At 43.2% G+C, this 72,089-nt stretch overlaps 1 protein-coding gene, 1 long non-coding RNA gene and 1 pseudogene across 2 annotated transcripts; 2 read left to right on the forward strand and 1 right to left on the reverse strand.

The window, feature by feature from the left end:
* Positions 1-12,886: 12,886 nt before the first annotated feature.
* On the forward strand, positions 12,887-16,755 carry LOC142588738 (uncharacterized; annotated as a pseudogene).
* Positions 16,756-26,255: 9,500 nt separating this feature from the next.
* On the reverse strand, positions 26,256-42,318 carry LOC142587638 (uncharacterized). Its single transcript, XM_075698802.1, has 4 exons — positions 42,165-42,318; positions 34,509-34,568; positions 29,005-29,211; positions 26,256-26,365 (listed from the first exon to the last, which is right to left on the reverse strand). Exons 1-3 carry the CDS (start codon positions 42,202-42,204, stop codon positions 29,006-29,008), a joined length of 306 nt encoding a protein of 101 aa, XP_075554917.1. The 5' UTR covers positions 42,205-42,318; the 3' UTR covers positions 26,256-26,365; position 29,005.
* A 4,894-nt stretch (positions 42,319-47,212) lies between these two features.
* LOC142586942 (uncharacterized) lies at positions 47,213-56,625 on the forward strand. Its single transcript, XR_012829307.1, has 3 exons — positions 47,213-47,348; positions 51,239-51,298; positions 56,562-56,625. It is a non-coding gene; the product is annotated as an uncharacterized LOC142586942 (long non-coding RNA).
* The last annotated feature ends 15,464 nt before the right edge of the window (positions 56,626-72,089 follow it).

A 72,089-nucleotide genomic window follows, 5' to 3' on the forward strand; every position in this document is an offset into this window, starting at 1 on the left:
TATTTTACTAAAATACTCGACCATCATCACAGACACTATCTTGCTGTTGTGACCATCTTGCTGTTGTTGTGAGCATCCAGGGCAGTCATTTCTTGCTTAAGCGTACTATTGGGAACTTAGTTACATGTATCATCTGGGGAATTAAACTTTGTTATTCGAGACTGCCCTATACCATTTACCCGTGCATAGTCATTATGTAATGTGCCAACGTTTACATACACGCACATCTCCCTTCATACTACGGTCACCAATGTAGCTCACTCCTATTTTGGGCGAATGTGTCTTGCCCGTGAGTGAAGCGGCCGTGCTTCAACAATTCATGTGATGCGCTATGTCGCACTTAAAAACGTGACAATCGTAGGTGTATTATGAAAATCGTAATAAAAAATTTAGCAGCCATTACGCTCTGTAAGTTCATTGACCAGCGAAGCTGTAGCACAACAAACAGAATAAGAGACGGGTACATGTATTAATTTTCATCCTTTGTTAATCACTATGTGGATAGCTTTGTGGTTACTGCAATATACACTTAGTTTCTCGGTTATAACTTTAGATACATTCTTGGTGAAAGTTAAATCTGTACACGCCCATGGTTGATTACTTGATTGACAGGGATCGATGTGGCACTTCTAACCAAACTCTTACCAAAAACTGACAGGATCTTTTTTGTGTGCTTTTGAAATGTTCACGTTGAAGCCTCCAACGATGATCACCGGGGTAGTGTCATCAGGGCTAACCAATGGTCATGAATGTCTCGATGTGACATTTGGGTGTGCCTGGAGATATATAGACTGTATATACCACAAGTACGCCTGTCGATTGTACGGCGCAGACAACCCCACACTCCGTGACATTGTCCTCTTGTGAGTAAAGGGCACGTGGTTGTCCGTACATTTTGTCATTTTCGTATATGGCATCGTCTCCTGCTCATGAGTTCCTGTGGTGCTAAAAACCATTCAAGTCTACCAGATCGACTTGAAGCAACGTATGTTCAGTTATGTACTTCAGTTATTATTTTTATTATTAATTTCTGTTAAAAGTGGATTGCTTCAAGCCTGTTTCACTTTCGCGGGGGTAAGCTCCACACCACAATTCTTGTTCATTTTGTTTCTGTATATCCTTAGTGTTGTTCAACACAATGCATACTCCATATATCAGAACCATCATATTTATCAACGATGTCAGATTTACAAGAATTGTATGCAAAATGAGCACTACACAGGGAGTCCCAAAGTTAAAAACTGTCAGGGGGACTCCCGTACATGAAAAAATAATTAAAGAAAGACAATACAGATAGAGCATTGGTTACGGTGGCCATTACAGACTAAATAAGAAATAGCGCGAAAAAAGGAGAATTCAGAACTGTTTAGTAAGACAAAAAATTGCGAAGATGACTTCTGCAGTGAACAAGCAATGCAAATGTACAATACAATAAAAATATGAGTAATATACCATGTAGTATAATAGCGGAGTCAATTATGATTACATTCACAAAAGTCAGTGGTTAGGATAAAGAGAGTTGCTGCATTAAGTATTTCTTAACCTGATTCTTGAATATATGCTCTGTAGGGGATGATTTAATGCTATGTGGAATAGAATTTCATAGTTTTATTCCCGCAAATGTGGTGGTGAACTTACCATAGTTTGTGCGCACATTAGGCAAAAGACGATTATCGAGTTCAGAGAACCTAGTAGTGTTAGTATTTACAAAACTATGTGTGTGCAATATTACGAAATCACTTATAGATCACGATTGTTAATTTTAACTGAAAGAGCTGATGAAGAGGATGAATGTTTAAACTGCAATAAAGTGGCGTTGCATTCGATAGGAAATGACTGAAAGTCATGAGGCGAATCACCTGATTCTGCATGCGTTGAAGTTGGCTGAGGTGAGCGAGGTATGTGTTTCCCCAGGCTGATATGCAGTATGATAAATGGCTGTGAATGTCTGTATGAGAAAGGGAATGGATAATGTGTGGCTCAAAATACGAGCGGGTTTTGATTATGGCGCGTATTCCAAACGATATCTTACAGACAAGTGACTGCGCATGAAGATTGAATTTCAGATGCCTGTCTAAAAATACGCCAAGAAACTTAGTGCTAACAGACATTGGTATGAAGTTGTTTTCAAGACGCACCGATATAGAGTTAGATATTAGTGTCGAGAAGGAATGAAAAACCATAAAAACCGTTTTTAGCGGATTCATGCACAACATGTTCTTTTGAGACCAGGAAGGTATGTTATGCAGATCGACGTTAACATTTTGCTGTAGCTCGTCGACATTGTTAGCACATGTAAAAATAGTCGTGTCGTCTGCATATAATATACAGTCCGTAGTGGTTAGAACATTAGGCAGGTCGTTGATAAATAGCAGAAACAGCAGCGGGCGAAGGATCGAGCCCTGAGGAACGCCTCGATATATGTCCTTAGCAGATGAGAGTTTGCCGTCAATCTGAACAACTTGAGTACGATTTGTTAGGTAGCTAAAAATAAGCTGAAGTGCTGGGCCAGTTATGCCGTAAGATTCAAGTTTATGTATTAGAGTTTTGCGATTAATGGTATCAAATGCTTTTGTTAAATCTATGAATACACTTCCAACCAGCAAGCCTTGGTCGATTGCCTTCTTGACTTTGTCGGCGAAGGTTAGAAGCGCCAGCTCAGTTGAGCAACCCTACCGAAAGCCGTACTGTTTAGGTGATAGTAGAATAAATTTTCCTAGGTAGGATGATAAACGTGTATGAACTAGTCCTTCAATGATTTTGCTGAAAAATGAAAGAATACAAATAGGCCTGTAGTTACTCAGAAGTTCACGATTGCCTTTTTGGTAAACAGGTGTTATTTTACCAACTTTCAGAGAACTGGGAAATATGCCTTCTTTAAACCTTTGGTTAACAATATCGGCTATGATAGGAGACAGTTCATTAGAAACTAACTTGATACGTGATGGGTGAACAGAGTCTAGGCCAGGGCCAGTAGATCTAAGCGAAGACATAACATGAAGAACTTCCTTTGCATTCGTAGGTCGCAAGTAGAAAGAATGAAGATGACGAGGCAATGTCGGTAATGGGGGATCTGTTCGAGAACCGCAAGTACTGCTAAAATACTCGCTGAAGGCATTCGCGATATCAGCTGGGTGGCAGTATGTATGCGTCTCAGTTTTTATTTTTGTTAAATGCTCACGGCATTTATTATTTAAGAATTCGTTTATGACCTGCCAATTGCGCCTCGTATTATTGCCATTATTCAAAATCTTGTTCTGAAAGTAATCTCGTTTAGCACATTTAAGTGCTGCTGCAAGCGTGTTAGAATATTTTTTGAAACGAGATTTAAGGTCACAGTTATATGGTTCACAAATTACCCTTTTGTGGAGCCGATTTTTCTTCAATATACATCGAAGTAGCGCATTTGTGAGCCAAGGTTTACGAGGGGAACTGAAGAAACGAGTTGTGATAGATGGAGGAGTGCATTCATGAATGCAGCGCGTAACTTCAGCCAAGAACAACTGATAAGCCTCTTCCGCGGAAGATTCACAGAGTACTGCGGTCCTGTCATTTGACTGTATCATAGAGATAAAATTTTGAGAGTAAAAATGTACTTTCTCTTTCTTCTCAGTCGCTTTAGAATTTTCTCTACCTAAAGTTAAAAATACAGGGTAGTGGTCGGTTATGCTGTGCTCGATGACTCCTGCCATATGATCTGTAGTACAGTTGATGAATGTGTGATCAATTAACGTATTAGATCCTGTCATGTCACATCTAGTTGGAGAAGTAATTAAAGAAGCAAGGCCATAGCTAAGAAAACACGCAAGATAATGAGAACATGATGGACTATCAGGGTCGATAAAATTTATGTTGATGTCTCTGCAGATAATGACATTTTTGTTTTCGTTCGCAACAGTTTGCAACAACTTTTCAAACTGGAGACAAAACTCAGAGTATGACGATGATGGTGAACGATAAATGCACGCTAACACTGTGTTCCGGCCATCAATTGAAAAAACACTCTGATCAAATTCTAACCATATAGATTCGCAGATCAAATTAGAAAAGGCAAGATCATTGCGGCGTTTGTATGGCAATGATGATTTAATAAATATGGCAGATCCACTGCCACGTGGCGTAGCACGATAGCAGTACTCTGCATTGTACTCTGGTAGCGCATATAAATTTCTATCGTCCGGTGACCACCATGTCTCAGGTAGACAGTAATAAGAGAAGTTGTGATTAATTATGGAACGAAATGCTATGAGGCTGTCATAGTTTTTTCGTAGACTACGAATATTGAAATGTATTAGCGACAACTTGGGAGTTTCATCACTGAAATGTTTTTTTTAAGATCCTGACAAGAAACCATCCTTGCGCAGGTTTAAGATATGCAGCCGCAAACACTAGTAAGCTAGGTGAAAACAGTAAGATCACCCGCACTAGAGATCCGGTACACACGGCTGTCATCTGTCTTTCGCGCCCTGATTACGCAGTGGTCAGTCCAGAGGTGTTTCCAGCCTCTTGCTTTTTTTCAGCTCAAGAGCTTGTGCAAACAGCCGCTTTCTTTCTTGCGTAAGATGTTCATTTACGTATAAGGGCTTCTGATCCTTTTGTGGAAACCCAAGGTTCACAGTGGTCAAGCGAGCCTTGCGTGCCTTTTTCAGTAGCTGAGTTTTTTTTTTCTCGGGAGCAAAAGCGTGCAATAATGTTTGTTTCTTTTTTAGCTGGTAGACGATGTGCAGTATCCACATCCTCAGGAGCGATTTTACATCCTATAGCATCACCCATAGACTGAACAACCGCAAGACAGCTTTCACCTTTGGTTGCAGGGACACCTTTTATTTCTACGTTATTTAGTCGGGAGTACTGTTCTAGTTCAGAAACCCTGCGTACCAAGTCGACATTTTCATCTTTCAGAGCCCTGTTTTGAACAGCAAGATCTATATTCTGCTTCTTAACCGTCTCGAAAAGTTCAATAAACATGTTCAGGCTGTCACGCATCACAGCACCGTCAGCCCGTAAAGCGTCCATTTCTTTTGCCAACTCAGCATTGGTCGGCATTGTGTAAACGGCACGCAATTTGGCAGCAGCGGCAGCGGTATACACAGAGAAAAATATGGTTGGAAAGCAAAGGAAAAAAAGACCAACCTGTGGCAAAAGTAGAAGTAAATTAGCGACTTGCTCGCGACCGCAACCGCCGGTGCCAAAAGTGAGTGACAGCGTCAGCGATGCCTGCTTACATGTGGGGGCTTGGTCGGTAGAGGGCAGACGCAGCAGACCAGTCACTGTCGTGACGAGGTGGTCAGCTGGGCTGGGCACCGCACCTGTAGAGGTGATAGCCTTTCCTTGCTTCGGCTCGTGGACTGTTCCGCATATGCTGTCCTGTGGCAAAAGTAGACGTAGATTAGCGACTTGCTCGCGACCGACCAATCCAATATCGGATGATATTGGATTGTTTGAAGCTATCCTTCAATCGACCACCACCATAAGGCACCCTTTACGTTTATCCGCCTCAAATTGACCGAATTTTTCTTCTGGACAGAAAGCCCTAGGAGCCACGTCATCTTGTCTTGTAATAAGCAATGTGACAAGGTAGCAAAAATAATGCATAAGGCTTCTCTATTCTTTCTAAACAATACAGCCAACATTCCTAAACCTTCCTTACCTTAGTAAGGAAACATTCAGTGCAGCTTTGCGGCCTCACTTCTATTCTGAAATTTTATTTTTTGAAGCGCCCTTATAGAGGCTACCTTGGCGCCCCCTTACCCCAAGATTGCCGCCAATCTACCTACATGTTTCCTTTCCTCTATTTTTTTCAATAGGTGGGCTTCTCGGCCTTGACTTGCTCATTTCGCTGAACGCGGACTTCCTTACAGTGCTTGCCCACTCATGCTTGTCAGCAAACGCTTAATATTACATTCTAGTGGGCGGCTGGCCGGCGACAGGGAAACGGTGCTTTAAGTTTGAGCACGCTCTATGCGAAATACAAAGTACTAGCAGACTTTATATTCCGTGGCCTGGAAGACCGGTGCGTGTTTTGCTTGTCGCACTAGGCGCCGAATTTCTAGGGAACGAACAATTGACAACCGATCTGAGGAAAATCGCCCAACTGTGACCGATGCATTGCTATAGAAGCATCGTGACAGAAATCTAAAGCAAACGCAACTGTCGGTTGAGAACCAAAGGGCGAAACAGCACAGGACCACAACTTTGTAATTAGTCACGTGATAATGATGGTCGCGGACATAGTAGCTAAGCGGTAAATAGCGAAACTTATTTTAAAATAATTATTGCTCATTCCATATGACTTTCCTGATTTTATGTTTACAGGAAATTGTGCGCTAATCAATGCTAATTCCTTAGATATTCGCATATTTATCTTCCATAATAATTTTGAATAATCCACGCATTTCATGGCCAATCCCCCATCGTGGGTAAGAGGCACACACGTGATAGCTAGCAACAACAACAGCAACAACTCTTCATTAGGCGAACCAGTGCTAAGAAAAACAGGCTACAGTGAAATCACGACAGTTGCGAACATAGTCGGCGGTTGTCGAAAATCTGATCTGTTCGTCAAACCAGTCGGCTTTTATGCATGAAAAGAAAATTTAAATACGGGGTTTAATGTGCTAAAACCATTTTCTGATTATGAGGCACGCCGTAGTGAAGGAGTCCGGAAACTTTGACCACCTGGGGTTCTTTAACGTGCACCGAAATCTAAGTACATGGGTTTTGCGCATTTTGCCTCGGTGGAAATGCGGCCTCCGTAGGCGAGATTTGATCCCGCAACCTCGTACTCAGCATGCCAACACATAGCTACTGAACAACCATGACGGGTTTTTTTATACATGAGCAATCAATGGTTCCAGAATAATAGAGGGTGTCCACGTGTTTTCCAGAAAGTTCTACCCAATTCACGTCGCACATGCACTCGATTACATAAGCTTCGGTCACAACAGTACCTTCTATAACATTCGAGAAAATCCCTGTACATGCAGACACATCCCCCGCTGAGCTTTAACATTTGTTAGGCAGTGAAAATCACTCACCCATAAAAGATAAACAAGACAACGCGTCTATGGCCCCCTCTGAAAAACCATGGTCACGATGCTACAAACATAACGAGAGAGCGACACAAAAAAGGACACTTATAAGACAAAATCATCCGAAAAGAAACAAATCTCATAGTGAAACAGTTAAAAAAGTTCATCTATGTGCAGTCCGAAATTCTTTTAATGCTGGAAGAACGGCCTAAGTCGCACATGTACTGTTTAGGTCGTGAGCGTCGCCGCTGTGATAGCGAAATGCTGTCTGTCATGACATGATAGTCGAGTGTACCAATGCTTGGATGATCTTGTAGGGTAGCTTCTTGTGTTTTTGTAGCTTCTCACTCGGTCCTCTTTGGCGAATCCCAGTCTACACACAATCGCGGTCACCGGGCTGGTACTCTACATAACGTCTCTGAAGGTTGTAGTGTGGGCTGTCGGTTGTCTGCTGGTTTTCGACCAGCAGGTGGGCGAGCTTTCGGGCTTCTCGGCGCACTGGAGATAGGTGGCGACGTCAAGATTCTTTTCGCTGGTGACGTGCAGCAGCATGGCGTCAAGAGTCGTCGTCGGGTTCCTGCCGTTAAGCAGCTTGAACGGCGGGATCTGCATAGTTTCTTGCACCGCCGTGTTGTAAGCGAAGATTATGTACGCAAGGATTCCAGGTCTGGTGTTTCCCATCGACGCACATTGCTAGGATGGCAGGGGCGCTCTTATTCGGGCGCTGCGTTAACCCTGCGTGTGCTAGGCAGTTGTCCTCCTGTGGCTTGGCTGAGTGTATTTAATGACGGTTGGGCGAACTCAGCTGTAAAGGCCGTGCCTCTGACGGTGATGACCTCTGGGGCGCCATGTTGCAGCAGAATTCTCTCTGTAAAGAATTTCGTCACTTCTGCTGCACTACCTATCGGCAGAGCTTTCGTTTCAGCGAAGCGACTTAGGTAGCCTATCTGCACGTTGATTTTCCTATTTGCGGATGTTGACGTCAGAAAAGTTCCCAACAAACGCATCTCGATCTGCTGAGATGTTCGAGAAGGAGGCTCGATTGCATGTAGAAGTCCAGTATTGCGGCTGCCCTTGCCGGCGGTGTCTTCCGTCGCTGACAGTCTCGGAATGTCTTGGCGCAACGGGCGAAGTTGGTGGTCAATTGTCGCCAGTAATTCATTTCTATTTCCGCGACCGCATCCGGGGGAATCCTTGGTGCCAAGAGGTTGGATGGTCATGTACGGCGTGCAGTACCTCTGAACGCAGCGTTGTGGCGACAACAAGAAGGCGCTCGGTGCAAACAGTTGAGAAGTTCCTCTTTATGATTTAGTAGTGCGTTTTAAAGCGCGAACAAAGACAATCCTCGCCCAAATACCCCTAGGGACAATGTTGGCAGTCTCTCCCAAATACTCAACGAGGCCTTTTAGCTCCAGGTCTTGGCGTTGATGTTGAGGCAAGTCTTCGGCGCCTATTATTCTAAAGAAGGCGTCGTCACCCTCGTCATCATGCGGCAGCGGGTCACTGGGCGCGTGGGATAGGCAATCAGCATCAGAGTGCTTTCGTCCGGACTTCTAGAATAAAAATTGCCATGGACTTAGCTCGGCTATGCCACGATATATGTAGCGAAAGCTAAGACATGGCATGGTTAGCCTTGGTTAATCTTCATTCCAAGTCCAGGTTAGTCTGGTTGTCTAGCCAGTCGTACGGCGCACTGTTCGTCTGCTTCCTGGGTGGCTTGTTTCGTCTTCATCTAGTTCCTATGTCAATTGCAGGCCTCCTCCTGCTTAGCAGAATTGTCGTTGTCCATACTGCCGCCTGAAGTGTTGTCGCGGCGCACGCGAGTTCTCCTTGCCAATCCACCGACATGTTATCAGGCATGCGATGCCGCTGGAGAAGCGAGTGGAGGCGAGCGCAACGTTGAGGAAAGCGGTGTGACGTCATACCAACGGCGGCAACGGAAAGGCGCGGCGCTGCGCAGCGTCGGCACACCTGCGGCTCGGTCCTACCAAGGGCGCATGCGCAGTAGTGACTAGGAAGCGAGAGAGAGAGAAGTATCCGCGTTGAGGCGCGCATTGTGATGGCATGTGCCTCCTTGGAGCACCACCACGGCGAAATCGCAAGTTCGACCAATGAAGATTTCGCTTTAAAACACATGCCATATTCTGGCAGGCTGAGGCTCGACTATGCGAGGCGTCCTGAACGGCGCTTTAAGTTCGCTAGCCGACACTACGTGTATGGTCGCTGACGAGTTAAACTCCTGCCATATAGGTAAGGGTGGAATTTAGATCTAGCCAAAACTATCGCAAGGCATTGCTTTTCGGTAGTAGAATAATTGCATTCCGCTTTTGACAGCGACCGGCTAGTATGAGCTATCACCCGTTCAGGTCCGTCTTTCTACTAGGGTAAAGTGGCGTCGAGGCCTAGGCTACGGGCGTCAGTGTGGATTTCTGCACCGAGGTCATCGTCGAAGCGCGCAAGCATCGGTGGCGACTGCATGCGTCGTTTGAGTTGTTGAAATGCGTCGACCTGTGCCGTTTCGCGCTTAAACTCGACGTCACATTTAGTTAGATGTGTTAGTGCAGAAGTTAGACGTTAGCGCAGGGGTATGGCAAATGATTAGGCAAGACACGATTTGTAAAGTCAGGTACAGCTACATGTCTGGAAAGGACATATACCTGTATATCACGTCTGCCTGTGTACGGGGGTTTGTTGATCTTGCTGATCGCTTGGCTGTCGGACGGCGCGTATCGCTAAGATGCGCTGTATTCGGAATTTAGGGCCGCTGTTGAGCTCAATTGGGCTCCTCAAACAGAGCAATTTTTACATCGCGAAGGACAACATCTGGTGTGGCAGAGTAGTTGTACTTATTCACGATGTCGTTGCTGATTCGGACATGGACGCAATACACTCGGTGCGAAATACCGCTATTTAGTCGATGTGACAAGAGGTCTAACTACAATGTCATTTGAAGCAACGTCAAAAGCATGTGCAAGCACATGAACGGAAATGGTCTAACATGGCAGTGCCTTGACCTCATTGAACTAGTTGAGCGTCTCTTTACCTTCATTATACGAGGATGGTTCAAAAAGTTGGTATACAAGTTCGTGGTTTACAAATACATCTCTAGCACAACAGTCTATGGAAACAAAGCACAAGAAAACGTTTACATAAATTTACTTCGTACAGCCAACTTGAAATTGTTAGAAACTCCAGTAAAAATAATTTTTTCAGTCATAGAAATATTGGTAACACAAAGCCACGGGTAATGAACGGTCGTCATCATACATGATGGAACAAAATTACTTCGGCTGAATGGAACATAGGTTTGTGTCTGAGATGGTTATCGTAACCGAGGCATATAATCGAGTAATTTACAGCGGAATAATCAAAACTCATGGTTATCTGCCACCAATGAACATTTTCACTTTGTTTTCCCCATAAGAACTGGCAAATGTAATTCCACCACCTTAGCTCCGTCTCACCTCCATTTGTAACGGATGGAAGCTTGCCTGTCTCAGTAAGACAGTGGCTCCGCCGCGGCGCAAGTGAGTGCGAACGGGTAGTTCGTTGTCCCATACTAATGTCGAACGTTATCGCATCACTTTGTTAATTATTTTTGCAAGAAAAGGTCCCCTGGAAACAAATAAATTGTCCAGATATAATCGCAGGTCCTTTGTTCAGACGGCGAGTGCTTTCGCGGGTCTAATAGTTGCTGACGCCGCTGACGATGAAACCCACGTATATATGCCCCGACACCGCATTTGTCAGAAAAAGTCATTAGCACTCCGAAGGCTCTAACGGAAATACATCACACAGGGCATGCTTCTCCAAAGCAGTGTTTACTCGGTGGGGGGGGGGGGGGACGGTTCAGGAAGTTATTTCTCATTTCTCTAATACGTAGCTAGTGTTTGATGATGTGTGAGCATTAGATGGGGTGTCAACTATATGGTAAGGGCATGGGACGTGTAATGTTATGCGAAAATCCTCGGTCTCCGACATATCTAACGAAAGGACAGGCAGAAAAACACGGCATATCCGACTCTACACTGTTCGGCAGGTCAGAGTGAAGACTGCAAAAGGGGTACCAGTGGCTGAGCTTTATTCTCTTGTTTTCCCATGATAAAGCTGCAAATATCCTCAGCAATTTCTCTTCGTGTACGTCCGGACTATTTCTCACTCGGAAATTTCATTGGTCACTATCTTGAATAATTTCAAGATAGTGGCACAAGATGGGATGCTCCAACTTAAGCAACAGATATTCTATTATAAAAGCAACAAATAATCGATTATTACATTCATTCAACAGGGACTATCTTACGCCCTGACCTTGAAAAGGCTTTCGATAATGCCAACCACGCAACCATATTGGAAAACATCGAACCAATATGACTAGGGCACGGACGTATTACCACATCAAGAGCTTCTTATCAGATAGGAAAGCAGTGATCTCCGTCGAAACGCTCACGTCGCCTGAGATCAACATAGGGGGGGGGGGGGGGCGGCACGCCGCATGGCGCTGTCGTCTCGCCGATGCTGTATAATATCATCTTGATGGGACACCCCGAAACTTTTATTCACATAGAGTCCCTGAATCACACAATCTACGAGGACGATATTAGTATCTGGACCTGCGATGGCAGCGACGGATAAATCGAACACTCCCTCCAGACTACACTTCACAGAGTAGAGGAACACCTCCTAGAAAGAGGCCTCACATGCTCTGCAGAAAAATCTGAACGTTGGTTGTACAACCCCACAATTAGGGGCAGGCCTCCCAAAGGATACGACAGAAACAAGGCTCATGAGGAAATCAAGCTACACACAATGAACAGGCGGAATATGCCAATAGTCAACCAGCTCAAGGTGCTCCGACTAGTAATCGAGAACAAAGGCACAAATGGGGAAACCGTAAAGAAGTTAGACACAAAGGTAACAAACACCATGACATTAATCAAACAAATTACTAACAAGCACCAGGGTATGATGGAAGAAAGCATCATACGGTTAATACAATCATTCGTAATCAGTCAGATCACGTACATAGCAGCATTCCACAATCTATTTGCAGCTTAAAAGAGTTAAATTAACAACCTGATAAAAAAAAATTCGCTGAGGCTTAGCTTGGTTAAGCCTAGACAGATGCGAAGCATATTGGTGGCTAAAGTTGGTAAGGCATGGCTGTTCTCGGTTATACTTGGTCTTTGTCGGCTAATCTCGGTAAGGCATGGCTGTTCTCGGTTATACTTGGTCTTTCTCGGCTAATCTCGGTAAGGCATGGCTGTTCTCGGTTATACTTGGTCTTTCTCGGCTAATCTCGGTAAGGCATGGTTATGCTCGGTTATACTTGGTGTTCTCGACTAATCTCGGTAAGGCATGGGTAGAACGTTGTCGCCGAGCCGCATACTGAGCACGTTGCTTGGCCAGACGTTCTTCCCGCTCTTCATCAGTCTCTGTAGCCCGCCGCAACCTTCGCTTCTCATTCCAACGAGCAGCTCTGTCTCCAGAAGGCATCTCACCTAGTGAGTGTCTAGCAGAGGCAAGCGCAGCTGCTTATATACCGCCGCGACACCGCGAGCGACGGCGCGAGTTGGAGCCCCGTTTCTCCTCTGTCGTGACGTCACGGTGTCACGTGGTCAGCCTTGAAGGCGACGCCGCGAGCGACGGCGCGAGTTGGAGCCCCGTTTCTCCTCTGTCGTGACGTCACGGTGTCACGTGGTCAGCCTTGAAGGCGACGCCGCGAGCGACGGCGCGAGTTGGAGCCCCGTTTCTCCTCTGTCGTGACGTCACGGTGTCACGTGGTATGGCATGGGGTCACTAAAGGTCATTGAAGGCGACACCGCCGCGCCTGAGGAGCTGGGTTGAGCTCTAGTAATATGCTTCGCATAAAAGGCAGAGAAACTAGCCCTAAGGATTCCCATCAGTACGAGCACGGATCTGTTGCCAAAGTTAGGACTCAACAAGAAACTGGACGAACTCGTGAAGCACAACAAAAATCTCAGGCCGAATGACTAATCAAAACCACAACGGGATGACATATACTAAGCAAGCTAGGAATGAATTACCACAATCTATACGGAGAAAAGGGGACGATAACGACAGAAATTCATGACAAACTCCTAGTACCAAATTTATCCAAGAACATGCATCCAGCTTACAACGGCGGCAGACGCAAGAGTAGAGCCGAGAAAGTGATCCGAAACTTTGGGTCAGACAACAGAGCAACATTCGTAGACGTAGCTGAATACTCGCACAGAAATAGCTACGTTGCAGTAATCGTAGATCACACACAAAAATCGCTTGCAATCGTATCAGTTAATACCAAACATTCCGAAACAGCAGAGTAGGTAGCCAATGCACTCGCATTGGTCTCCACGAATGCTCAGTACATCATTAGCGATTCGCCAGCTGCCATTAGAAATTATGCAAAAGGTAGGATCTCTCCTGAGGAATGGCTCATCATCAGAGTCAATTAGGCAAAATTCTCCAACGCAGAGAAGAACGGCAAGTAATTGCTCTGGTTCCCACCGCATACGTCTCCAGGCATTCTAGCAAACAACCTCAACGAGGTAGCACACCTCGAAGCTCGAGGTCTTACTCGCCAAGCTGAGCAAAGAGTGATTTACATTGGTCAGGAAAACGCGGAAGAGGAGATCTGGAGAGAAAAATTGAGATTGACAAGATTTAGCGATATTTCCAAATTCAATCAAAATCGGAGGCAAGTATTACCACCGCCTCACACTCAACTGAACAGATCTGATTCCGTTACTTGGAGAAGATTACAAACAGAAACTTATACGAGTCTGGTGCAACTAAAACATTATACCCCGATATATACGAGAGCACTATGTGCAAGCTATGCTAGTCTGTTAAAGCCACACTTCAACAAATGTGGGGATGTGAAATATACCAAGGTAAAATGGCAGTCTCCCCGGAAAGTCTACGGGCACGTTGGTCGGTCGTGCTGCTCAGCTCAGGACTCCAACACCAACTTTGGGCCATCCAGCGAGCCTTGGAGGCCACACGGGAGCAGCAGCTCCCAATGGCCATGTAGACGGCCCCAAGCCCGGGCCTGCCACTCGCCGGATTCCAAATAAAATTATCACAAACACACACACACACACACACACACACACACACACACACACACACACACACACACACACACACACACACACACACACACACACACACACACACACACACACACACACACACACACACACACACACACACACACACACACACACACACACACACTCACACACACGTGAGCGCGCACACGCACACACGCACACACACACACACAATAATTCATTCATTTCAATTTTCAAGCAGGCGCAAAGGCTATACAAGAAAAAGCATCCTGACAGATCTTCAAAATCGAACAGTTCGACGCTGGATGCTGTTAGACTGGTGTGCGATGAAAAGGCAAGCATGAGAGAGAAAGCAGAATAAATATTATCGCTTGGCCGAGAAGTTAAGAAGTACAAAGAATGTGGTGACAGAGACGGCATCTTGTTCATGTCCTATTTGTTCTGGGGAATGGTCTTCACAGAAGAAAATATAGCAATCCTAAAAGAGTACTTTTGAAAGCAAGCAAGTTGCATTATCGGCTTACGAGAAAGGAGGTTTGTTCAGTGGCGTACCAATTTGCAACAACCTCAAACCGCAAGTGCCTAGCTTTACGTCAAGTGAAGCGGTTAACTGGAAGAGACTTATTTATGGGTATTATGGACCGCCATCCTGAGCTATCGCTTCGACCGCCGTAAGCGACCAATCTCGGTAAGGCAACAAGCTTCAACAAGCAGAACCGGATACTTGCCTTTCAAACATAAACGGCATAAACGACTAGTACAAGCTAACTCTGGACCGCATCTACAATTGTGAGGAGCAACAACTTGTAAGTATGGCTCCACTTTCCTCGAAGGTAAGACAGCGCAAAGTATCACTTTCCTCTTCATGAAAATATAGGGACTGTACCAGTCAAGGATATAGTGATGAAGCTACCAGTTCCAAAATCTGTCTGGGGAACAAAAGGTCCGCAATCGTGCTTCAAGTTTTATGCTGATAAATTGGCTTATAATTTTTGCTTAAGACGCTTGGAGCCATGCGTTACAGATGACCCATTTCTCTGAAGTAATGTCCCACTCCGCCCAAAGGTTGGCGCACAATGGGACGGAATTTAGTTGTTGCAAGCTATTTCTTTTAAAGCTGCGCTATGCGTGGTAAAAACCAGTGCACCTCATAGTGTGTGCAGTGTGTTCCCCCTTTTACTACAACCCATCAAACATAAATTTGCGTACAAAATAAACAAAACTATAAATACATCTGTGAAAAGTGTCGCCTTTTCCCGTATCTCCCCTACTGCTTGCAGTTGCTGTTTGTGTACTGCGCGTATCGGCCTCTCTCCAGACTTGCTGAATGCTTCTTTTTTAAAAAAACTGGTTGATAGTGTAAATGTTTTCTCTTGATTCTCGAATTACTAGAACGCCGAAGCTGCGAGAAAGAACACGGCGCTTTCACGTTGAGAGATGTTACTCGAGTGATTGTATTTGATCAACCGTTGGTAAGTTTTCGAAGATTTCGTAACTACTCCACCCAGCGGTAATGCGAAAGGACGCGACAGTGTGGTATGTTAGAGATATTAGTGGATAATAATGGAAGAGGCGGTTGTCCTGCCAAACAATTAGGCATCTGAACACCTTTTGTTTTGACTTAAGTCCAGCAAAGTGATGAATTTGATAAAGAATACTTTGTTCTCCTCCCATCCTAGAGTGTTGAGTATAAGGTCCCCATATCTCAAGGAATAACTGCTATCTATTATTGACTCAACTTGAACAAAAATCGCAAATACTGATCAGACAGATTGGCAGCATGAATATTATATCATCATCTCGTTTTTTCTATTCACCTTGAAGTTTTCTATTAGAAAAATGCAGAAATGTAGCCCAAAACTTGCGAACAAAACACACACCCAGAGCACAATCGAATGATACGAGAAGGTACATGCAAAGATCTGTACAAGAGCTACGCTCATTATACTCCGACAGTTTACGTAGACGCGCCCGAATATTCTAACAAGCCAGCTTTCGCATTAGCCGTTGTAGACGGATTCCGAAACCCATTGCCACTGTGTCTATTACAAATTTTAAAGCATCTCTGGAAGCGGAACAGACAGCAATTGAACTAGCAATTACACACTCCTCCTCTAAGTAAGACTTTTTTAGCCTTGTAGCGTAGCTCAGGAAGCGGAAAACGGAAGGTGGAATGGATAATTAAAGGGAACGGAGAACAGAGCGAGCGCTAACTTCCAACTGATGGTTTATTTCGTGACTCAGAAGGCTACTTACACACTCGGTGAACAATGTGACATCAAGAGATTACAAAAAACCAAGCAACAAAATTTATAATTTTAGGCTACAAGTGAAAGAAAGTTATCACATACCAGCTCGAACAAATTGCCACGCTTTTCACCTCCACTAAGTATGTTTTCTCAGATTATAAAACTGCAATTAGTAAGTATGCCAACCATCAAATCCTCTACCAGGCTGCTAGAATCCTCGAACCGCTATCCTGATGTAATCGTCTCGTCACCCTCCCTTGGGTCCCTGCACATAGCGAATACCCAGTCGACACGGGTGCTCACACCCAGGCTCGAGCACTCCTCAACCGGGTTGAAAGCCCCCTGCCTTCGTCTCGCAGTGCCAGGGATCAACTCCTCAGCTGCCGTGATCTTGTTTGACCGAAATGACGCAGTGATGTATCCTCTACCGCATACATTTTTTTTCTGTAGTGACCTACGTTTGTGGGGCCGACTACAGATGGCCACAGTCACGATACCTTTCTTCTCTCTAATGTAACCCTCGGTCAAACATTGCCTAACTGCTACTTGTGTCCCCAAGACTACAGTCGACTATAACCACATCTTTCTAAACCACCCGAACAAGCCCAAGGCTCCATGGCAAAGGTGACAACACGTTCTGCGATCGGTGGCTGCGCTGCGTAGCTCGCAGCCGGAGCTACGGATTCGACTGGGCCCGAGGGTTCGCCGAAGCACAAAACTGCCCCGTGATCCAGACCGGCCTGAGGGACAATCGTCTCGCTGCTTCGTTTTCTTCCTGGCCCCTGCTCCCATTATATTGTTCTCTTGTGACTCAGCAAAGCTGTAATTGGATTTGCGGGAGAAAAGTACTGCTGAAGGAGAAAACAGAAATAAAGACAATTCGCTTTGGCAAGGTAGAAACGGCAACTTTTTTTCGCAAAATGAGACGCTTGGAGGAAAATACGTGCTTGTTGCAGCCTCGATATACAGTAAGTCCTCATTGTTTCTTGCATCTTAAGTTCTTTTGATTTTGAGTTACTATAATGACTTAGCTCGCGAATTTTTTTCAAGCATTCGTCTTTTTAGTGATGACTGCGTTATATTTAGAGACAGTTCTGACAACGCTAATACCAACATTCTGGACAAAAAATCTTAACGCTGTCTGAAGGTGGTGTCACATATTTTAACACAGCTTATACCATCTAAGTATAAGAGGGCTTAGTCCTGGTTAACCTCCCTGCCTTTCGAGTATCTCGTTATCTTTCTATGCGTGTAACACGTACGAAAATTCAATTTCCAACGTATTGCCAAAAAATTATGCTTTACACGTACAAACCTCTTAAAGGTAATTGAGCGTCTATAGAACCTCAACACTTCGGTGATCTGAGGTGATATAACGTAAAGTTATTCCAACCTTTTCTATTCCAATTCTGCAATCAGCCCTCCGCAATTGGTCAAAAACTTTTTTGGACCACCCCGACTTCAACTGTCCGTCAGGTGACGTCACGGAAACCGCGATAGCTCGCCATCTGATATGATGTGTACTCAATTAATATGCGTGATTTCACCGAACAAAACAAAAATAGTTATTTCCGATTCGACGCCTTTTCACCAGTAGCTTTCGCGCTGCACCCTCTTCACCTGCCTGTCACGCGACGTCACAAAAGTTGCATTATAATGCCGAACAAAACTGAATTTTCTTCTGTATAGCCGCAGGCTGTCCCGTTCCGAAAGGAATAAAATATGGCTGCTGCCGACGGCTCAGGCACTGGCTACTCGCACCTGCCGGATAGCATGGGTTTATTTGCGTATAATAAAGCTTTATGTGTGGCCATGTAATGTTTTCAAACACTTTCAGCAGGTTTAAGACCTCGTTCAGCCCAATCTTCATTGCTGAGGGACCGTTTTAGCGTCATTCTTAAGCGTCCCTTGTATGCCGCCGCGATTTTTGACCAGCCACCGCAAGGCAAGTAAGAGAAAGTGGACCAATCGCAAACGCCGGCACCACCCTTTTTGTCCGGTAATCAGTTTTCAGCGGACTGGGTCCGCCCCATTGAATCCCACTCCACTTGAGCGTGATCCACGCCTCTTCTCAGCCAATTAGATAAGACAAACCACTCAGTGTAGGCAACGTTATTCGCTTTACCGGCAAACAAAAGAGACCTCCTATAAACGACGAGAGCGTGTGATTGGTCTGTTCAGACAACCCTGTGGGTCACCGCCCGATGCTTGCGTCTGCGGTTACGCGAATTTGACGCCAGCAGATTGGAATAAAAACATATTGGAATAGTTTTGCGTTATTGGGACTCTGTACACGTCGATAACGCAGTCAAATTATAGTGACCACTTGCAAAATATTATTTGGAGACACTTATGTTCTGCTTTTTCGTCAATATAGGCGATTTTAGACAAGACATTAGCCTGAAGTAAACTGTTATATGCTTCAGTCATCTTAATCCGCGTTCTGAATCCTTGATGCAATCAATTCAACCGCTGAGTCAAAAAAATTCTCAAACCACGTCAGATGCACAAACGTTAGCTACATTTAAAAAAAAAAATGTACGCTTTTTTACGCTCCGAGGCTTTGTGGCCTCCTTGGATGACAGCTAAATTTGAAATGATAAGGTGTTTCATCTTTCTGTTGTACTGTTCATTCCAACATATATTTAGGTGCGTTAAGAATATGCCGTTGTTCTACACATTTACAAGTATTGTTTGTACATGTATGTGCACTTTAGAATTTATGTACAATCATAAATGCATTTGTGACATTTTAGTGTTTTAGACGTTCGAAAATCAAAGAATGGTTTACCACTCATCAAGAAACGATGAAGGATGAATATGAGAAGCGAGAAATTTCGTTTGTCATTTCGTAATCATTTATTTATTTCAAAAAACGTTTCTTTCCTAATGCTAGCATGTGGCCCCTTGCAAAAGTATGGCCTTACTCGTTTCTGTCTGAGGCATGAAATAATTATGCACTAAATTGTTAAATTTTCATTTGAAATCCAAGAAGGACAGCCATGTTTGTTGAGACGGTTACAGTGACGATTTTACAGCTCAGACAGTAGTTCTCGACTTCTACTACAATTTCTTTCTTTTATAGGAGTGACGTCATCGCCCGGCATAGCTCAACATGCAACATCAGTACTACCCCTGCATATTGTAACCGTAACGAAGAACGCCGCAAGTGAAAGAAGAAGAATAGCAGGTAGAGCAGAAGGATACATAATAGTGGGTAAGTGGGTAAGCGCCAAACTCATCAAGGACATCAGCATCATCAAGAGGAATAGCTGGTATTTGGAACGGCTGATATTTGGGTGTGTCGTGCAGCGGTTAAAGCATGCTAAAGGCGATGGGCTCCCTTTACATTTCGATGACAGCGGTCATGTTAACCCGCAGCAAGACGTCTCCCATTATAATTCATTCGCTCACATCAGTACCCCAATCTATGCCGTTAACTTCATCGGCCACTCAACTGGACCACGCCCTTTCCTCGAGCGACCCCACCCCTACACAAATGCCACCCCCCCCCATCATGGGCTTCACTTTCTGATACGATTCCTACAAGCATGCACCCTGCGCATTCGAATTGCACTCACCGTCAGCCTGCGCCTGGCGTAGTGGCTCTCCTGGACTCTGTCCAAACACGATTTGACCAATGACCGCTCTCTGTTGGAAACTGCTTATTCGGACGAATGTCTTCCGCCGAGAGACGCGTCGCCGACATCTCCACACGTGCTTCAAACATCATGTTGCCCGCGTCCACTGATCCTGCTCGGTCTGTCTCGGCGCCTTAATCTCCGTTTCCAAAGTCCGTCATGCAGAAATGTCAGCGACTCACCCCAAGTCCACCTACCTTGGACGGTACCACGCCATGGTCTCCTTTCTCATGCAGTTTGAATCTGTTACTGCTCTCCACTCCTGGTTACCTCCCTACAAATCTCAAATCCTTGTGATTCAGCTTCGTTATGCTGCCGCTGAATTTCTGGAGTTCCTGCGGGCATCCGACCCGTCTAACTACGCAAGTTTAGGCTGTACACTTGAGTCCCGCTTCGGTGATACCCATCTTTAGCACTTATATCTTACAGAATTACAGCATGTGCAACAGGGCTACTACAACCTGCAAGAAGTGACTGCTTCTTTCCTTTCCTGGGAGGCCGTGGCTGGTTGCCCCACTCCACCGCCGATTTCATTGCAAACAAAGCCTTCATCGAGGCCATCACTGACCGAAGGTACAACGCTTCGTCCGCCTAGCCCGCCCATCTATAGTTAATGCTGCCTTATCTCTTGCCTTGGAGGCCCACATAGTGGGACGCTCTACTGCAGTGCCCCACACTCGCAAGCCAGGCGCACCGACGCATACCCTCGGCGTTTGACAATCATGCGCTTCTATCAATGCAACGAGATCGGCTGTTACAGTCCCTTCTTTAGGTGTCGTATCGCTTCGTCAGAAAACTTCACCGTGAGCAACCAAGGACAGGCACCCGCGTAAGCCGTCAAGTTGCTCTCGGGTCACTGGGCCCGTTTACAAGCACATTCATGATGATAGTCCAGGTAGGTGAGCCACCACAAGACGTTGAAGCCCTAGTGCTGACCCCGGCCGCTTTTCATTTCTTGACAGCAAATTTGCTGCACATTCAGTGCCATCTGAAGGAGGCTACGTTCACACCAGCCGGTCTCCTTCTATATGACGGAACTCGTCTACCATTCGTTGAAGAAACCTCGATGCATGTGAATGCTTTCGGAAAAAGTGCGGGTGGCCCATTCATTAGGCTGCAAGAAATCTCCGCACTCTTAATTCTCAGCTGCAACTGATGCTCAACACCTAGCGTACCATGGACTTCAACGAAAATAGCAGTCTTTCTTCACGATTCGCCACTGAAATGGCAGCGAATACAGTCGCACATCAAGTGCTGTCCTCTTATGTGCCTTATTTCTTTAGTTCACCAGACACGTGGCTGCAGGAGCTTGCGCCTTTTAGAGCAATGCCGTTTCGTCGTTGTGCAAGCATTTATCTTGCTTTCACACGAGAGTACGCGCCATCTCAACACTGATATGTAGGCTATCGACCGCGCTTCTGCCGAAGGCGCACAAAGATGAACATGCTCGTCGTCACCCAGCGCTTCCTTTTCCCAGCATCTACGGTAACTATACTCTTGTCTTCTACTGCTTGGGTACCCGTTGGTTGCGATCTCGACGCATGCTTATATACGAATATCTTTGTTGGCTCGATCTGTCGGCTCGCGACAAGGCAATAAATTTCGCGTACTACGCTATCTACGGCGCTCCTCTTTTACATTTCCTGTCCCGGTGTTAAACCTGTCATGCAGCCCACTGCGCCTACACTCGAGGTAAGAAAAATGGTGGCTTATTGCTACATTCTTTGTCAACTTTGGTATTCCTGCTTCCTTCGTAAGGCATTCGCGAGGCGCATCTGGAAAAAAAGCTTCGCTTAAATTCTTGTTCTCATGTAAATCTTGAAATGAACAAACTGATTGATTTGTCAATTAGTAAGTTTATTTATTAATTGATGATTATATATTGCATTAGGTCATTCCTTCGCTGGCTTGACCTAGATTTCCAATGTCATTCTTGGGCAGCGATGTCCATTGTGTTGCATAAGAGGGCTGTGGATTTGTTTTTGCCCCTGGGGGAACATCCTAATGCAGCTGATGACCGGTACACGAGCATTTTTTTATGTAGTTGCCAGCTGATTGAAGCCACCATGTCCAGAATTCAAACAAGTGACCTCGTGCCCAGCGCTAGCCGCTGAGAAAACAATGAGGTGGGCTGTAAATCTAGATGTTAGCCCCTACGCTGCGTTGAGCTTGTATCGGTCGGTTTGACTGAATTAGACGATATATTTCTAGCCACCAAGGTCAATCAAATTTTCTTGTCTGCGCCTACAGATATGCTTTGTTCTGCTTTGGCCACTACGGATATCGTGGGTTCTATCAATTAGGCAGCGGCCAAATTTCGATGGTTTGGAAATGAAATGCAGACCGCGGAGGTTGCACTTCGACACATGCAAAGGAACTATAAGTAGGACGACGTACGCTCCTGCGTTCCAGATTCTTCCGCTACGAGCCATTTATATGACAATTTCACGATAATCCCAACAAATTATTTAGGCATGGTCGCTTTCGTAGTGTTTGCGTAACAGTACTTCCGGGCTCACAAGACTTTGTTGGCGCTATCGCGAATTGAACCAGAGGGATCATTATCGTCTAGATCCGTGTACTCAGGCGTACGGGCTCCTCAACAAAACTCAGTATGTTGCTACTTAGTTGCTGATTGTTTCTAATTGATACCACAAATTTGTTTCCACTTGCTTTCAAACTTCGAATAAATGTCATGCAAACATAAAAAAACAGCACTATATATCTCTGTTGAGTGCGGAATGACCCAGATGTTTCCCGAGTGCAGTGATATACTTGCATTTCTTTGGTGCATTATATCAGTGTGAACTGCGTTGTACAAATAACGCTTGGATCACTGATCAATATCTAGAAAATATAAAGGCAGTACTTCTCAACTACATGGGTTAGTTGGCGGCCCAGCGGTCTACGGAAGTTATTTATTTATTTATTGCAGCCTCAAGCATAAAGACACGATTCCTTGCGGAATGGGGAATCAATCTCATTTAAAGTGCTGGTAACATGCTTAAATTTTTAGAAGTCCGGGTAATGAAACATTCATGGCTTGTGCACCAGTGCGTGCGAAATTCATTCATTATGGCCGTGATCAACGCGAGATGAAACGTATGTTGGGGGCTGAAATAAGGTTATCATTCAGGTAGGAATTCTCAAAAGTATGTTTGTGAAACATAGCAACACGAAAGTACTTACGACATGCACAAAGCGAAGGTGGTTGGAAGAAGTTTCTTATAAAGATTCGGATGGCTGCATGAATCCCAAACATTAAAACGCCTGCCAATACATCAAACTCGCTCAAATGATTGAATAAGGGATTCATAATGCGGATTCCAGATAAATGAAGCGTATTCCAGCTTACTACATGCTAACGTCTTGTCTCAAATTATAGTTGTGGATGAAGAAGCAGGAGAGAAATACCAACAAATAAAACTTTGCAAGTGGTTTGTATTTTTAGGCTGCATTATTGAAGTATACAGATCAGCGAACTGTTGTTATATAGACGCTGAAGTACATTTGAGAGGTTAATACATTTAAAGTGTAACTATTTAGGCAATAGTTCGCCGTAGGAATTGCGGTGCGTGTGACACGCATAGAAAGATAACAACATAATCGAAAGGCAGAGACGTTAATTATGACTGAGTCCGGTTGTACTTAGATGGGGTAAGTTGCGTTAAAATAGGTGACACCAGCTTCACATAGCGTTACGATTTTTGTGCAGAATTTTGGTATCAGCGTTGTCAGAAATGTCGCTAAATATAACGTAGTCATCATCAAAAACCTGAATGTTTGCAATATTTTCGCAAGTCATTATCATAGCTCAAAATGAAATTCGAATGCAAAATACAGCTAGTGCTTACTATATATCCAGAGTACAACAAGCACGTATTTCCCTTTGCGAATATCATTTTTTTAATGCGAAAAAGAAGTTGCCGTTTCTAGCGTGTCAAAGTGAATATATTTTGCTGTTTTTGTCCTTGAAGAGGCATTTTCTCCCGGCAGTGCAAATTACCACTCCGATCAGTAGCCTCCGATCGCACAAGGTGATGTCATCTTTGCCATGGAGCCTTGGCCTTATTCGGGCAGTTAAGAAAGATGTGGTTGTAGTCGACTGAAGTCTTAGGACAGCAGTCGTAGTCAGGCGAGGTTTGACTGTGTGTTACATTAGAGAGAAGAAAGATATCGTGACGGTGGCCATTTGCAGAAGGCGCCACAAACGCAGGTTACTTCTGGAAAGAAACTAATGCGGTGGAGAATACATCAGTCGGTGATTTCTGTCAAAGAGGTTCATGGTAACTGAAGAGTCGCTCCCAGGCACGGCGAGACGAAGGTAGGCTTTCAGCCCTGCTGAGGAGTGCTCGAGCCTGGGTGTGAGCACGACTGTTACCTGGGTATTCGCTATGTGTAGGGACCCATGCAAAGGAGGGCAACGAGGCGATTAGATCGAGGTGGTGATTCGAAGATTTTAGCAGCCGGGCAACGGATTTGACCGGTTGGCGTACTAACTAATTGCACTTTTATAATCCGAGAAAACATATTTACCGGAGGAGTATAATTGCTAGATGAATTGCTGTCTCTTCCGCTTCAAGGGAGTCTGTGAAATTTCGAAAAGAAACACTGAAAATGAGGTTTTCGAATCTGTCTACAATGGCTAATGCGAATGCTGGCTGGTTTGAATATTCGGCGGCATCTGCGTAAACTGCCAGAGTATGAGGAGCGTAGCTCATGAGCAGAACTTTGCCTCTAGATGAGTTTGAGTTTGAGTTTATTCAACCACATGGCAGGTACGTGAAAGCGCACATGGAAGTGGTTAGGTGTGATGGGAAAAAGCTGCATTTAACAGCTTGACTGGCCCCATCACCCGGAAAACAACATTTCATTACAAAATTACAAAATTACAGGCAGCGGAGAGCGACAATACAAAAGGAACACACATGTGGTCAGTCACAGCAAAAGCGAAATAAAACTCTGAAATATATAAAAAAAACATTAAACGTCAACGCAACAGATTATTGCATGACAATAATTACCCATCACAAAATTGGCCTGATATTACATGAATAGGGCATTCAGGACATTCTATGTAGTATATCAGTATTGGACAAATTACGTAAACTTTCAATTGGTAATTTCCATGTGTTCAGTAAACTCGGAAGGCAGAAATGTAATGCTTGCAGTCGATAATTAGTACGAAGACATGGTACATACAAATTCTCTGTATGTCGGGTGAGGCGACTGGCCGGATTTGGTTGCAAATCGACCAACGTATGTAAGGGGGACCTCCTCGGCGTATTTCTGATTCAAAGGTTGCCAAGAGCTTGTATTCGTAATAACTGTTCACTCTAAAAATTCTATACTTTATAAATAACGAAGCCGTGTGTGCGTTATGCGAAACACCTTCAATACACCTTATGGCATTTCTTTGCAGCACGACCAGATTATTGAATGATGCTTTAGAGCCTGTGGACCAAACCAGATGACAATAGTGTAAATGCGAAGAAGAAAGAGTGTTATATAATAATAGCTTTTGTTTTACAGGTAATATATTGTGACACCGACGCAACACGCCTAAAACTCTGCAAAGTTTATGGCTAATGTCTTCCGTATGGTGATTCCATGCCATATGTTCATGGAAGAGAACACCGATAGTTCTAACAGTTTGGGAAAATACAATTTCGTTATTATTAAGGGTTAGCTTGTGAGCCGTTTCGCATAATTGGGATTTCGCACGGAACAATACATCCTTGGCTTTACAGCCTTGGTTTTATGCTATCTGTGTGTACTTTTTTGGGCAGTGGCAGGCTGCAGAGGTTATTGGTAAAAGCAGTGGCAGGAGGGTGCGTGTCCGTGGTATGACTGGAGAGGTTACTACTCCCTAGTCACGGCATGAGCATTTGACCGGAGACAAGTGCTGTCGGTGGTAGCATTGTCGCGCCTGAGTTTGAAACCGCTGTCGATGATTTCTTTCGGTATTGTTTCGCTGTTGCTAAATATAATTTTGCTTTCGGTTTTCTTATTTCGAAATGTCAAATACTTCTTTGGGGAGTATGCATATGAATGTCATGAGCTATCGAAAGTGTGTCGACAATGTTTTCTATTTTTATAACACTTGGCGGCTATAGTTTCTGCGATAATGTATCTTAGTTCAGAACTTCTAGTCCAATTTATTTCAGAACCTTTCTAAAGACCCAATAGATGTAGATAGAATTCGCAAACATGGTGAAGTTCCCAAAGAATGCAAATAGTAAAAAACCTGGACGCTGCTTCCAATGCAACCAATATTTTATTTATGACTGAAAGCCACATGGATGTTTCTGGAGGTCAGAGGTTAGCCCCAATTTCCAGGCTTCAGGCATTCTGTTTGGCTTGTAAGTCTGCAAAAGTCACAAATTATTTGTTGTTGAAGGGGAAAGTAATGCAAAGGAGAAAGAAAATGGAAGGTTGCGCTCAGCACTGTAGTGGTCCCCATATTTACAACAAGTCGTAATTTACTAGCAAAATTTCTATTTTAGTTTTAGTTCTTTTCGTTCTTGGTTGTGGAGTGTACATATATATATATATATATATATATATATATATATATATATATATATATATATATATAAATATATATATATATATATATATATATATATATATATATATAGTTTTTCAGCACAGACTTTTTGCAGTTTTCATGTAGTTAATGGAATTATATTACTCAGAAGATTGATTTCCGTGAAAAGAAAACATTGCTGCATGTCCCTGATCACGTGCTACGCTCATGGTAGAATAGCGTCATGATGTCTACTTTTACAGCAAATGACCCTGATCTCCTCCGAAAACGGTTTACGACAAATTACAATGTTTGAAAGGTGCTCTAAACTGTACCTGGCGTTTTTTTTTCTTCTTTAAAGTTCACAAAATTGAGGCAACATTACAAGTTGTTCAGGTGGCAACCGTGCGTCGCCTACATATGCCGTCGCAACTAGGTATTTGAGGATTGTTCTGAAGCATGTAATACCTGTGGCTGCCTGTTGGAGTGAGTGTGGTTGGACGGTGTGAAAAAAAATTTGGCTGAATGTATGTAGTTAGTATGGTTAAAATCTTAAAATTAGTTTGCAGGAAGCACAACTACTTGAACGCACGCCGAGAATAGTACATATTTACACTCTTCTACTTCAACCTATAGAATATGGGTAAACCCAACGATGTCATTATGAGTGATCAATAATTGTTTAAACGAATCACCCTAACTTTTTACAGCTCATAATAATATTGGTAACTGTTTTAGGAGCTTATTAGATGCATTGTGGTTCTCAGTGCCGTCCTTTCACAGCTGTTAAGTACAGGTCCCATGATTGTCCCGAGAATATCAGCCAGTCACCTTCAATACTCCTTTACAGGTATAATCTTTCTTGGACCCGCCGTGGTTGCTCAGTGCCTATGGTGTTGGGCTGCTGAGCACGAGGTAGCGGGATCGAATCCCGGCCATGGCGGCCGCATTTCGATGGGGCCGAAATGCGAAAACATCCGTGTGCTTAGATTTAGGTGCACGTTAAAAAACCCCAGGTGGTCAAAATTTCCGGAGTCCTCCACTAGGGCGTGCCTCATAATCAGGAAGTGGTTTTGGCACGTAAAAGGCCAAATATGATTAATCTTTGTTCGAACTAATGTTTCACTATAACCACCTTCAGTTCTGAACACACAGCGAATACATGCGCTTCTTCCTTGCTCACCTAACGTACATTACTACTGTTCGTTGCCACAACAACTATGCGTGTTATAAACTACGCGTGTTATAAAAAATTAAGTTGTTCCAGAAACAAGCGCTCCTTACCTTTCATTTAAAGATAGAATGGCAATGAGAGCATGGTCCGCTTTGCAGATCGTTGCAATTTTGTATAAGTTATTAGCGGTAATACAAAATAGGCAGAATGTAACAAAAATGCTCTTGCAAAACGCTGTCTCACGCAATCATAACGTGAAAAGAAGCAGAATATACAAAATTTTGAATGTTTAAAGAACATTGCAACTTTTATAGAAGGTCCACATCGCAATGACGAATTAGGGATTGAAATTCGCATCTTTACATTTGAATTGCGTATATTCGTCACATTTTATGCATAACCGATGACATCTGCAACTTTCAAGTATATGTTTTTACAACTAGATAACCTTAAATGCAAGGAAACATTTTTGCCTAATCTGCAGTGACTTAAGCTCATGATGTTCCTCAGGCCACAGCGTATTCACTTTTCTAACAAAATACTTAGGCTAAAGAAACGCAGGAATTCTTCACGTCCGTAAAAAAAATAAATGCGCTTTTTAAAGTTTATAATTGAAGAAAAAGGCTGAATAGACAATGGGGATAGCCTTCCTTGTTCGCTTAGAATAAAAACAGGAACAGCGCAACACAGGGCGAGCGAGTAAACAGGACAGAGCGCTCTGTCCTCTTTACTCGCTCCTCCTGTGTTTCGCTGTTCCTGTTTTTATTTTAAAGATGAACCAACCAGCCGCATTGAACACACTGCGTATTTGTTTGTATTTGCCTTCAAGCGAGTCATTACTAAGGACAGGAAGTGCGAGCACATATTTCCGTACGCGTAGTTTCTTGTCCGAGAACTGTAGTTTTCGTAAACAACTGAGCGCAAAGACAACCATGTGTTACAATAAATCTGACACCTAATTCTGCGCAAGTATTTTGGTGTAATTTTCACACAGATGCTCAGTATGAAAATACACGCCCCCAGCAAGAAAATGGAAATAAGTTGCAGATGCTCTAGTATATAAGTATTCGCAAACGCGAAATTTTTCAGATCAAGCCAACAGAAATGGAAAGAAAAACTAAGGCTCAGCCCATTTCATTATCACTGTAAATGAAAATTCATTGAATAAGAACGAGTTGCGATATCGCTCATGCAAATTCTTGTAGGATTAAGTAACTCGCATCATCTCCTTTTCTTTCTCCTTCCTTTTTTCAGACATGTATTTTAGGCACTCGCAGCTACACTAATTTCTAATTTGATCTCACCTCAATTGTCTGTGGCTTTCAAGGAAAGACGATCGAAGCCTCCCTTGTTTCCAGTAGTTCTTGAAACTTTTGGTTGTGCAGCATCCGAGGGACGGCGTTGCTCATCATCGCCATATGGGCCGCCGTTCTTCTGCCCTTTGTCATCTTCGTTAGAGTATTCGTCGTAAGTTATATCTGCATCTCCGTTTACAGTTTGTAATCGTTTTTCTGTGAAATATATGCTGTACATTAACTCAATGAGCTTGTTGGCATTAGAAAAGGTAAGGTTCGTTTCTGAAGGCAAATCCAAAATTATATTTACCTCACGCCCATTTTCAAGAATTGGTTAGAAAAAAAATAGAACACACAGATGGATTCCTTTCGACTTATGTGCAAGAAGGATGTCCGAGGTATTTTTCTTATTTGTTTTCGTGACTGCAGTGAGTGTACTAAATTGAGTATAGGCGGATGAAATAGTAACAGCATCAATGAATGAACCGATCACGCGCAGTTACGAGGATTTTGTGTCTAGAGATACAACACTCACCTAAATATTTTCGCTGTGTTTACTACATAGGTATAGTTGGTCACGAACAGTGTTTATAATATAGTTTGTAAGTTACTGTCAGGGGCAACCTACTAAATATCGCGATATGTGATGCGGATACAAAACAATTCCATTGCCTGAGAAGACATCAAGGTGACAAAAATTATTTACGAATTCATTATTGCCGATCTAACAGCTTGAGTTCGATTGCCTAATTTCACTTACATTTCGAAACACGATATCCAACGGGCTACAGCTACATATATTTTTCTTAACATTTCTGCGGTTAAATGTCCTTGCACGTTAAAAGCCGAAGTCAGCGTGCACGCTCTGGCCTCGCGTCAGCGAAAACAGCACTAAAAGTTATGCAGAAATTGCACATGTGTTCTCTACGTACGCTTGAGCACTGTGCCACTCGCTCATCTCCACGCATATGAGACGACTTATTGTTTACCGCGATTGACGTAGCGGTTGACGGTTCAATATATGCAGGCTTTATTGGCCTTGTATGTTGTGTTGACTCTTGATCCCAAGAGTGTACGGCTATATGAACGCTTATCGGTAGTTATGAACTTTATCAGACTTGATCCATCATTATGAGTCCTTATGAACTTACATAGGTCATTATAAAACTCATCGGATTAATCATTATTGCTCCCTATCAACCTAATCGGAATCATCCCCATACTTATCAGCCCTTATAGGTCGTTACCAACCCTATCGGAATCGATCCGACTTTTATCAACTCCCATGCTTTTACAAGTGAAATCATTTCTCAGATGTCAGTGGAATACTGCGGCATCACAAACTGCATACTCGTATTTATTCAGCTTCGGAGCGAATGAAATTACAAAAAAATTAGTATGGAAGGTAATGATGTCGAATATTTCTAATAATGAAAGTATTCCTCACTTTCGACGATTAGCCTAAAATGTATGTTTCTACTATTTACGTCACGGTAGCCAGGCTCTGCAATAAATGTGACTCCAGTCATGCAGAAGCTGGGATATATACTTAAAAGAAATATCGCATTCAACGATTCAGAGCAATGTATACTAGCATTTATAAACGCATAAAAGCCTGACTTCGGGAAATCTTAAGGAGCAGATTATAGTCCAGCCAGCCACCCTCAGACTCGCTAAATGGACAGAATCGCAATATATTAGAAAGCTCCCAAACAGAACGTATGAAAAATAACATGTAAAGGGCCATTAATTCTCAGTCGCCAATCACGTTCGTGACACGTCTGGCAATAAACGTACTCCGTAACTTTCTGAAAACTTACAGAAAACTCCGCTCCGGCAAAATCAAGTAATGATATCAGTCTCTTGTCACACTATGTTACTTCATTTCTTCCCCCCAGTCAGCCTGCTTAGTGTTATTCAGTATTTCTACAGCGCATACTCCTGGTGCTATTCCGAATATCCGTACAATCATCCAAGCGTAGTGCACTAATTATGCATCATGTATACTTCTCTCGAACAAAACCCACAAAACGTGGTTTCTACTAGAACAAAGAACAGAATTTTCTTTTTGATTTTCTTTCTTTGTTATTTGGCGGCTGTTTTCGGGTTCTAAACCTACTATGTGTGTTATAATAGTAGAAGTTAAACTGCCATCTCGCTGTTTTCGAGTGGCCACTTATATGTCGCTCATCTGCCCTGCCTACAATATGACAATCCCATCAGCAAGCATTCAAAATTTTTCATTGGATTTCCGTCTCCCAATTTTCGCCAACTGTACATGGAAAGCCGTGGCTGTTGCTAGCAACCCGTTCAGGAGGGAGCCTGCCAATTTTTTTTTAAGTATCATCTTGCTTTAAAGAGCAATAGTCTCGTAGCTACTAGGCACGCCACCCAATGCACAATAATTCTGTTGATATTATAAAGTTTTTCTTGGTATATTTCACTAGTATATATCAGAACCATTTTTTCTGGCTGTTGTACGTGCATCTATTGCTCTATTAACTCGTAACGGGAAAAGTGGCCTGAATGACATGGGGCTTCACCATACACACAAGATTTGTCAACAAGCTAAAAAGCAGCTTCCCCTGATTATGCTGTCAGAAAGATGACAGTTGTTGATCGTAGTTATATCATGTGTTCTAGCTACCGCGGGTCATGCTACTTAGAAGATTACTGGAGAAACACTGACAATTCTCCACTAAAGCATAAGCATTCTTTGGCACGACTGTAACTTCACTTTTGTTAACTTGCGTTTCCCAGCCTATGCATGTATGCCCATCGCTTTTCCTGTGCCAACGAATGCTTATGCATCAGCAGACAACTCTCAGACTTTCTGTGGAATTTTCTTGGTGATCATAAGCAATATGCTTACGCATTTCATAGGTCCTAAATACACTTCCATTCCGTACTATCACGGGTTTAAAATCTTGATTCGATGCAGCGTTCTATACGAATTTTCGGGGACGAAAGCGCGGGGACGCCACCATTTCCCCCTTCTTTTAAGGCTACTGACCACTGAGTATTGGACTATGATTAACTCTACCAATCAACTGTTCTATCATTTTTCATAATTGCTAATCTTAAGGTAGGCTTCTTTGTACGCATAACAGTAATACGGGAAACAAAGCTTTCATGCGGTATGAAAAGACAGGTTCTCTGTGTTTTTTCTTCAATTGGCGCTTCTTCGTTATCAATTTCATGCTCCCAACCATCTGGACTCTATAATGAAGGTTAATTGTCATGACTTTGCCTATTTTCCAATGATATTCCAGATAAATGGTGTGATGTCTTTCGCGTCTCGGACTGATTTTGCGAGGGTACTCACCCAGGAATGCTTACGCATTAAAGAAGCACTACTAGATTCGATGATGCGAACAAAGGTGTTGTTTTAGCAGTCAGTTTACGCATGCTGGAGATTCTTTTGTTAATATTGAATACCAAACTTATTTAATAATTGATTGTTGATTATTATTTGAGTGTTAGTTTCCGAATTTATTTGACAAAATGTATAATTACCTCAATACTAGCGCTCGCTCGAATATCAACTTATGCATCGACTTTGACAACATCTTATAGCACATTTGCCGAGTTCCTTCATTTTCTCCAGTTTTTTTTTTCAGGTGTCTAAGTTGTCGCGAAAAAGGCATAAGGCATTAGGAATGAGGGACAATACATTTTGTCAGCGCTACAACAGCCCTTTTAAAGTGGGTTTCCAAAAACCTACGCTTTCAATGGCTGCCTTACTGAACCTCAAAACCGGACTTTGTGAAGAAATTATTGGCTACTACTACCAAGCGATCATGTCACACTGTTTTTGTGTGCATTGCGCACTGGCTTAGCGCGGCGCCCTCGAGAGAGACCGTTCCGTGTGGTGGTTCGAAAACAAGGACATCTTGATCAGTTATGCCGAAGTAACCAAGTGTTACCGCTTAGCTCGACTGACAATGCCGCCTCCCCACCCGGCACTCAGTCGGTAGGAGGCCGTAATCATAATGCAAATACAGACCGCGTCACTCCTCACCCCCGCAATGCTGCACGTGCTTCACCAAGAGCTCTATCTGAGTCGGCTGTGCTGTGTTTGTGCAGCGGGTCCGGCGGAACAATGGCACATCATGTGGGACTGTGCCAGGTTCTCGAAGGCAGCTACCTACAGGACTTACCCGCCCGAACTTCAAGGTGCACTGCAGTCTGCAGACAAGGACTCACTACTATGGGCCATCCAGCGGGCCCTGGATGCGCTCGAAAAGCACTAGCCTCATGACCCACTACAAACGGGCCCAACTGGGGGAGTGCAGAGTAGAGTATCACCCTGGATCGGCGAATGGCAAGCATCACGACGCGTTAAACCCTCGTTTGCCGGTACTTTATTAAAGTTATCCCTATCCTAAACAAATACAACTGAAGCGAAGGCAACAAAAAGTGCAGACGCGGTTGCTTGATTGGAGCAGCTGAATATAGCTGCACCTTCGTCCTGTCAATTTTTTATGACCGAGAAGTCAGCAATTGACTAGTGTTCATTCTCAGAATCTCTTTCTCTGAGCACTGCTCCTGTCATGCTCACGAAATGCGTAGGTGCGCCTTCATTCCGAATTATTTTCCTGTTTTGTACCACAAACACAACAACCAGCAAAATAACCTTCGAACATGCAGTCAATAGGAAACTGTTCGCGATGACATTTCCAAGGCGACGCAAAATTTGACGTTCAGCATTACGCAAATATGAGAGCAAATATAGGTACAGAGTATTTTTGAATATTGAGCATTTCAATAATAATAGAAAAAGATGACCCTTGGCCAGAACGTCATTGCTATCTTAACACTGTTGGTGCCATTGTTAAATCTCGCAGCCTCATTTTTTTTCAAACAGCTTCATCCACGTCAGCTAGGACACATGGTAGAAGGAGGGCTGTGCATACGACTGTCTGTCCAACGGCGGTCATTTTTTGCGGTTCGAAGCTACGGTTCCGCAATAGATTTACTTCACCATTATAATATTCTGATAGAAATTACCTGTGAAATTCTCTATTCAAATCGAGTACAGCTGAATATACAGGGTGTTTCACTTAATTGAACCAAACATTAAAAGTATGCAGAAAGCCTTGGAAAGAACCTTGGAAAGAACCTCGGAAAGAACCTTGGAAAGAACCTTGGAAAGAACCAAGGTAATGTTATTTGTCATCGCTTGGAGATACAGATATTTTTTTTCGTTTTCCACCTAATTACATAATTAGTCCTAAATAATTATTAAAACTCCACGTTATCATATTTCGAATAGAAGTGTTAACGGCAAAATATAGAAGAATATTCAAAGGTTTTCAGCGCTGATTACTGTGTTGTACGTATATTTCCAACATTGTAGGTAAACATCACTTCATATGTAGTGCTCATTGTCAAAATTATCGTATTCGTTAGCCCGATCACTGGCGTCGGAGATATGTGCTGGTTTTTTTTTGTCCATGTGCAAAAACATGCATATATAATTCGTTCACATGTGTTATGTCTGACATACAAACCATTATTAGTCAATTGCTGTTTTGGAAATTCATTAGGCCTGGCTTCGATGATGTCAGCCACTGTAAAAAAGATATACAGTGTTATTTTGTCCTGCATAATTCACTAAAACCTAGACATTGGCTCATTGAAGCAACTTGACAGTCTAGAAGTTTCCGAAGTGTAATCGAAACTAGAACATCAGAACAAGTACACGTACGATACGTGTGAATCTTTCCTCACATAAATGACTTAGTTTATTGACTTCGACTTGGAATTTCTAAGCCCGTAAATCTATGTACTGCAGCTGGTAGTTATTTGCTGCGAGTGGTGAGGAGCTAAAGAATGCAACTAGCCGGCATCCCATCACCATGATATCTTGGTGTTGACGAAGCGAAATCATTTCCAATAACAAGTTTGTAAGACAGGCCATCAATACGCGAGCACACAAAATCTGTAGTGTTGGATCTCGGTAATTACAAGGTAACGCATGGCGACAGCAGCATGTGCGCAAATACTGCACATTAAAAGAATTGGAAGATGCTCACTTTTGACGTTTTCGGATTAAGAAATGTATTTTTCTGCAACATTGATGGCTTTGCTTAAAAGTTCATAATTATTGCATAATAAAGAACATATATCTGGGCATGTAAACGAATCACGAACGCTGAACTCAAGCCCGCTATTTTAGAATTAGAAAAGCTTCGGACGTCTGAATAAATGTTCTTGTAAATAACACATTAGGAGAAGCATATAACCTGTCATAGTTTTCGAAATACATTCCGGAATTCGTTGTTTTTTGGCACATGGAACGTACATAGGAACTGCACGTGCGTGACGACTAAATGCACCATGGTTTTTAGCCACCGCAAGCCAGCCAAATTAAGCTGGCACGTCCACAAGCATGCAAGAGATCTACAAAACTTTTTTTGTGCATGTTAGGAAAATGCCTTTCAAGAAGCAGCTCTAACACTTATGTTAAGGTGTAATGGCATACGTGTTCCTGAAACGTCTTCGCAATATCATTTAATTTTAGTCAAACGAAGTTTTCTAAAAGCGCCTAAAATATATTTCGCTGAGGAGTATTCATATATCAGTATAATATTCCATAATAAAATATCAGTACATTGCATTTCGGCGCTTTTCCAAGAATTACACGCTTGTTACACAACCATCGCACAAAGTGGCTCAGGGTGTGCTTAAATATCGCGGCGCACTCCCTTCCTTTTCTCCGGCCAGTAATTTTGCCGTTTTTAAAGGTGGTAAAAGATGCACATATCGCATCACATACCAAGTGTTTCAGCGGACACCTCTAAATGTGTTTAAACATTTCCTGTGGCAGCTAGCATAATTCTAGTCGATGAGCTGGTTCACTCGTACAGGTGGATATTACTTGCACAAGAAATTGAAATGCATGGTCGCATAATCAAAAATTTTCTAATTATCTTTTTAACTAGCAAGCTTATGGCACATATTTAAATTTAAAACTCTAGCCGGGAAGCTTAGAAGGCGAATCCCATTGGAATGAGTTCTTAGGATGACAGCATTTTCAAAATATTGAATTCCGATCTTTGAGAATACATGCAATGGCATTCGAGTTACTTCTGGGCTTCAATACATAAAACCATGTTTTGTTAAGAAAGAAAGTGGAACGATAGTGCATCGTACCCCAAGTTTAATGGCGCATATCAGGTAAATCGTGTCATCTGCACAGTTTTATTAAGTGTATACGCCATGCAGTCTCACCCGCTAGAATTTGTAATTCGCAATTTGTGCAATACGGTGAATAGTGAAACAGAATTAAAGAGTTTGTTAACTAGTCACAGATTCATATTAATTTTTTCGCAAGTAATGACCACTGCGTCCCCATTCCTCTTTCAAGGACTGACGCTGCGGGCCAAACTCGCATTCTAGCAGGCACACTCTCCATAGCCGGGTGAAATATTGCACATACATGGCGCACAAGACTGCACAAGCTAAACCCTTCACTGCAACTCCGACCTCCGATCCGACTCCACCAATGCGAAACACCTCTACTGTGTCGGTTGGGACTCACGAAAGCTTACTCAGCACTAAGTGAAATGGCTCATAGTCCTGCATGTTATGTTTGCGGGTGCGAGGAAAATATTGATTCCCTATTGTGCCCCTGTCTCCAATTTGAAGCACAAAGACAATCTTTTCCAGCACATTGAGGAAACTAGATTATCATCGTCTGCGTGAACAGAGAGTACTAGAGCACCGTCCCACCGATCATCGGCTCACAAGGCAGTGAAGGCATTTTTGTGCTTTCTCAGAATGTCTGGCTTGCACGAGCGGCTATGACTCAATGTCTGTGCAGGCATCTATACTATCTCTCTTCTCTATCTCCCTCTTCTTACTTCCCCCAGCAAATGGTAGCCAACCAGACTCTTCACTGGCTAACATATCTACCTTCCTTATATCGCTCTCTCTCTCTCTCTCCCTCTCACGAACTAGAATTGAGGTATCTGCCACAGGCAATTTAAAAAAGAAATTGTGTACACATTGTATATTCTTGTCCTGTTTTTAGAGTCGCAGTGTCTATGCGTATTTCAGCAACAAAAAGACAAAGCAAAGGAAAAGATTTGCGCTAATCTCGAGTGACAAAACGTATGTGACCACATTGCTGGGTCTCTTCTACGTCGACGACAACGACAACGAGACAAAGCCGTACGTCAGCGAGTGACTGCCGGAGTTTGTTTCTACTAGCGAGCTCCTCTAGCATAGGGCCCATGCTTCTTTGTAGACGAAGGCAGTTGCTGCATCTCTTCTCTATCAACAACAAGGACAACGGTGCGAACTTCAGCGGGCTTCTCGTGCTTCGGCCTAGCCGAAATTAGAAGACGAAGAAGACGTCTCTATGCTGGTCTACAAACACAAGCTGTTTTTGTGATCCCTGTTCTCGCCTCTCATCTTCGTTTAACTGTGACAATATACGTACGCTAAGCCATTTAACAACATTCATTGAAAAATAAAATTTACAAAATGAACTATGTGGTTTTACATGAAAATCAATAATGTATTTATTAGGCCCGTTAAGGATGGAGAGTCCGAATTGTGACCACTTGGGGTACCTCATGTGCACCACAGTCTATGTACAAAAGCGCGTTTGCATTTCGCTCGAACTGAAATCCGTAGCGGATAATAGAAAACGTGCCCACGAAGAACAGCCGTGCAATATTTAGTGTGTGTACTAGTTCCAGACAGCCGCATAGGTGAGTACAATTGTTGCTTGATAGGCGAGACAGCTGCGTAGGAGAGTCCAACACGCTGTTAATTTTTCAAGATGGCCGGCTCTCCGCAGGCTGTCAAAAGCGGGGTTTTTCTCCCGATGCCGGCGGACGCATCAACATCCACACTAGCGTATAATTTGCGAGTTTTTCGCTTCTACCTAAATGTACATACTGGGCTGCCCCACAAATGTGCTTCCAGGTGTTCAGTTAAGTAGTCAACAACGGTTAGAGCCAGCTGATTCATTCCCGGTTTACAACATTTTGCACCGCCGTGTTATGAAAAATTCTCAGACTCAGCTGTTCATCATGTCGCTTTTCAGAATTAGGTACGTACAAGTTCCGAAGCAACGGCTCAAGCTGGAGCTTTAAATATTGGTCACCGCTTTGGTGGGAGAGTAGCACATCATGTACTTAATTCGGTATACGCTAAATGATAGGCAACTTATACATCAACTTCAGCAATCGCACTGGCACGAAAATTTAAATGTTCACCGTGTGATATAGTAAGCTCTTAGAGAAATATTAGCAACTCAAACTATATTGCCGGCGTATTGCAACTCCGTTTTTATCTAATCTTTCTTGAGTATTCAGTTGGAATAGCTCGCACAAGAAATACGAAGTTCACACGAAGCAGGAATTTTACAAATGCGTGGCCTGGGACACTAAGCAATGCTTTAGTTATATAAACACAGCATCTCTTATAGCAACCTATATGGCTAAAATGAGATATATCAAGAAGCTGGAAATTCATTTAACTTGCAACAAGACTCACAAAAATTTTCAAGCAATAAAAAGTGGCATATCGAAGAGCCACGTATACCGCACTTATTTCCTCCGCTTTAGATGTGTTTTAGGCTCAGTTTACAGTATTGTTGTATTGTTTCTTATCCCTGTACTGCAGTACGATAGACTTGATACTTCAGAATTTTCTACATTTTTTTCTTAAAAGAGCAATGGTGTAAATTGAAGCTCCCCTTTGTACACTTGGTATATTTCATTTTTTATTCGCAATACTCGTACAACTAACATCGTCAAAATCGGTGCCGCAATTACAGAGAAAGATTCCCCTATTCCCATCTACTTCTATGGAAGCCCCCGAGCTGTACAACAAGAATTGTACGGTTTAGAGCTGACGCAGTACTCTCGCAGGCGTCGGCTGTTTTCTTTCTCTAAGCTTGCAGCACCGCGGCCGAAAGCCATGGTGGTAAGTTGAGATTTCAAATTCATACTTTGCGCAAAGCCATATGGCCTTGGCGGTATCTGGGCGCCTCGACCTATTGTGTGACTGAACCATGTGCGAGGGTGTGTGCCGTGCAAGGAGATAGATACGTAAGCTCGCACTGGCTCTGCATTCAACTTTGAATTTAACGTCCTTTCCTGGAGATATTCTTGAGTGCTTGTAACTTTGTATATTTCGATTTGTGTTGCGGCCTGACAGGGTCATTGAGTAATCCTTGGTCCAAAGCGTAGGGCGTTAAGCCCCCTGTACTGAGAGCAGGGCTCAAACCCAAAGATCTGAATAACTTGGGCCACTGAGTATGTAACATTAAATGCATAAAGGTGTCCCTCATCGACGCCGTACTTATCCCAATTCGGTCTCATACTGGGCAGTCGCCACTGCTCAAAAAGAGCCATGAAGCTGATTTGTAGCACAGGCTACGTGCCACTCAGTCCGTGCTGTTCTTCATTGAACCTCTTTGGTGCCCACTTGCAACACTGGGCATTTGCCAGTAGGTATGCACAGCTCTTCAGCGAACGCCTTTGACCCCAACTTCAATAGTTAGGTATGTATTGCTGGGAATTTGCTACTCTACAAAGTAGAAAATGATCCTCCTTTCAAACAAGTTTCTCCGATGCCAAGAAGAATCAAACCCAAATCACAAGGGCTTTTCAAAAACAGCAAACCCACTCATTAGGAAGCTGCGCCAGAAATGTACTTTGTATGTGCCGCTTTTTATGAACCTTTCGCCAATTTGGGCCACTGAGTATGCGTCATTCAGTATGCGGCGAACAATGGAACAAATCTGAACGTTCGCAGTCGCCAGCACTCCATCCTTCTCCATTCGGTTGCCACGCACTTATTTCTGCGGCAGTGCCTATAGGCGACCGATCGTGTCCAAAGTGAACCAATAGAGGGGCTCGGCTGCCGCCTGACGCATTACTAAGCTTTCGCGCACACAAGTGCATCACGCCTTTGGAGGCTTCCCGCAGGCTTTGAGGCAGCGGCCCTACAAGCCTCACTCAACAATCGACATCAGAAATGGCAGTGCGATCTCGATGGCAACGGGTAACAGATGTCCAGGGAAGCCAAAATGATAATTCATGGAACGTAAGGCACTTTAGGGTTATGTTCACTCGGCCGCACTCGGAGCAGTTTTCAGATCTGGGTCCCTATAATGTAAAACTATTCAAACGCGTTTTATTCCATCTCCTGAAGTCAAGTTTGCCCATCCACCGACGTAAGCATTGGGCGGTGAGTCTCAGTGTTGCCTACAACCCCCATTTAAAGGCCCTCTTAATTTAAAGGCGCTCACTTTGCTTTCAAAACCAATAACATTGTCTAGATTCAGCAGTTTTTCGTTTGTAATTACATGCCAGGTGGCAAGAAGCCCGCTCAAATGGAGAGGGTTTCGATGGGGCCGAGCCAGCGTACTGAACATAGGTAACGGGATGATGAGGATGGTGCGGGCGTCTACGATTGGTCCGCTTTCCCTTATTGTGCTTGCCGTGGCTGGTCTAAAAATTGCGGTAGCGCACAACCGAACGTTAGGAATGTCTCCAGAACAAATCCTTAGCTGAGAAGAGTTGGCAGAGCGAGGTCGCAAACGTGCCTCTATTGCTCTAAAACGTTACACGTCCGAGCAGAAAGGTTATTATACGCAAATAAACGAATGCTGTCCGGCAGGTGTGAGCAGCTAGGGCCTGAGTGATCGGCGGCAGCGATCATTTATTTCTTTGGGAACGGGTAGCCTGCGCCTATTCAGAAAAATATTCGGTTTGGTTGGGCATAATATAACATCCTTATCGGATAAACGTCACCATGACGCGGTGAGTTTCCGCCTTTTTTTCTGAATTCGCATGATGGGCAGGTGAAGTGTGTATAGTCCGAAAACATTTGACCAATAGCTGAGAGCTAACGGCGAAAAGCGTCGAATGATAAATAAGTATTTTTATTTTGTTCGGTCGAATCATGAATAAGTGTGCAGGCGTCGTATCAGATAGAGACCTCTCGCGATTTTAGTGATGTCGTATGACACACAGGCGAAGTGGCGATGGTCCAAAATAGCTTTTTGACCAATCAAGGAGGCCTGGTTGCAGAATGGGAATAAAAACGTTTCGAATAGTTTCACGTGATAGCACCCCTGGTCCTGTTTAAAGCAATCCTTACAGCTAGCCCGCAACATTCCATCTAATTATCACGCTCAGAGAACTTCGCAAACATTGCTAGTGCTTGTATTGAGAAAGTTTCATTCAATCTGTAGAATATTCTTCTGGAATATCAGTGACGCCACGTGCCTGACGTCGTCTAGTTAGCGCCACCATTCATTATGTTCCTGGTGTGAGACATTGGCGCTGGCTCTCAAAACCTGTGAAGTCAATGTGGCGCATGTTCCTGCTTTCAAGTTACAGCATGTACTGCTACACGTGAAGGAGGGGCTTCAGAAGGGATGGATTTAAGGCGCTGTATACTGCACAAACTCCATGCAGCTTTCCACATATATTTAGTCAAAAGAACTTCTTAATATTCATTTCTGGTGATGGAATGTTCTAATAGTTGATTAGTAAGCTAACTACCTAATTTTAAAATAATTTGCTCCACTGCCCATAAGTGGAAACTCTCTGCAGCATATAAGAATGATTCTGCAGACTCTGCATTAAGTTTGTAGTGCCTAAATAGGTTTTTCGAGGCATCCATTTCTGCGTATCAAATAGGATACGTTGGGCTAAAGATACGTAAAAAATAAGATACGTTGGGGAGTTAAAATAGGCGTGTTAGTCATGCATTAAATTTGTGCCTTTACAGCATGGTTAGGTATCCTAAGCATCCCCTAACCACACCAAGGTATTTATTTCTTCAATGCCCAACGTCTAATTAATTCTAATCCTAATTACCTAACCCGTCGCACTCTAGTACTATCAGAAGGACATCACACATAATAATTTTACCATCCATGAAAAATTGGTGATGTCAGAAATATGGTTGTCATAGCGTTAGTGAATGACTGAAAGTTGGAGCAAGGAATTTAGAAGTTAATTATTTCTTAAAATTCACCTTCTGTCAAACTCATCTGAAATGTGTAGCGTATTTTCCATATAATGTACCATTTGTTCTAGCGAATAAATATGTTCTTCTGGTACATATGAATGGGTTTCTAATTATATCAATTCTAAGAGTCATTCATGTTTTACAATTGAATATCTACTTACCAATGGCTGCAAACAGCACAAAAAACAGAACTTTTACCATTGCGATATCTGTAACAGATCAGTGCTCTGTCTTTGCGATGAAAACTGCAACTGCGCCACTTTATATACCGTTGGCTGAGTGATTTGAACATATGTCAAGTGGTGATTGAAGAAGTATTTCCTTTCCTGAACACGGAAAAGTTCAAATAGATATCTGAAGAACAATTGTAGGGTAGCAAATCTTATTTTTCATACCTGGGCAAACATCTTTGACTTTGAAATGTAGGACGAAGACACCGCTTAGGTTAGTGACATTCTGTGCCTCCTGCTGAGTTCGTGAACCGTTCACTGAACCTTCTCAAATTTCCAGCTGTCCTTAAACGCGGCAGGAAAGCAACGAATTTTTTGCGTTATTGGGGTTATTTTGTTATGAATAGGTCATTAGCACTAGGTCATAATCCTAACTGTGGATTAATCAAGCGAGGCCTATTTTTCTTTCAGTGTTGCCCCTTTCATTTCGCACCACTTCATTCTATGGCATGGAGCACCTCGTAAGCTGATTAGGAATACATGACGTGCAATGCTGCCGGACGTTGTGGAAGAAATTCTAGAGAATTACAATGGTAGTTCAGCGCACCACCATGGCCTACCATTTTCTAACGAAGGGTATGACACTATTATTTAGCTGAACGTTTCACGATATACTGCAAATGTGCATCACGTTTTGTCACTCACACTGGGATCGTGTCCTACCCCTTGCGACATAAGCCCACAATAGTGTTATGTAGATCACCATTGGATTGTCTCCTTACTTCTTACTATTTGGACAGGAACCTTCCACCACACTGGAGACCACACTTCCTTATCACCTAAATGTAGGTAAGGCGGTTACAGTTTCACAAGCTGTTAATCACACAAAAGAGCGTTGCCGGATTGCCCAATCTCTCACCAACGCTGCCGAGAACGCCATCCAGAAGTCTCGAAGCATTCAGCATGGTATATCCCCCCTCACTTGGTTAGCTCTGAATTCGTTCAGACAGCCCTGTATGTTGGCGAATCTTCTTTCGTTGTACCACGGCCCGTACCACGTGGGCAAGCACACTTCGCCTTTGAACTACGTCTTCGAGTCTTCGAGCCGCTTGAGTCTTCTTTTTGAGCCTGCAGTAGTTTTCTGGCCATAATTCGCCACGATAGCTATTTCCAGGAGGGGAAGTAAATGTAATGAAGAACAACACTACTCCCAGAGGACAGTTGTGTGGCTCTTTTTCTAAAAGTGAAACCTAAAATATATCGAAGACTGAACGCTGCGCCCTAGCTAAAAACAAAAACAAGAAGCAAGTCAATTTTTGGAGAGCTCTAACAAAGTCGCAGCGCAATTTTTAGATTCCAACTCCAGCCCTAGGGCTTTTGCGTGAGCTATCGACACGATCCATTATAGCACTTAACCGCTTTCGCGTCGATGGCGGCGTAGTGCGAAGATTATTGTCAAAATACTACAGTGAAGACACGACTTCCTTGCTGAAAATATTTTGGAATATGTTTTTATACGCCCGCGGACACTATTACTTGATGAAGTGAAAGGCATACGTACATACTGTTTGCAATTATGCGCGATCTGATTATTTCTGTCAAGTTTTCATTTAAGTGTCCGTTTTTGTCCTGACAAACGAGGCGTCATTTGTGTTGGTACGACAAGGTTCCCGTTGTATAAAATTTACATTTCATTGGCCCAGAATCTGTAGGTCTATGTTAACCCTTCTGCATTTGCGCAGTGTGGTACATCTACTACATTTCGATGAACTTTGTAGTATTTGAGCCTCTATTATTTTTATCACCGAAAATGAGCCCGTTTCATTGAAATCACCAAGCTTCCAGCAGTGACGGCTAGGAGCGCTGAATAACCAGACTCCCTGAAATCTGTATCTGGTTGAGTCAGAGTGCAATAAAAGGATTGCATTGAGTTGCCAGTGAAAGTGTTAAATAATTCCGTGGGCACAACTGTAATAATTTGGGATCCGTAATTAAAGAAATACAGTGCCAGGCCCAAAATCCCGAAAACCTACCTTTCGAACAGGTGTCCTCATTCACTTCCGAATGTACGAGTGCTGCCGATACGGGATGTTGAGTAGGTGAAGAAAGCCTACGCGACGTCTACTGTTGTGATACTTTGCCGGTGTCATATTTAAGCCCATCAGATTCAGCGATCGAAGACTGTAAAACAGTAGAAATACTGTGCAGCATGCAGAAAACGCAAATTATTCTCTAGATAGATTTGATGAAAGCATTCTCAGCGATGAGAAAGTGCTCCGAATGGCGAAATGACACGCAAGATAATTTTGGCACCTTGGCATCCTATGAGGGTGCCGACCAAGATGCGAAACTCACGCTGCATGGAAAGGCAAATCAAATGGTCAACCACGATGCGCTTGGAGGCACGTAGGCCGCGATGGCTGCGGTTTTGTAGCTGTATAAAGAGGCCACTGCGTTGCGATGAGGGCACATATGATCTTCGACGTTCCGCAGACAGGTCGCAGTTGAGATTGTTCCCGCAACCAAGGACGGCAAGTTGCTGTAGCTGCAGCGAAGATCTGCACTTGTGTAGTTGCTCGAATTCGGAGTCACTTTGTTGAGCCTCGGCGAGGACGTCGCTTCTGTTGCTTAAGTGTTCTCAAAGTGGTGAGTGAGGGAGGCACTGAGAGCAGTGCTAGAATTGCCACTGATGAGTCCCAAGTAAGCATTTGATATCATATGAAACTGTATAGTGCCGTCGCAGACAGCAGATTTGCTCCCATATAAAACTTCCCTTAAGGCTGGTGTACAGGCGATGGATTGGCTACCTTGTAGACTGCCAAAGGTGCAAAATCTATTTTGTAGACTGCCCAAGCGTGGTGTACAGCTGGTTTTGCCAAGAAGCGCATGTAGAATTCAACAGGCACTTAAAACGGTGGAGGTCGAAATTCTTGGCTGTCGTAGGAAGATCATAGTCTTGTAGGGCCAAGATGTCTGCCACAGATCGAGTGCTTTCTGCTGAGGCCTCGTAGTCTTGAAAGGTCAGGAGGGATGGACTACGCGAGGTCTTCTCTGTTTCTATAAGGGGTGATTTCAGAGATGCTGAAAAAGTAGGCGATGGTTGTTAGTTTGATCTGCAGATGAAGCGAGCTATTGGTCTGGATGGTAGACTGGTCACTGCACTGAACTGGACGGTCGAAGACGCACAGGGAGATTCAAGTTTTGTTTGCATGTAGCCGCAAAGGATGGATCCGCAGTCTACAGGGAACCACTGACTCTTTACGTGGTCGCTGACAGATATATGGCGAACTACACGTTGGCAGCTAAGTGCCACCTTCACGTGATGCCGTGGGCTTGCCTGACTTTCAGTTAAACATGACGTTCCCCGGTTCCGTGTTTTGTCTCACAAGCGTCCTGGCAGAAGCAAATGCTGTTGTAATGCGACTGCAACAGGTGGATGTTCCGGTCACAAATTTCTTGGAGGTGGGGAGACCGACGACATGTGCTGGTCCAGACACTTTAGGAGGAACCTGACCTGTTGCGTGTTATCGTCGATGTGACGAAATAGCTTGGAATTAGGCGACGCCAGTTTGGCCGTCTCAATGGTGTGAGATTGTGACGACGTGGGACGCCAGTGACGCGGTCAGCAATATTGACAAACTGGTGAGGCACTGGCGCGTACTCACTCTGAAGAACTGCGTGGACGTAAGTTGGTAGTCCTTTAAGCGGCAGCTTTCAGATGAAATGGTTGTGATTCTGCATGCTACCGCTGGAAGCGGCATTTGGCAGACAAAGTAAAACGACTTGCAGTCACCGAGTTGTATGTATTTGAGCTGCAAGTGGCACATGATATATGAGGAGTATTAGCTGTTGGTAAAGGTTATTTGCTGGCTAGCATGCGAGGATGCCCCAAATCTTGGTAGTGTAGTCGGTGCGCTGATCGGCAACGTCGTACTGGTAGCATGCCCGGTCCTTAGCGAGGCGTGCGAGGGAGAAATGTTCGTTGCTCTGCGCGAACCACAGTTCAGACCGAGTCCGCCAAAATTTACTACCAACATAACCCACTTTCAGAGTAATCGCCGCGTCGCCTTCTTTCGAGGTGCATCGTGCACCTACCTTCTGGTTTTCACGTGCTGCATGCGCTGAGCCAGCCGGCGTGCGTAAGGATCGGGGCATGACGACTGCTGAACGCTAAGTAATGGTTGCGTCCACGCGAACTTTTCAAAAGAAGGTTTTCCACTCCATAAGCGTTAACCTGCTGCTGATGCTCTCAAAGAACCTGTTGGAAGACCGCAGCTTCTTTGGAAAATATGTAAACTCTGAAATTGCGCTTTTGAGAGGTTCCCTTGAGCAGATTGAGAATGGCGTACCACTGGAGTTTGCTAATGTGGGCACATGAAGATGAGCATATTCACAATGATGGAAGATCAAGCCTAAACCACCCTCTTTCTGGCTCTTCACAATCCGTTCACTACAATAAGCACCTACTGAAAGTAATTTAGATTCAAAGAGCTGATTGAATCATGGCGCACAATGTCAATGTCATAGCCGTCTGCCTGAAGAATAGCCGTCTGCCTCCGCAGTACTTCCTATTGCATTACTTCTTTTCCTTGAACGTAATGTTCGAAATAAACTTTGAAATATTGAGGCCAGTTTTATTGAAAGCAAAATAGGTACATCTTCAAATATTTCGGCTAACACTTTGAAATAATTTGCAAGGCCGAGGAAGAACAGAGCCTAAGTGTAAAAGTACTGTATTCGCTCATTAAGTGCTAGTGACCTATTCATAAGAAAATAACACCCAATAACGCAAAAAATTCTGTGCTTTCCTGCCGCGTTTAAAGACACCTGGGAAATTGAGAAGGTTAAGTGAACTGTTCACGAACTCAGCAGGAGGCACAGAATGTCACTAACCTAAGCGGTGTCTTCGTCCTGCATTTCAAAGTCAAAGATGTTAGCCCAGGTATGACAAATAAGATTTGCTACCCTTCAATTGATCTTCAGATATTTTTTTAACTTTTCCGTGTTCAGGAAAGGAAATACTTCTTCAACGGCCTCTTGACATATGTTCAAAGTACTCAGCCAACGGTATATAAAGTGGCACAGTTAAAGTTTTCATCGCAAAGACAGAGCACTGATCTGTTACAGATATCGCAATGGTAAAAGTTATGTTCTTGGTGCTGTTTGCAGCCATTGGTAAGTAGATACCAATGGCTGCAAACTGCACACTTATATTCATGATTCGACCGAACAAAATAAAAATATTTATTTATCATTCGACACTTGTCGCCATTAGCTCTCAGCTATTGGTCAAAAGTTTTCGGACTATACACACTTCACCTGCCCATCACGCGAATTCAGAAAAAAGGCGGAAACTCACCGCGTCATGGTGACGTTTATCCGATAAGGATGTTATATTATGTCGAACCAAACTGAATCTTTTTCTGAATAGCCGCAGGCTGCCCGTTTCCAAAGATATAAATGATGGCTGCCGCCGATCACTCAGGCACTAGCTGCTCACCCCTGCCGGACAGCATGCGTTTATTTGCGTATAATAACCTTTCTGCTCGGAAGTGTAACGTTTTAGAGCACTATAGGCACGTTTGCGACCTCGCTTTGCCAACTTTTCTCAGCTAAGGATTTGTTCTGGCCGCATTCCTAACGTTCGGTTCTGCGCTACCGCTATTTTTAGGCCAGCCACGGCAAGCACATTAAGGGAAAGCGGACCAATCATAGACGCCCGCACCATCCTCTTTATCCCGTTATCTATTTTCAGTATGCTGGCTCGGCGCCATCGAAACCCTCTCCACTTGAGCGGGCTGCTTGCCACCTGACATCTAATTACAAAGGAAAAACTGCTGAATCTAGACAATGTTATTGGTTTTGAAAGCAAAGTGAGTGCCTTTAAACTCAGAGGGCCTTTATTTGGGGGTTTTAGGCAACACTGAGAGTCGCCGCCCGATGCTTACGTCGGTGGTTGGGAAAACTTGACGTCAGGAGATTGGAATAAAACACGTTTGAATAGTTTTACATTATAGGGACCCAGATCTGAAAACTGCTCCGAGTGCGGCGGAGTGAACATAACCCTAAAGTCCCTACGTTCCATGAATTATCATTTTGGCTTCCCTGGACATCTCTTACCCGTTGCCATCGAGATCGCACTGCCATTTCCGATGTCGATTGTTGAGTGAGGCTTGTAGCGCCGCTGCCTCAAAGCCTGTGGGAAGCCTTCAAAGGCGTGATGCACTTGTGTGCGCGAAAGCTGAGTAATGCGTCAGGCGGCAGCCGAGCCCCTGTATTGGTTCGATTTGGACACGATCGGTCGCCTATAGGCACTGCCGCAGAAATGCGTGCGTGGCATCCGAATGGAGAAGCATGGAGTGGTGGCGACTGCGAACGTTCAGATCTGTTCCATTGTTCGCCGCATACTGAATGACGCATACTCAGTGGCCCAAATTGGCGAAAGGTTCATGAAAAGCGGCACATACCCAGTACATTTCTGGCGCAGCTTCCTTATGAGTGGGTGTGCTGTTTTTGAAAAGCCCTTGTGATTTGGGTTTGATTCTGCTTGTTATCGGAGAAACTTGTTTGAAAAGAGGATCTTTTTCTACTTTGTAGAGTGGCAAATTCCCAGCAATACATACCTAACTATTGAAGTTGGGGTCAAAGGCGTTCGCTGAAGAGCTGTGCATACCTACTGGCATATGCCCAGTGTTGCAAGTGAGCACCAAAGTGGTTCATTGAAGAACACCACGGACTGATTGGCACGTACCCTGTGCTACAAATCAGCTTCATAGCGCTTTTTCGAGCAGTGGCGACTGCCCAGTATCAGACCTAAGTGGGATAAGTGCGGCTTCGAAGAGGCACACCTTTATGCATTTAATGTTACATACTCAGTGGCCCAAGTTATTCAGATCTTTGGGTTTGAGCCCTGCTCTCAGTACAGGGGGCTTGACGCCATACGCTTTGGACCAAGGATTACTCAATGACCCTGTCAGGCCGCAACACAAATAGAAATATACAAAGTTACAAGCACTCAAGGATATCTCCAGGAAAGGACGTGAAGTACCCTAAGAATACGAATGCATTGACAAAAATAGGCACCAAATGACGTCAGTGAACAACCAGTCCCCGCTCCCTCCTTACACCGGTGAAGCTTGGGGATAGCTCACATGTAGAGAAAATTCAAAGTTGAATGCAGAGCCAGTGCGAGCTTACGTATCTATCTCCTTGCACGGCACACACCCTCGCACATGGTTCAGTCACACAATAGGTCGAGGCACCCAGATACCGCCAAGGCCATATGGGTTTGCGCAAAGTAGGAAATTGAAATCTCAACTTACCACCATGGCTTTCGGCCGTGGTGCTGCAAGCTTAGAGAAAGAAAACAGCCCACGCCTGCGAGAGTACCGCGTCAGCTCTAAACCATACAATGCTTGTTGTACAGCTCGGGGGCTCCCATAGAAGTAGATGGGAATAGGGGAATCTTTCTCTGTAATTGCGGCACCGATTTTGACGATGTTAGTTGCACGAGTATTGCGAATAGAAAGTGAAATATACCAAGTGTACAAAGGGGAGTTTCAATTTACAACGCTGCTCTTTAAATGAAAATTTTGAAAATTCTGAAGTATCAAGTCTATCGTACTGCAGCACAGGGATAAGAAACAATCCAACAATGCTGTAAACTGTGCCTAAAACACATCTAAAGCAGAGGAAATAAGTGCGGTATACGTGGCTGTTCGATATGTCACTTTTTATTGCTGCAAAATGTTTGTGAGTCTTGTTGTAAGTTAAATGAATTTCCAGCTTCTTGATATATCTCATTTTAGCGATATAGCTTGGTATAAGAGATGCTGTGCATGTATAACTAAAGCTTTCCTTAGTGTCCCAGGCCACGCATTTGTAAAATTCCTGCTTCGTGTGGACTTCGTATTTCTTGTGCCAACTCTTCCAACTAAATACTCAAGAAAGATTAGATAAAAACGAAGTTGCAATACGCCGGCAATAAAGTTTGAGTTGCTAATATTTCTCTAAGAGCTTACTATATCACACGGTGAACATTTAAATTTTCGTGCGAGTGCGATTGCTGAAGTTGAAGTATAAGTTGCCTATCATTTAGCGTATACCGAATTATATACTTTATGTGCTGCTCTCCCACCAAAGCGGCGATCAATATTTACAGCTCGAGCTTTAGCTGTTGCTTCGGAAGTTGCACGTACTTAATTCTCAAAAGCGACATGATGAACAGCTGAGTCTGAAATTTTTTCATAACACGGCGGTGCAAAATGTTGTAAATCGGCAATGAGTCAGCTAGCTCTAACCGTTGTTGATTACTTAACTGAACACCTGGAAGCACATTTGTGAGCCAGCCCAGTATGTACATTTAGGTAGAAGCGAAAAACTCGCAAATGTATGCTAGTGTGGATGTTGATTCGGATTTCGTTGTTGAAAAAACGAATTCCGGAATGTATTTTGATAACTATGACAGGTTATATGCTTCTCTATATCTCTATATGCTTCTTATATCCCCAGATATATGTTCCTTATTATGCAATAACTTTGAACTTTTAAGCAAAGCCATAAATGTTGTAGAAAAATACATTTCCTAATCCGAAAACGTCAAAAGTGAGCATCTTCCCATTCTTTTAATGTGCAGTATTTGCCCACATGCTGCTGTTGCCATGCGTGACCTTGTAATTCCGAGACGCAACACTACACCTTTGTGTGCACGCGTATTGATGGCCTGTCTTACAAACTTCTTATTGGAAATGATTTCGCTTCGCCAACACCAAGATATCAAGGTGATGGTATGCCGGCTAGTTGCGTTCTTTATCTCCCCGGCACTCGCAGGAAATAACTAGCAGCTGCAGTACATAGATTTGAGGGCTTAGAATTTCCAAGTCGAGGTCAATCAACTAAGTCATTTATGTGAGGAAAGATTCACACGTATCGTACGTGTACTTGTTCTGATGTTCTAGTTTCGATTACACTTCGGAAACTTCTAGACTGTCAAGGTGCTTCAATGAGCGAATGTCTAGGTTTTAGTGAATTATTCAGGACAATAACACTGTATATCTTTTTTACAGCGGCTGACATCATCGAAGCCAGGCCTAATGAATTTGCAAAATAGCAATTGACTAATAATGGTTTGTATGCCAGACATAACACATGTGAACGAATTATATATGCATGTTTTTGCACATGGACAAAACCAGCACATATCTCCGACGCCAGTGATCGGGCTAACGAATACGATAATTTTGACAATGAGCACTACATATGAAGTGATGTTTACCTACAATGTTAGAAATATACGTACAATACAGTAATCAGCGCTGAAAACCTTTGAATGTTCTTCTTTATCTTGCCGTTGACACTTTTATTCGAAATATGATAATGCGTAGTTTTATTATTTATTTAGGAATTATTATGTATTTAGGTGGAAAACGAAAAAAAGATATCTGTATCTCCAAGCGATGAGAAATAACATTACCTTGCTACTTTCCAAGGTTCTTTCCAAGGCTTTCTTGCATGCTTTTAATGTTTGGCTCAATTAAGTGAAACACCAAGTATATTCAGCTGTATTCTATTTGAATAGAGAATTTCACAGATAATCAGGATATTGTAACGGTGAAGTAAATCTATTGCGGAACCGTAGCTTGGGACCGCAAAAAAAAATGACCGCCGTTGTACAGAAAGTCGTATGCACAGCCCTCCTTCTACCATGTGTCCTAGCTGACGTGGATGAAGCTGTTTGAAAAAAATGAGGCTGCCAGATTGAACAATGGCACCAACAGTGTTAAGATAGCAATGACCTTCTCACCAAGGGTCATCTTTTTCTATTATCATTGAATTGCTCAATATTCATAAATACTCTGTACCTATATTTACTCTCATATTTGCGTAATGCTGAACGTCAAATTTTGCGTCGCCTTGGAAATGTCATCGAGAACAGTTTCCTATTGACTGCATGTTCGAAGGTTATTTTGCTGGTTGTTGTGTTTGTGGTCCAAAACAGGAAAATAATTCGGAATGAAGGCGCACTTACGCATTTCGTGAGCACGACAGGAGCAGTGGTCAGAGAAAGAGATTCTGAGAATGAACACTATTCAATTGCTGACTTCTCGGTCATAAAAAATTGACAGGACGAAGGTGCAGCTATTTTCAGCTGCTCCAATCAAGCAACCGCGTCTGCACTTTTTGTTGCCTTCGCTTCAGTTGTATTTGTTTAGGATAGGGATAACTTTAATAAAGTACCGGCAAACGAGGGTTTAACGCGTCGTGATGCTTGCCATTCGCCGATCCAGGGTGATACTCTACTCTGCACTCCCCCAGTTGGGCCCGTTTGTAGTGGGTCATGCGGCTAGTGTTTTTCGAGCACATCCAGGGCCCGCTGGATGGCCCATAGTAGTGAGTCCTTGTCTGCAGACTGCAGTGCACCTTGAAGTTCGGGCGGGTAAGTCCTGGAGGTAGCTGCCGTCGAGAACATGGCACAGTCCCACATGATGTGCCATTGTTCCGCCGGAGCCGCTGCACAGACACCGCACAGCCCACTCAGATAGAGCTCTTGGTGAAGCACGTGCAGCATTGCGGGGGCGAGAAGTGACGCGGTCTGTATTTGCCTTATGATTACGGCCACCTCCCGACTGAGTGCCGGGTGGGGAAGCGGCATTGTCCGTCGAGCTAAGCGGTAACACTTGGTTACTTCGGCATAACTGGTCAATCTGTCCTTGGTTTCGAACCACCACACGGAACGGTCACTCTCGAGGGCGCCGCGCTAAGCCAGTGCGCAATGCCCACAAAAACAGTGTGACATGATCGCTTGGTAGCAGTAGCCAATAATTTCTTCACAAAGTCCGGTTTTGAGGTTCAGTAAGGCAGCCATTGAAAGCGCAGGTTTTTTGAAACCCGCTTTAAAAGGGCTGTCGTAGCGCCGACAAAATGTATTATCCCTGATTCCTAATGCCTTATGCCTTTTTCGCGACAACTTAGACACGTGAAAAAAAAACTGGAGAAAATGAAGAAACTCGGCAAATGTGCTATAAGATGTTTTCCAAGTCGACGCACAAGTTGACATTCGAGGGAGCGCTAGTTTTGAGGCAATTATGCATTTTGTCAAATAAATTCGGAAAGTAACATTCAAACAACAATATATAATAAATATTTAAATAAATTTGGTAATCAATATTAGCAAAAGAATCACCAGCATGCGTACACTGACTGCTAAAACACCTTTGGTCGCATAATCGATTTTAGCAGTCCTTCTTTAATGCGTAAGCTTTCCTGGGTGACTACCCTCGCAAAATCAGTCGGAGACGCAAAAGGCATCACACCATTTATTTTGAAGATAATTGGGAAATGTGCAAAGTCATCACAACTAACCTTCATTATGGCGTCTAGATGATTGGTAGCTTAAAATTGATAACGAAGAAGCGCAAATTAAAATAAAACACAGAGAACCATTATTTTCATACTGCATGAAAACATTATTTCACGTATTACTTTTATGCGTACAAAGATGCGTACCTTAAGATTAGCAAGTAAAAATGATAGAATAGCTGATTAGTAGAGATAATCATAGTCCAATACTGAATGGTCGGTAGCCTTAAAACAAGGGACGAAATGGTGACGTCCCCGCGCTGAAGTAAAAAACACGAAAACAACATAGAAGGAAATAATTTACAAAAATAAAATCGTACAGAGCGCTCCATTAAAAAGATTGTAAATCCGTGATTGTATGAAATATGAGTGCGTTTATGACGTTATAAAATGCGTAATCATAATACATCTGACCGGCAAGAAAATTTCACAGAAAGTCTGAGGGTCGTCTGCTGACGCGTAAGCATTCGTGGGCACCGGAAAAGCGATGGGCATACATGCATAGGCTGGGAAACGGAAGTTAACAAAAGGGAAGTTACAGTCGTGAAAGCGAATGCTTATGCATTAGTGGAGAATTGTCAGCGTTTCTCCAGTAATCTTCTAAGCCGCTTGACCTGCGTTAGCTAGAACACATTGTATAACTACGATCAACAACTGTCATATTTCTGACATCATAATTAGGGGAAGCTGCTTTTCAGCTTGTTGACAAATCTTGTGTGTATGGCGAAGCCCCATGTCATTCCGGCCACCTTTCTCGCTATGAGTTAATCGAGCAATACATGCACGAAAAGCATTCGAAGTGACCAAGGGCCACAAAAATTGTTCTGAAATATACTGGTCAAATACACCTAAAATTATATTATGAAGAGAAATATTGTGCACCGGGTGGCATGCCTAGTAGCTACGATACAATTGCTCTTTAATACAAGATGATACGTAAAAAAATTTGGCAGGCTCCCTCCTGAACAGGTTGCTAGCAACAGCCACGGCTTTTCATGTACAGTTGGCGAAAATTTGCAGAAGAAATTCGATGAAAAATTTTGAGTGCTTGCCGATTGGATTGTCATCTTCTAGCCGGGACAGATGAGTGCTATATAAGTGGCAACTCGAAGACTGCAAGATGACAGTTTAACTTTTATTATTACTGCACCCCTCCATGCTGGGTTCAGAAAACAAAAACAGCCGTGAAATAATAAAGAAACAAAATCACAAAGATAATACTGTTCTGTGTTCTAGTAGGAACCAGGTTGTGGGGGTTTTGTTCTCGAGAAGTATAAATGATGCATGATTAGTGTACTATGCTTGGATGATATTAGGAATAGCACCAGTATTATGCGCTTGAGAAATAGTGAATAACAAAACGCAGGCAGACCGGGGGAAGGACTGAAGTAGCATAGTGTGACAGGAGATTGATATCATTACTTGATTTTGCAGTTTTCAGAAAGCTACAGAGCATATTTATAGCCAGACGAGTCGCGACGTGATTGGCGACTGCGAACTAATGGGCATTTACATTTTATTTTCCATACGTTCCGTTTGGGAGCTTTCTAATATTTTGAGATTCTGTCAATTTAGTGAGTGTGAGGGTGGCTGGTTGGACTATAATCTGCTCCTTAATATTTCCCGAAATCAGCCTTCTGCGTGTTTATAAGTGCCAGGATATATTGACCTGAATCGTTGAATACGATATTTCTTTTACGTATATATGCCAACATGTGCATGACTGGAGTCACATTTATTGTAGAGCCAGGCTACAGTAAATTCAATAGTAGACACATACGTTTTAGCCTGATGGCCGAAACGGAGCAATACTTTCATTATTAGGAACATTCGACATTATTACCTTCCATACTCATTTCTGTAATTTCATTCACTCCGAAGCTGAATAAATACGAGTATGCAGTTTGCGATGCCGCAGTATTCCACTGACATTTGGGAAAGCATTTCAGTTGTAAAAGCATGGGAGTTGATAAAAGTCGTATCGAATCCGATAAGTTTGTTACCGACCTATAAGGGTTGATAAGTATGTGGACGATTACGCTAATGTTGATAGGGAGCTATAAAGATTAAGTCCGATGAGTTTGATAATTACCTATGCTAGTTCATAAGGACCCACTAGGGATGGATCAAGTCTGTTAAGGTTCATAACTACCGGTAAGGGTTCATAAGGTCTTACACACTTCGGATGAAGAGTCAACACACCATACAAGGCCAATAAAGCCTGCATATATTATGCCGTCTACAGCTTCGTCAATCGCGGTAAACAATGAGTCGTCTCGTATGCGAGGAGATGAGCGAGTGGCAGAATGCTCAAGCATACATAGAGAACTCCTTTGCAGTTTCTGAATAAATTTTAGTGCTGTTTTCGTTGACGCGATTCCTGAGCATGCACGCTGACTTCGGCTTTTACCGTGCAAGGACATTTAACCACAGAAATGTTAAGAAAAATGTATGTAGCTGTAGCCCATTGGATATCGTGTTTCGAATTGTAAGTGAAATTAGGCAATCGAACTCAAGCTATTAGATCGGCAATAATCATTCGTAAATAATTTTGTGACCTTGATTTCTTCTCAGGCAACGGAATTGTTTTGTATCCGCATCACATATCGCGATATTTAGTAGGTTGCCCCTGACAGCAACTTATAAACTATATTGTAAACATTGTTCGTGACCAACTATACCTATGTAGTAAGCACAGCGAAAGGAATTAGGTGAGTATTATATCTCCAGACACAAAATCCTCGTAACTGTGCGTGATGGGTTCATTCATTGATGCTTTTACTATTTCATCCGCCTACACTCAATTTAGTACATTCACTGCAGTCACGAAAACAAATAAGAAAAATACCTCGCACGTACTATTTGCACATAAGTCGAAAGGAACCCATCTTTGTGTTCTATTTTTTTTCTAACCAGTTCTTGAAAAGGGGCGTGAGGTAAATCTACTTTTGGATTTGACTTCACCAAAGAACGTTACCTATTTTGATGCCAACAAATTCTTTGAGTTAATGTACAGCATATATTCCACAGAAATACGATTAAAAACTGTAAACGGAGATGCAGATATAACTTACGACGAATACTCTAACGAAGATGACAAAGGGCAGAAGAACGGCGGCCCACATGGCGATGATGAGCAACGCGGTCCCTCGGATGCTGCACGACCGAAAGTTTCAAGAACTACTGGAAGCAAAGGAGGCTTTGATCGTCTTTCCTTGGGAGCCACATACAATTGAGGTGAGATTTAATTAGAAATTAGCGTAGCTGAGAGTGCCTGAAATGCATGTCTTTAAAAAGGAAAGTGAAAGAAAAGGAGATGATGTGAGTTCATTAATCCTACAAAAAGTTGCATGAGCGATAGCGCAACTCCTTTTTATTCAACGCATTTTCATTTACAGTGATAATGAAATGGGCTGAGTCTCAGTTTTCCTTTCCATCTCTATTGGCTTGATCTGTGAAATTTCGCGTTTGTGAATACTTATATACTAGACCTTCTGTAACTTATTTCCATTTTCATGCTGGTGGCGTCTATTTTCATAGTGAGCATCTGTGTGAAAACCACACCAAAATACTTACTCTGAATTAGGTGTCACATTTATTGTAGCCTAACTGCGAGTCGGCCTAGTTGGAACATATTCATATTTATACTTTTTATGCGCAAACAAACAGGGACGAAGAATAGGGGCAACACAAGGACAAGCGCTTATTGTATTGTTGTCTTTGCGCTCAGTTGTTTACGAAAACTACAGTTCTCGGACAAGAAAGTACGCGTACGGAAATATGTGCTAGCACTTTCTGTCATTAGTAATGACTCGCTTGAAGGCAAATACAAACAAGGAAGCAGTGTGGTCAATGGGGCTGGTTGGTTCATCTTTAGAATAGAAACAGGAACAGCGAAACACAGGAGGAGCGAGTAAACAGGACAGAGCGTTCTGTCCTGTTTACTCGCTCGTCCTGTGTTGCACTGTTCCTGTTTTTATTCTAAGTAAACAAGGAAGGCTATCCCCATTGGCTATTCAGCTTTTTTCTCCAATTATAAACTTTAAAAAGGGCATTTATTTTTTTACGGACGAGATGAATTCCTGCGTTTCTTTAGCGTAAGTATTTTGTTAGAAAAGTGAATATGCTGTGGCCTGAGGAACATCATGTGCTTAAGTCACTGCAGATTAGGCAAAAATGTTTCGTTGCATTTAAGGTTGTCTAGCTGTAAAAACATATACTTCAACGTTACAGATGCCATCTGTTATGCATCAAATGTGACGAATATATGCAATTCAAATGTAAAGGTGCGAATTTCAATCCGTAATTTGTCATTGCGATGTGGACCTTCTATAAAAGTTTCAATGTTTTTTAAACATTCAAAATTTTGTATATTCTGCTTCTTTTCACGTTATGATTGCGTGAGACAGCGTTTCGCAAGAGCATTTCTTTAGATTCTGCCTATTTTGTATTACCGCTAATAACTTATACAAAATGGCAAAGATCTGCAAAGCGGAACATGCTCTCCTGCCATTCTATCTTTAAATGAAAGGTAAGGCGCGCTTGTTTCTGGAACTACCTAATTTTATATAACACGCATTGTTTATAACACGCATAGTTGTTGTGACAACGAACAGTAGTAATGTATGTTAGGTGAGCAATGATGAAACGCATGTATTCGCTGTGTGTTCAAAACTGAAGGTAGTTATAGTGAAACATTAGTTGCAACAAAGATTATAGCTGTAAAGGAGTATTGAAGGTGATTGGCTGATATTCTCGGGACAATCATAGGACCGGTACTTAACAACTGTGAAAGGACGACACTGAGAACCACAATGCATCTAATGAGCTCCTAAAACAGTTACCAATATTATTATGAGCTGCAAAAAGTTTGGGTCATTCGTTTAAACAATTATTGATCATTCATAATGACATCGTTGGGTTCACCCATATTCTATAGGTTGAAGTAGAAGAGTGTAAATATGTACTATTCTCGGCATGCGTTCTAGTAGTTGTTCTTACTGCAAACTAATTTTAAGATTTTAACCATGCTAACTACATACATTCAGCCACATCTTTTTTCACAACGTTCAACCACACTCACTCTACAATTATTGATCATTCATAATGACATCGTTGGGTTCACCCATATTCTATAGGTTGAAGTAGAAGAGTGTAAATATGTACTATTCTCGGCATGCGTTCTAGTAGTTGTTGTTACTGCAAACTAATTTTAAGATTTTAACCATGCTAACTACATACATTCAGCCACATATTTTTTCACACCGTTCAACCACACTCACTCTAACAGGTAGCCACCGGTATTACATGCTTGAGAACACTGCTCAAATACCTAGTTGGGACGGCATATGTAGGCGACGCACGGTTGCCACCTGAACAACTTGTAATGTTGCCTCAATTTTGTGAACTTTAAAGAAGAAAAAGAACGCCAGGTACAGTTTCGAGCGCTTTTCACACATTGTAATCTGTCGGAAATCTTTTTCGGAGGAGATGAGGATAATTTGCTGTAAAAGTAGACATCATGACGCTATTCTACCATGAGCGTAGCACGTGATCACGGACATGTAGCAATGTTTTCTGTCCAAGGAAATCAATCTTCCGAGTAATATAATTCTATTACCTACATAAAAAATGTAAAAAATCTTTGCTGAAAAACAATTTATATATATATATATACTCCACAACCAAGAACGAAAAGAACTAAAATAGAAATAATGTTAGGAAATTACGACTTGTTGTATATATGGGGACCACTACAGTGCTGAACGCAACTTTCCATTTTCTTTCTCCTTTGCATTACTTTCCACTTCAACAACAAATTATTTGTGACTTTTGCAGACTTACAAGCCAAACAAAATGCCTGAAGCCTGGAAATTGGGGCTAACCTCTGACCTCCAGAAACATCCATGTGGCTTTCAGTCATAAATAAAATATTGGTTGCATTGGAAGCAGCGTCCAGGTTTTTTACTATTCGCATTCTTTGGGAACTTCACCATGTTTGCGAATTCTATCTACATCTATTGGGTCTTTCGAAAGGTTCCGAAAAAAATTGGACTAGAAGTTCTGAACTAAGATGCATTATCGCAGAAACTATAGCCGCCATGAGCTATATATATAGAAGACGTTGTCGACACATTTTCGTTAGCTCATGACATTCATATGCATACTCCCCAAAGAAGTATTTGACATTTCGAAAATAGAAAACCGAAAGCACGAATAAATTTAGCAACAGCAAAACAATACCCAAAGAAATTATCTACATGGTTTCAAACTCCAGGCGCGACAATGCTACCCCCGACAGCACTTGTCTCCGGTCACATGCTCATGCCGTGACTAGGGCGTAGTAACCTCTCCAGTCATACCACGGCCACGCACCCTCCTGCCACTGCTTTTACCAATAACCTCTGCAGCCTGCCACTGCCAAAAAAAATACACACACAGAGCATAAAACCAAGGCTCTCAAGCCAAGGATGTATTGTTCCGTGCGAAACCTCAATTATGCGAAATGGCTCTCAAGCTAACCCTTAATAATAACGAAATTGTATTTTCCCAAACTGTTAGAGCTCTGGGTGTTCTCTTCCATGAACATAGGGCATGGAATCACCATACGGAACACATTAGCCATAAACTGTGCAGGGTTTTAGGCGGGTTGCGTCGGTGTCACAATATATTACCTGTAAAACAAAAGCTATTATTATATAACGCTCTTTTTTCTTCGCATTTACACCATTGTCATCTGGTTTGGTCCACAGGCTCTAAAGCATCATTCACTAATCTGTTCGTGCTGCAAAAAAATGCCCTATAGTGTATTGAAGGTGTATCGCATAACGCGCACACCGCTTCATTATTTATAAAGTATAGAATTTATTAGAGTGAACAGTTATTACGAATACAAGCTCTTGGCAACCTTTAAATCAGAAATACGCAGAGGAGGTACCCCCTTACATAGGTTGGTCGATTTGCAACCAAATCTGGCCAGTCGCCTCTCCCGACATACAGAGAATTGGTATGCACCATGTCCTCGTACTAATTATGGGCTGCAAGCATTACATTTCTGCCTTCCGAGTTTACTGAACAAATATAAATTACCAATTAAAAGTTTACGTAATATGTCCAATACTGATATACTACACAGAATGTCCTGAATGCCCTATTCATGTTATATCAGGTCAATTTTGTGATGGTTAATTATTGTCATGCAATTATCTGTTGCGTTGTTGTTTAATGTTTTTTTATATATTTCATAGTTTTATTTCGCTTTTGCTGTGACGGACCACATGTGTGTTCCTTTTGTATTGACGCTCTCCGCTGCCTGTTTTTTTGTAATTTTGTAATGAAATGTTGTTTTCCGGGGGATGGGGCCAGTCAAGCTGGTAAATGCAGCTTTTTTCCCATCACACCTAAACATTTCCATGTGCGCTTTCATGTACCTGCCACGTGGTTGAATAAACTCAAACTCAAACTCATCTAGAGGCAAAGTTTTGCTCATGAGCTACGCTCCTCATGCTCTGGCAGCTTACGCAGATGCCGCCGAATATTCAAACCAGCCAGCTTTCGCATTAGTCATTGTAGACAGATTCGAAAACCTCATTTTCTGTATGTCTTTTCGAAATTTCACAGACTCCCTTGAAGCGGAAGAGACAGCAATTCATCTAGCAATTGCACACTCCTCCGCTAAATATGTTTTCTCGGATTGTAAAACTGCAATTAGTAAGTACGCCAACCGGGCAAATTTGTTGCCCGGCTGCTAAAATCTTCGAATCACCACCCCGATCTAATCGTCTCCTTTGCATGGGTCCCTACACACAGCGAATACCCAGGTAACACTCGTGCTCACACCCAGGCTAGAGCACTCCTCAACAGAGCTGAAAGCCTACCTTCGTCTCGCCGTGCCAGGGATCGACTCTTCAGTTACCATGAACCTCTTTGACAGAAATCACCGACTGATCTATTCTCTACCGCATTAGTTTCTTTCCAGAAGTGACCTGCGTTTCTGGCGCCTTCTGCAATTGGCCACCGTCACGATATCTTTCTTGTCTTTAATGTAACCCACGGTCAAAGCTCGCCTGACTACCACTGGTGTCGTAAGACTTCAGGCGACTACAAGCACATCTTTCTAAACTGCCCGAACAAGGCCATGGCTCCATGGCAAAGATGACAACACCTTGTGCGATCGGTGGCTGCTCTGCGCAGCTCGCAGCCGGAGCTACGGCTTCGACTGGACCCGAGGGTTCGCCGAAGCACAAAAGTTCCGCGTTATCTAGACCGGCCAAAGGGATAATCGTCGTCCTGCTTCATTTTCTCGCCCGCCCCCCAATCACATGATTATTGTGTGAATCATTAAAGCGGTAATTTGCAATGCCCGGAGAAAATGCCTGTTCAAGGACAAAAACTGAAAAAAACTATTCACTTTGACACGCTAGAAGCGGCAACTTCTTTTTCGCATTATTAAATTATTCGCAAAGGGAAATACGTGTTTGTTGTACTCTGGATATATAGTAAGCACTAGCTGTATTTTGCATTCGAATTTCATTTTGAGCTAAATAATGACTTGCGAAAATATTGCAAACATTCAGGATTTTGATGATGACTACGTCATATTTAGAGAAATTTCCGACAACGCTGATACCAAAATTTAACGCAACTTACACCTATTTAACCTGATACCTATTTTAACGCAACTTACACCATCTAGGTACAACCGGACTCAGTCATGTTTAACGTCTCTGCCTTTCGATTATCATGTTATCTTTTTGTGCGTGTCACACGCACCGCAATTCCTCCAGCGAACTATTGCCTAAATAGTTACACTTTAAACATATTAACCTCTCAAATATACTTAAGCGTCTAAAAAACAACATTTCGCTGATCTGTATAGTTCAATAATGCAGCCTAGAAATACTAACCACTTGCAAAGTTTTATTTGGTGATATTTCTCTACTGCTTCTTCATCCATAAATATCATTTCAGACAAGACGTTAGCGTGTAGTAAACTGGAATACGCTTCATTTATCTGGAATCCGCATTATTAATTCCTTATTCAATCAGTTGAGCAAGTTTGATGTATTGGCAGGCGTTTTAATGTTTTGGATTCATGCAGCCATCCGAATCTTTATAAGAAACTTCTTCCAACCACCTTCGCTTTGTGCATGTCGTAAGTACTTTCCTGTTGCTCTGTTTCACAAACATACTTTGAGAATTCCAACCTGCATGAAAACCCTATTTCAGCCCCCAACATACGTTTCGTCTCGCGTTGATCACCGCCATAATGAAAGAATTTCGCACGCACTGGTGCACAAGCCATGAATGTTTCATTACCAGGACTTCTAAAAATTTAATCACGTTACCAGCACTTTAAATGAGATTGATTCCCCATTCCGCACGGAATCATGGCTTTATGCTTCAGGCTGCAATAAATAAATAAATAACTACCGTAGACCGCTGGGTCACCAACTAACCCATCTAGTGGAGAAGTACTGCCTTTAAATTTTCTAGATATTGATCATGATCCAAGCGTTATTTGTACAACACAGTTCACACTGATATAATGCACCGAAAAAATGCAAGTATATCACTGCACTCGGGAAACATCTGGGTCATTCCGCACTCAACAGCGATATATAGTGCTGTATTTTTAGGTTTGCATGGCATTTATTCGAAGTTTGAAAGAAAGTTTAAACAAATTTGCGGTATTAATTAGAAACAATCAGCAACTAAGTAGCAACATACTGAGTTATGTTGAGGAGCCCGTACGCCTGAATACACGGATCTACACGATAATGATCCCTCTGATTCAATTCGCGATCGCGCCAACAAAGTCTTGTGAGCCCGGAAGTACTGTTACGCAAACTCTAGGAAAGCGACCATGCCTACATAATTTATTGGAATTATCGTGCAAGTGTCATATAAATGACTCGTAGCGGAAGAATCTGGAACGCAGCAGCGTACGTCGTCCTACTTATAGTTCCTTTGCATGTGTCGAAGTGCAACCTCCGCGGTCTGCATTTCAATTCCAAACCATCGAAATTTGGCCGCTGCCTAATTGATGGAACCCACGATATCCGTAGTGGCCAAAGCAGAACACAGCATATCTAAAGGCGCAGAGAAGGAAATTTGATTGACCTTGGTGGAGAGAAATATATCGTGTAATTCAGTCAAACAGACCGATACAAGCTCAACGCAGCGTAGGGGCTAACATCTAAATTTGCAGCCCACCTCATTGTTTTCTCAGCGGCTAGCGCTGGGCACGAGGTCACTTGTTCGAATTCTGGACATGGTGGCTTCAATCAGCTGGCAACTACATAAATAAATGCTCGTGTACCGGTCATCAGCTGCATTAGGATGTTCCCCCAGGGGCAAAAACAAATCCACAGCCCTCTTATGCAACACAATGTACATCGCTGCCCAAGAGTGACATGGGAAATCTAGGTCAAGCCAGCGAAGGAATGACCCAATGAAATATATAATCATCAATAATTAAATCAATTCACTAATTGACAAATCAATCAATTTGTTGATTTGAAGATTTACATGTGAACAAGAATTTAAGCGAAGCTTTTTTTCCAGACGCACCTTGCGAATGCCTTACGAAAGAAGCTATAATAGCAAAGTTGAGAAAGAAGGCAGCAATAAGTCATTTTAGAGCGCAGCTCTTTGGCGTCCGTTCCTGGGTTTCGCGTCGTCGTCGTCGTCGGCGTCGTCGTCGGCCTCGTAACCAGCTCCGCCCCCCTTTCATCCCCCCAGCGCTAGCAGCGACCGACTGATACCGCTGGATGCCGCTGACGCCGCTAGAGAGTCAAGATAACGTGACTGCAAAGAACACCGTCGCCGCCATGCAGAAAGAGGAGGAAAGGGTCCCCCCCCCTGTTCTTGTGTGGCGGATAGCTGGGGTTGACTCACTATCGCCGTCAGCGGCATCAGTCAGTCGCTGCTATCTCTTCCCTCCTCCCTTTATCGTGTTGTCCGCTTGCTGCGCGCGCTTCTGCCCCCATCGTTTGCCGCTGGGTGTACACGCCGCCCCCCTCCGCTTCCGCTTACTGCTGGTTGCTCTCGACGGCGGCGATGAGCCTCCGCTTCGGCGGCGCGAACTGCAGGGTCTTCTCGGCGGCGGCGATGAGCTTCTGCTTAAGCCTCGCTTACTGCTGGTTGCTCTCGACGGCGGCGCGAACGGCAGGGTCTTCTCGGCGGCGGCGCTTAGCCTCTGCTTCCCCCACGGCTGTGACAACCTCGCGAGGCACTTGTATAGATCTCGGCTTTGAGAATCAAGCATTGGTGTACCAAGTCGAACATATATCAGTCTATTTCTCCGACCACAAAGCTTCCTTCATGACTGTCAAGAACTGTTAGTGGAGTCTTTGTTAAAGGAATACGTGTGAAAAATTAAAGAAAATTATGTGATAGCGCATACATGTGTTGCTCGATTTCTTTGCCTCAATCTATCCAAAAGGTGAAACAGCTTATTTGCTGCGCTCACATTTCGCATTAGGAAGTAACGTAATCGTCGGTAATTTTTTCTTATTTCGAGTGTAGGCGCAGTGGGCTGCATGACAGGTTTAACACCGGGACAGCAAATGCAGAAGAGGAGCGCCGTAAATACTGTAGTACGCCAAATTTATTGCCATGTCGCGAGCTGACAGATCGAGCTAACAAAGAGATCCGCATATAAGCATGCGTCGAGGCCTCAACCAACAGGTACCCAAGCAGTAGAAGACAAGAGTTCAAGAGAGACAAGAGAGACAAGAAAGAAAAGACAAGAGACAAGAGAGACAAGAGACAAGAGTTACCGTAGATGCTGGAAAAAGGAAGCGCTGGGTGACTGCGAACATGTTCATCTTTGTGCGCCTTCGGAAGAAGCGCGGTCGATAGCGTACATATCAATGTTGAGATGGCGCGTACTCTCGTATGAAAGCAATATAAATGCTTACACAACGACGAAGTGGTGGTGGGTTCGCTCGAGGAAAGGGGGCGGTCCAGTTGAGTGGCTGATGAAATTAACGGCATAGATTGGGGTACTGATGTGAGCGAATGGATGTGTCTTCTTTTTAGCAATGTACGTAGTGTGCTCAACAAGCGAGCGACACTCTCGGCTCATATTGATTCATGTTTCGCTGATATTGTTATTCTATCCGAAACATGGCTTTCTGCAAAAGTTCAAAGCAGTGAAATCATTGACTGTGACAAGAAATACGCTATTTATCTATATGACCGCAATGTTCGTATCGGTGGGAGTGTCTTGATCGCTGTTAATGAAGAGTTTCCTTCCTCAAGTGTCCCAGTCATGTCAGCTTTAGAAGTGGTGCGCGCGCGTATTACCATTAAAAATAAGGATTGCATTTTTTGCGTATGTTACAGACCCCAACTGCACCCCGTTCTTCCTGTGATGAACTTCATGACGTCTTAAATAATATAGTTACACGATACCCCACGTTGCCTTTTTTTCTGTTGGGAGAGTTCAACCTTCCAAACATCTCATGGCACAGTGGTACCGCCACTTTTTTTATTGCGATAGAGACTTGCCCTTCAGGCATAATAATTGGTGCGTATATGTGTATTGTATGTGTAATGTGAGGCTTTTGTTGAGCATAAATTGAAGCATTGTTTTGTGCAAACTGTGGTCATGTATCCAGCGGTCATAGCTGGTTGTCACACTGTAGCGGGGGCCGGCTCGCAGAAGGAGACACGGGCGTTCCGACTTTAAACGAGTACATGTCCATATTCGCTGGTATGCATCTCCTTCCTTCACAGGAACGGAGCAGTATGGACATGTAGCACCCAGTGGTACATGCGACCAGTTCCGCCGCTATCACAAAAAATTCTTCGGAATGCGCACAGTTTCTTAATGTTTGTTCCGAGTTCAACCTCGCACAATTTGTTGATGAACCTACTCGTACTACTGCAGTTTCCGCAAACATCCTTGATCACATTTTTAGTACTACACCTGATCTGGTTTCCAACCTATCTATATCCCTGGTTTATGTGGCCACTTGATTATTCATTTCACTTTGCGTGCCCATGTTTATACTAAAAAGAGCTTCAAGGTTGTTCGCGATTACAAGCACGCCGATACGGCTTCTATCACGGCGGAAATGGAATATTTCAGAGCTGCTTATATCCCCGCCGCTCAGTTGAGGATCACTGGCAACTTTTCAAAAATAAGCTCTCTTTAATTGACAGTTGTATACCTCAACGAAAGATACCCTCAAACACTAGATGGCCATAGTTCAACAACTCTCTTAAACGCCTGCGCAACAAAAAGAAACGCTTATTCCGCCGGGCCAAGCAATCACATTTGCCTGCACATTGGTGAACGTACCGTCAAATGGAAACTGAGTACATCCAAATGTTTAGTAACGCCAAAACTACCTTCTTGAATGTTACACTGCCCTCGTTTCTTCAAACGAGTCCGCGCAAGTTTTGGAGTGTTGTTAATGGCACTAAAACGAACATTACACATTTAACTTACCCTGGTCGCACAAGTGTTCCACCTAATCAATGTTGCAGCGTTTTGAATGAGGCGTTTGTCTCTTTCCTCAATGCCAGTATCATCGTCAATTTGCCGAGTGCACCAAGTTCAAACTTCCCTGTGATGGATCCCTTAATAATTGACTGGGTTGGTATTAGCTGGCTATTCAATAATCGGCAGATTTCGTATGCCAGTGGCCTGAAAGTATTATTTCAAAAATATTGAAATGCACTGAGGTGTTTTCATCTGTTATTCTTTCTAAAATTTTTGCTCAGTCGTTGCAGTATTCTTCGCTCCCGCGTGACTGGAAGAAAGGAAAGGTGGTTCCAGTCCCAAAGTCATATTCCCGAGAACTACCGTCCCAGTTCATTGACAAGCATCTCCTGCAAACTTTTGGAACACATCATTTACTCTAGACTTGTTGATATTTTGGAAACCAATTCATTCTTTCATTCCTGTCAACATGGCTTCAGAAAAATGTACTCGTGCGAAAACCAACTAGCTAGATTTACTAATCGTCTTATTGCTGCATCTGACAATAACTTTGACGTTGACTGTATTTCCTTGCACTATGCTAAGGCCTTTGATACCTCAACACACGATGTACTAAACCTTAAACTCGATCAGCTTAAGATTGATCCTTTAGTATTAGCCTGGATTAAGGACTTCCTTTCCAATCGAACTCAGTACGTAACTGCCAATAGCGCTTCCTCTGTTTTTTCATCAGTTACATCAGAGGTACCGCAGGGATCTGTCCTCGGGCCTCTGCTCTTTCTAACTTATATTAACGATCCGCCTGACTGCGTGAAATCGTCTTCAATTAACCTATTTGCTGATGACTGCGTAATATATCATAAGATTAGTGACCCCACCGATTCCACTAAACTACAAGAAGAACTTAACAATTTATCTATATGGTGCAATGGGCGTGGAACATGAAACTAAACGTAAATAAATGTAAATATATGCGCATACACACGCATGCATCAACCATGACCTCCACGTATCCGACGCGGAGGTCATGGATGACCTCCCGGTTTCCATGTCTTCCGTAACGATCGCCAGCACTCTAGAGGCGGCGGGGTGCTCATCGACGTTAGTAATACGATGCCCTGCTCCGTTGTTCACAACCCAAGTGACCTTGAAATATTATGGCTACTCTTTCGTGCAACACCGCAAACTATTTTACTTGGCGTTTGCTACCGCCCCCCGCGAGCAGACACTAGCTTCACTGACAAGCTCAACCGCGTCCTAGATGTACTAATGGAAAAATACACTAACGCTCAGATTTTGCTCTTTGGAGACTTTAATTTCCCTAATATCAGTTGGGATAACTATCCACCTTCGTCACATAATACAACCGAAAATGATTTCCTCGAAGTCTGCTTTAATTTCAACTTGACCCAGCTAGTCTTAGAACCAACACGCGTGGTGAATGACTCGGCCAACATTTTAGATCTCGTATTAACTAACAATCCGTCTAGCCTATCTTCGATATCGTATCTCCCGGCAATTAGCGACCATAAAGTAATCCACACTGTCTTTAACTTTAGCTTTCCAAAACGAGAATCGTGGAATAAAATAATACGCCTATACGATAAGGGCAACTACGAAGCCATTAACAACGAACTAATGTCCTTCTACCCCACTTTCAGTGATGAATTCCACAACCGCACACTTCAAGCAAATTGGTCGATCTTCCTACAAAAAATCACCGACCTTGCTAATAACCACATTCCAGTTGTTTCAGTACCGACTAACAGCAATAAACCTTGGTTCACAAAAAAATTATCAACTCTAGAAAACAGGAAGAATCGATTTTTTCGGTCGGCAAAGCAAACCAATTGTGCTGTGGCCTGGGACAAATATTACGAGGCAGAGAAAGTTTATCTCTCGGCTATACGCCGCGAAAAACACTCTTTTTTCCATGACACGTTGCCTCGTGTACTAAACACTAACCCCCAGAAATTCTGGCAGTTACTAAACCCCAAGCCACCGAATGCTATCACTATCGCCGACCATAACGATATAGTAATCCCCGAAGAAGAGTGTGCCGATGCATTTAACCGCGCGTTTTCATCAGTATTCACCACTGAACCTGATGCTCTGTTACCTATACCACCGTCAGCTGTGCAATCTGTTATGCCACCGATCGAATTCACTGAACATGGCATAACGGCAATAATTGAAAAGCTAAAACTCTCATCGTCATCTGGCGCGGATGGCATCAACTCTAAACTGTTAAAAAATACTAAACTCATCTGCGCATCGTACTTTAGATTAATCTTCTCACAGTCTTTATCCTCCTGTAGCATCCCCGTCACATGGAAGGAAGGGCAGGTCGTTCCAATCTACAAATCAGGTAATAAAAACTCGCCTCTTAACTACAGACCGATTTCCCTAACCAGCGTACCCTGCAAGATAATGGAGCACGTCATTTTCACCCAAATTATGCACTTCCTTGACGCTAACAACTATTTTCACCCATCCCAACACGGTTTTCGTAAAGGTCTCTCGTGCGAAACGCAACTTGCTATGTTCGTCCATGACTTACACGTTAATCTTGATGCTAACACCCAAATCGATGCCATTTTTCTGGATTATGCTAAAGCATTTGACAAGTTACCTCACCAACGCCTAATACTCAAGCTCTCCCAGCTGAACCTGCACCCTGACGTCTTAAATTGGGTTATTGAATTTCTCACTAACCGATCACAGTCAGTGCATGTCAACAATCGCACCTCCGCACCCCTCCCTGTAACTTCTGGCGTCCCACAAGGTAGTGTTCTAGGCCCCCTACTTTTTCTTATTTATATTAACGACCTTCCCCTTAATGTTTCCTCTCAAATACGTATGTTCGCTGATGATTGTGTCATCTACCGCACAATTACTAATGACTCTGACCACAGTATCTTACAAAATGACCTTAACAAAGTGCAAGGCTGGTTAATGACCCTTAACGCCAATAAATGTAAAGTAATGTGTTTCACTCGCCACCATCAGCCCTTATACTCACCGTATAATATTACTAATACTACCTTAGAAAAAGTGGACACATTTAAATACCTCGGCGTCACCCTTTCATACGACTTAGACTGGTCTGCTCATGTTACGCGCATTACTGCATCTGCTAACCAAACACTTGGATTCCTAAAACGCCATCTGCGTCATGCACCGCTACACGTCAAACTACTAGCATTCAAGACGCTCATACGTCCGAAAATTGAATACGCATCCCCCATCTGGTCACCACGTCAAACTTACCTTATCAATGCACTTGAAAGAATTCAGAATCGTGCGGCAAGATTCATTCATTCTTCGTATTCTTATAACACTAGCGTATCACTACTTAAAGCACAGTCCGCCTTAAACACGCTATCATCCCGGCGTCGCATTGATTCGTTAATCCTCTTTCACAAGTTCTATTACAGTTCGCTCCACCATGCACCATATGTGCTGGCCCCACCCCCTCGCCATTCCCTACGTACAGGGCATTCCTTGCAAGTAACCCGTCCACGCAGCCGAACTACAACTTTCTCTGCGTCCTTCTTTTGCCGATCATCAAGCGACTGGAACGGCCTGCCCGGTCACATAACTGAAATCATCTGTTCAACGACGTTTGCTGATAAGCTTATTACTAATATTCTTCCCTGAACTCATGTGGCCACCAATTAAAATGCACATTTGTAAACCCCACCCCTTATGTAATACCCCCATTTCAGGGGTCTTTAAGGAAAATAAAAGTGAAGTGAAGTGCATGCATTTTCTGAATAGCGCTCCTTTCTGTCAAGTTAATTTCACAAGTATCTCGTCCTTTACATCACGCACGATCTATCATGGCACAAGCATGTTGAATTTATAACTTCTAACGCTAATCGCACGCTAGGCTATCTAAGCGGAAACTTTTACGCCGTTCCTGCATTTTTAAAACTTACGCTCTACAAAACACTTGTTCCATCAAAATTAGAATATGCCTCGGCCATCTGGGATCCCCCTCAAGTATACTAACCGTCTCCCTCGAAGCCATTCAGAACTGCGCGTCCCGCTTTATTCTATCTAATTACTCTTGTTATGCTAGCTTAACGCTCGTGAAGCAAACCATTAACACACCGAAACTTTCAGTACGGCGTGCATACAGTCGCCTCTACCTTTTCCACAAGATTTACCACAACGCGGTATTAAAAAAAAACTTCTCGCTCCTCCTTCCTACTTTTCATGCCGCAGCAATCACCTTCATAAAGTTTTCGTGCCATCTTGTCACACGAACGCTTACTATTACTCTTTCTTACCTCGCACCTGCAATGACTGGAACCATCTCCCCGCATCGGTCGCTACTATTATAGACTCATCGAGGATCAAGACTGCTGTTTTCCATGATATTTAACAAATATTTTATTCATTTATCTGCATTCTTTTGCTATGTATATGTACCACTCCTTTCTGTAGCGCCTACTGGCCTTGAAAGTATTTAAAATAAATAAATAAATAAATAAATAAATCGCTATACGGTCCCATACCACGTCAGTCGAGCCGTCCTTTAATGTGCGTCCTTAGTGGCGCAGTGCCGCCGCATATGCCGCCGGGGGTGGTGCAACGTGCTACTCAGACAAGAAGATGTCGATGTTTATAATTACTGGGACGTACACATAGGCTACCTCGGTCTCATCTCAGGAGGTCGACTAGTTTTGCTTGACGTTGGCTGGCTTTCATGGAGGCCAGTCGCTTCCTACCCTTTGTAAATATAACTTGTAAACAGTTCACCTACAGTGCTGTCACGTAAAAATACATTGGCAGTACAAACGTGGGATTATTAATTGGTACGCGCATCAGCAGCTTGTTATCGTAAAATATGTTCGTACTTGTTAGTGTTAATCAGTCTTCTCTGGCCAGTTCTGAGGTAAGCGACAATGAGTGGAAATACTACATGTAAACCAGGTGCCAATATTGAGTATACCTTGACGGCGTCTATACGCAAAGCAGGAAATGGACACGTAAGCTGGAACACGGACTGCCCTGTGAATTCGTAGCTGACCGACGCCTTCATGTCAGGTTGATGTATTAGGTCGGCTGTCCGCTGTCGTAAGCAGCAGAGATTG

Source organism: Dermacentor variabilis, chromosome 7, assembly GCF_050947875.1.
Source record: "Dermacentor variabilis isolate Ectoservices chromosome 7, ASM5094787v1, whole genome shotgun sequence".
NCBI classification, from domain to species: domain Eukaryota; kingdom Metazoa; phylum Arthropoda; class Arachnida; order Ixodida; family Ixodidae; genus Dermacentor; species Dermacentor variabilis.

What these genes read in the sequence shown, in the direction of transcription:
- LOC142587638 (XM_075698802.1), bottom strand. Translation starts at nt 42,204, where the DNA reads ATGGTAAAAGTTCTGTTTTTTGTGCTGTTTGCAGCCATTG. An exon ending in TGTGCTGTTTGCAGCCATTG is followed by an intron (nt 34,569 to 42,164) that starts GTAAGTAGATAT and finishes TCTTTTTTACAG; the next exon opens with TGGCTGACATCATCGAAGCC. An exon ending in ACAGCAATTGACTAATAATG is followed by an intron (nt 29,212 to 34,508) that starts GTTTGTATGTCA and finishes TATATTTCACAG; the next exon opens with AAAAACGATTACAAACTGTA.